The following is a 70,102-nucleotide window of genomic DNA, read 5'->3' as shown; positions in this document are numbered from 1 at the left end:
AACCATTTATCGGTCTTGTTAATTACTTTTTCAAATTTTATCATTGTTTTGCTCAAAGTTTCTTTCACTTAGCTAGCTAATTCCACGCACAACCTTTTAGTCGTTCGATATAGTTGATTAATTGTTGCTTGTAATGAGGCCACAATCAAATTAAATTGTACATAATATTTGTATTAATCATCTCTATCAGGAAACATATACTAAAACAACCATGTGAATGAGTTGAGAAAATTTTTTTGGCTTAACTGGTTCTTGTAAAAATCAAAAGATTCCTTTTGACGAGGGATTACGAAAAGAAAATAAAGAGATTCAAAACCAATGCTCTTCAGACATAAGTAGATTTTAATGGTATATAATAATAGATTTGCTTTGCCTTATATCTTTCAGCAACACAACCCTCAACTTTCAGTTAATGACAGCAGATTGGAGGGATTTTAAATTAGATAAATATATGTCACTGTTAGTTTCGGCCTTTCGGGACAGCCTTTTAGTAACAGTAAACCGTACAAAATAAACAATTCTCTAATAAAAAACCTTTTCCCTTCTTGAAAGTCTCTCAGTAAAGTTGTGTAAAATAACCATAGTAACTACCACAGACAAGAGAATTTCAAATGAACTTCTACCATACATTCAGCAAGATAACAATCGGTACAATGCAAATTATTCTCTCTGTCTCTCTGTCTCTCTTTCTCTCTGAGAGTTTTGTTTATATGAAAAAAATGTTTTATGTTTGGTTTGGTCATCCGCTTCTTCACTATAATGGTTTTTTATTTTTTATTTTTTTTGCTTTTTGTGTTTAGTCTAGCCTCCATATGAAAGCTCTAATAGCTACTGGTATATATTGTCATTAATTTCTTTGTAGAATATAGAAGCAATTTAAAGTAGTTCTGGCTTACTGGGTGTATTTTCTTTCTTGTTCAGCTGCAGTGTTTGGTGAGGCTACTGCATTTTAATGGTGGCATGTGGCAGTTGTGAAGTGCAAGGATATGCGATTGAGGTTCACAAAGGGGTTACTTCAAATCTCAGCAGGTAAGCATTACCCATGTTACGTAAGAGAGCTGTACAGCTTTTAATAGCCTTACATCTGATGGGTTCATTTCATTTAGCATGTTTTTGTAGGTTAATGCCCTATGTTGGTTGTTTTCTGATGAGCAGTAATAAGTACTTAAATTCAATCAATTTGTTCAGCGGAGTCTGTTTAAAACTGCCGTGTATAACATGAGGCCATAAAATTGAAAAAAGAGGGGGGAAAAAGTTGCTGAGTTTCTGATGATTTTCTTCCTCTTTCGCTTCGATTGCAATGTTTCTGTTACCTTCATAATTTTTTCAAAAGCTAAATAGCAATCAGCGGTCCTGCCCACTGTGCTGAAATCCTAGGGGCTAACTAAGGGCCTCCAAATATATAGCCACTGGCCACTCTAGGGCCATGGTTTCCATCAGTATGCCTCTTTTGGTGGCATACCTGTTAATTTATTTATTTATTTAAAAAAAATCAATTTTTACCCTCTATATTCCCAAAATTTAAATATTGTTGCCTAGTTAAAGAAAACTACTTGATAACTACTCGATCAAATCTTTAGGAAAAAAAAAGTTTAAATTGATTTTTTAGTCCATTATCTTTTTAGGGAGGAATTCTAGATCACATTAAAGGTAATGTAATCAGCTCTAGGGAGGAATTATAGAACGCATCTGAGATAATATATTCAACTAATACATGTATTATATGTATAATTGAATTTAATAAAACTTACATGTATTATACAATCAACTTTTATGTTTTTTAAAATAAATGCACAAATCCTAATATTATAGCTTAATAGACACCAATAGTTGTCAAGTAAACTTTACATTTTTATTATTTTTGGAAAATAGATGTACATATATTATAACATCATTTGCTTGTTATATCATTAATATGGTATCTCTAATATATTCTAAACTTTCTCCTCTCGATAATTTAAACTTGAGTGGCCAGACTTGGTTGCAATCATATCAAACTTGTCAAGTGCTTAGTAAACACTTGATAGCATTATTGGTTATTTTTCATAGCTATTTATTGAAAAATAAGTTCTAAAATAATAAAATGGTAATGTTTACCTGAAAACTATTGGTGTTTATTAAGCCAATAATATTAGAGATTCCAATACATGAATCTCAACTTAAGTCATAATGCTATGGATCGCTTATTTATTGGATAATAAATGTAGAACTATCATTTTATCATCCCACATATTAATATTGTCCTATGAGTTAGGGACTCAAATAAGAATTTTAATGCTAGAATATCTAGCATTATTCTTATTAAACACTCATCAACTTTCCTTGATAGCTAAAGCTTCCACAATGAAATACCATATAGTAATTTGAGCTTTAGCAATATGTATCACACTATCCACCTATGTCTACCATGATGCTCATACAAGCTTTCTATAGGCTGTAAATATAAATTTCATGTGTTTATAATATATTTGTTATGTATACATCTTTTGATTTGGGTTATTATGAGTTTTAAAAATCTTTTGTATATTAATCAAAATGTATTTATATTATTTATTATTGTATTAATAACTAATTATTGTTTTCAATGAATTGATCAAGTAGTTTTCAAACAATTTTATTTATTTAAGCTCGTAAGTTTAAATTTTAGAAGAGGTGAATGGTACAAGTTAAAGACAGTAATTTGGGCTTAACCTACCCTTGATATTTGAGAATAATCCAAATGATTTGGACTTTTGCAGTGGAAACAATAGGACAAACAATCCATTCCCCTCACATTAACCTTTAAGGGAAAATTATTTAAGCATGGGTATGGTGGGGTATGAAAAGCCCACCCAAATAATATTAATAATAATTTACATATTCTTCCTTTTTTGTTTTAACAAAATGTAAGTGTGTGCAAAAGTTTAAATAGACTATGTCTCATATCTCTTCCACAATTCAAATACGAGTGCTGAGCCAAATCTCCCCGACCAAGGCCAGGTGGGCAAATAATAATAATAATACTGATATATTCTTCTTGAATGCTAATAAGATTTGTGTATAGTTTAAATTTAATTAATTAATTATTTTTATTCAAAAACTACTAATTTTAATCTAATTGATCCTAACTAATGCAGTTGAAAGAAGTTTTATAAACCTCGCAAGCCTCATACCCCAGTAGTAGCTAAGGAGAATCGTGTCCATGGGCAGGGCATCAATCAAGTTTCACATCATCATTGCTAAATTAAGAATGGAAAACGACACTCATCACTAGCTATGCATTTCGATTTTTCTAGCCAAGAGACTCCACCTAGTCTTTCCATAATTACAACCAGTATCTTTTTTTTTTTTTGTAATTTTTGCTTATAGTCCTTTTGATTAAAGGAATTACTCTTTCCCCGTAATGGAAGGAGGCATGACTCTCCCACCTTTACGATGGCAAAATGTGTGCTCAAGATAGGTTACCTTAACATATCTTATGTCAGGTCGGGTTATTTTCAGGCCGGTCTAAACATTTTATATTTTATATCCTATATTTTTCTAAATTTCTCATTATGTTCTATAAAATTATAGAAAATTTAAATTTTTGTTAGATTTAGGCTTTAAAAGTTGGGTTTAAATGATTTAAAAATTAAAATATATGTCTTCTCGGTTAAATATATGTTAAAAGTTGTATTTTAATTAAAATAATACTTTTTTTAAAAAATTTTTAAGGATTTTCGGAGATTTCGAGCCAAGCTCATGAGGCTTTTTAGGTGAATTTTGAACCTGCTTGAGTATTTAGAATACATGTACAGAGCCTACTAAGCCCGGCTCGAAACACTCAGGTTCGGGTCGAGTCAAGTTTTTGCAATCCCTACCTACCTTAGGGCTTGAGTGTTGCCCGTGCCTTTTTATTATTTTTTCCATTTCATTGGATTACATTATAATATGATTTACCAATATTTACAATTAAATATTTACTAGGCAAATCAATTAAATGATGATCCAATCTTATCTTTAAATATTTAGAAGAAGATAAACACTCATAACATTAAAGTAATTAAGGACCAATTTGGGACTGCCATAGCTAATGAAATAAGCAGCTTTTGCCATGCAGATAAAATAAGTTGCTGACTAAAAAAGTAGCTTAACGTTTGGTAAATTATATTGTTGCGGTTGCTTCGATTCTAAAATGTTGAGTATATGTGTTTGGTAAATTTTATTATGAAAATGTTATTTATTATATAATTACCAAAATAGTCATAAGTTTAAATTGTGTTTTATTTATATATTAGGGTTATGAAAAAGTAAGAAATAATTGTCGTTTTGTTAAAATAGAAAGATTATATTAAGAACTTTTAATTGGCATGGTGGCTTATTTAATAAGCTGCTCATAAAAAACAACCTCTTCCCTTTTTTTTATAAACTGATGTCAAAATAGAGAAAATTATAAAATAAATGACTTTTAAAAAATTTATCAAACACAATTCCTGTCAAAACTTATAAAATAAATTGTTTAGAGTGTTTGAAACCCCAATCCCAATAGGACCTATGCCATAAAATAGTTCTCAACTTGCTCCTTCGTTACACCTACATATATACAAACAAATGTATATACATGCATACCTATATTTATAGTTCATAGATATAGAAAAGTCTTTTAACCCAGGATGAGTTAAAAACAGTGCGAACAACCTTTTACAATAGTGTAAACTATTTAACAATACTGTGAAAATCTATTTGTACCATTGTCAACTCATCCCATATTTTAATAAAATCTAAGATCATAGGGCTGAAAACGACTCCATATATAAATATGTACATATACACAAAAATGCATATATAATTGCTCTTAGGTTCGACGGATTTACAACGTTATAAATTGTATTTTTTATTATTTCACAATATTGTCAAATAGTTTACAACATTGTAAAAGTCTATTCACAATGTTTTCAATTATGGGCATTTTTCGTGTGTGCACACGCGTGCACGTGAGGGTGGGTGGATGAAGGCAAACATGCTTATCTATGCACATACAGGCCTGCATTATTTTAGTAATTATTGGATTCTAACATTATGAAAATGCATAAGCTATATCTCACGGATTCAGTGTTACTATACTGTTGACCGAAACTGATTTGTTAACTTTTTTCAGCAAGATATTATTCTAAACTCGAATTGAAAATAGTTAATTTTGCTATCTATAATGGCAAAGATAGCAACAAATACGTTGAAATTAACTGTCTTAATATTTCCCAATCAATCTACAACTAAATATCCTATCTTTGGAAGGAGAATTCGCAAAATTATGCTAATTGTATCTTTTGTATCACTATAAATTGAAGTTATGACAATTCTCACGGTTTTCTTCAAGAGCTCTCTGGTTTAGAGATACTAATGTATTGTCAAGCTCCTTGAAAACGCTTTCAGTTGATCTATCTAATGCTTATAAAGTGATTCAAATTATTGCGTAAAACAAATTGTATTGTTACAGGAAACAGAAATTATTGATAATGGGTAAGCCAAGTTGCAAAGTTCAAGCTATAACTCAACCAATAAACATACACAAATTCCAGGCAGATGGAAGTTTTAAGGTAAATAAACAGTTATACTTCTTTAGTTCATAGAGTATTGAATGAATTTGAGTACTCTGGTTCTTGGAAACATAGGGTGTGTTTACTTTCTGGAGTGGGAGTGAGGAGTGTGGATTCCTCCCACTCCAGTGTTTACTTCACTTATTTAGTGAAGGAGTGGGAATCCCACTCCGTGGGCCCCACCCATTTTTGGAGTGGGGAGTGGGAGTGGGACTCCCATTGGGGGAGGTGGGAGTGGATTCCCACTCCCACCTCTTCCTTTTCTATCCTTTTTTTTATTTTTAATTCAATTTAATATTTTATAATTAATAAAATAAATAATATTATTATATTTAACTAAATAATAATTTGCATTGATTCTAAGTTAAAATTATTTTAAAATAATATTATTATATTAATAGAGAATTAATAAATATAATATTATTGTATTTATTTTAAAAATAATAGTACTATATTTATTTAATATTAATAATAATAAATATTTTATTCTAAGAAAATATTAATTTTGTACTAAATAATATTATATTATTATTTTATATAATAATAAATTTAATATAATTATATTTAAATTTAATATAATTATATTAAATAAAATAAAATAATGTTTCATTTTATATTAGAATTAAAATTAATAAAAAATGTGATGTTCATAATTAAGAATATTAATAATTATTATAAATTTACAAATATAATAAAATAAATATTTATTCATTAAATATATTTTTTATTAACTTTGTAATTAAAAACTATAATTCTTTAAATAAGGATAAAATTGTAATTTGAAACTATTTACTCCCAATCCAAGACAAAGTAAACACATAAATTGGATTCTGATCTTCATTTCATACTTCCATTCCAGTGTAAGTAAACAACCTACTCTCACTCTCACTCCACACTCCCAATCCTAGGATTCTCACTCCTCAGGATTCCCACTCCAATCCAAAAAGTAAACGCTACCATAGTGTGCAAGAGCATGGATAATATATAAACATATGTTCATAAACATTTATAGACATATATGATTAGCTCTTAAATGAGTTCAATTCATTGTGAAGACTATCCTAACATTATCTGAAGTTGAGTTGTTATGTGTTAAAACACACTGCATGCATGAACAATCATGAGTTTCATGCTTGAATTCTTTCTTCATCAATTTTTAGACTGTTCGCTCTTCTAAGATTAGAATCTATGTGTTCTCACAAAATTGAATGGTCAATTATGTACCACAAGACTTTATTCTTAATCTTGTTTGGAGGTTATATACATTCAGCCCATTAGGCTTAAGGAAAATTCTTGATTTTGCTACTGAATTTTCCTATACTGCTGGATCAGTATGCATGCGTATGTAGACGAACAAAAACATATGAATTCAGTTCATATTGACAAGAAATGCATTAGTTAGTTGTATTACCTCTAATGTATTGTAGAAGTAATTACACATTATTTCACAACCATATGCTTTATACTAGGAAGGTTATGGCATTAATAAAATATTTTTTTGTGAGAATAATATCAAAATTTTCAGTAACAATTAAATTCCTAACTTATATATGATCTTCAGGTGTACCTAACTCAATTAGTGCTAGCTGTGACTAGCTTAATATGGTTGTCATATAAGATGTCTATAAGATCATCATATGGTTGCTTACATTAGAACAAACACGCATAAGGTCATAACAGAGAAACTTGTCCATTATATTTCCACATCTGAAGTTCAGTGACACAAAAATTGAAATAAAACCGTTCAAAAATATGCTCTGATTTCCTACAGAAACAACAAGATATATAACTGCAGGTCTGCAGCTTACGTTTTTTCAATGCTCATGCATCTGTTAGTGTTGACACAGACTGTTGCATGCCTTTCCGCTGGTTAATTTTGCCATTAATCATTTGAACTTCTGCAAATTGACACAACACAAGTTAACATCTGAAGTGCGAATATTGATGATCAAGAAATTTGAGATTATATGGAATATAATATATTGACTAATATAGCACTTTAATTACCAGTTGAGAGATTCATGTTTGGTAATTGCTCGACAGACCGTGTACTGATGAGGCATTGCACTAACGATGTCCCAGTTTTGAGGTAAATTGAAGTTATAGTTGCTTGTATTGCAACTAATTGTATCCTTTGAAATTTCAAGATTTTGCTGATCATGAGCAAAATTTGAAGATGGGTTCTGATTTCTATCTGTCGGAGCTTGATTCTCTTGCGTTTGACAGGCTAGTGTGGAAGAGCAAGGTTCTTGGACTTGATCATGAGAAACAACATAAGAACTTGATTCTTGGCAAGCTTTGATTTGGGTCGAGATTTGAGGAGTTGTGTCAGCAAATTTTTTAAACATTTTTTCTCGAGTCCTTTGCCTTGCTCTTGCTCTTGCCTGATCTCTTGACTTTTTTGCAAGCTTCTCCATTAATTGCTTACTAGTACCATTGCAGGGCCTCTTCAGCTCTATCAGTTCCTTAATAGCCTTTCTTGACTTGTTGAACAGCCATTCGAGGGTTTGGCTTGCTTTATCAAACCCTAGCATGTCCTGTAGATCAAAGAACTCGCGGGCGATTTCAATAGACAGTCTCACTCTCCGATCTCTAAAACCCTGAGCTGTACAAATTTTGCTGTGCCGATCTCTCTTCACTGGCACCGGCTTCTCGTTTCGTATAAAACTTGAAGGATGATCATAATGTTCTCTATTCACCACTGCACTCGCATTGCCAGTAAATGCCATGTTTGTCAAAGTCTGATGATTGGCTGCCGGTAAGATCCAACCTGCGAGTGGATCAAGCAAAACGTTGTTGTTTTCATAGCCAACGAATAGAGGAGGACAATGAAGGTAATTATTAGAAGAGAAGATGTTTGCATTTGGGTTGAAGCTAGTGCTAGGGTTTGAAGAAAACATTTATGCAATTTGAGTGAATACACAAACAAACCCTAGCTATGCTGCTATAGCCTCTCAATAATGAAAATTTTAGGCAAGAAAAACTATTGGACCAAAGAAAGTGCTTTTACCCATTGGATCCGCAGCTATCTATTCCATTGATTGAAGTAAAGATTTAGGGCTGCATCTTGTGTGGCCAAAGAAGGAATTGGAGACGAGAAAGAATTGTGATTGATTATGAAGGCTAGCCCTAAAATGGTCTGTGCACACTGGAGATAGAAAGCTGCGTATTTCTTTAATTATACATTCATTGACACTTAGAGCAAAATTGAGATATAGAGCTGCCGAAAGAAAGAAAGTGGGTGATGCGTATATTTATTAAAAAGAACAATGATGTTAAAATTGTTTTGTTCCAGTAAATGTGCGAGCAGCACAAGCAACGGTAGGGACTCTTGAGCAATCTTTTCAAACTTTTGAACCCCATAAATTGAGAAACTGATGATCAATGAGAGAGAGGGAGAGAGAGATGAAGTGACTAGTGCTTTGGCTATAGCTTAGCTGTAGCTAGCTACCTCTCCACTCTCCGGTAATTTTATAACTGTGTTAATAAATTAATAGATTTTTCACTGCTCATAAATGAGTACCTGTGCTGTGACCGGTCTACTAATATAACTATCACCAATAAATAACCTTCAGGTTTCGCCGAGGGCCGTGAGCTTTTTGCATTGAAATATTCACGTACATAGCATCATTTATCCCATTTTCCAATACAAAAACTCTGCATAAAAGGACGAAGGAATTGTGATTAGGGATTGCTGTTACCATGTCTATGCCATGGTTGCATGGGCATGATGGCAAACAGCCAAAGGCATTCCATCAACTTCGAAGTCAAGAACGCAACTCTTTTTGCTCGGAGGATTAGCAGTATTTGCCTCTTGTAAGTTGTATAACCCAGGGAATTCTTACAACATTTAGCTCTCAATTAGTACTGTAATTTAAATCGGTTCAATTAATGTAATGGCTTCCTCAATCTTAAAGAAGGTAATCGATTTATATTTCACTGATCGTACTGATCTCTAACGGAGGTTACAGTTAAATATTTTTAGGAAAATTTCTCTTTTGGGTTTAAGCTTTAGGTTTTAGATGCATTACCCTATCTATTTAATTCCATAAACCTTAATTAAAGAGTGACTTTTGGGTCAATTCGTCTTTTGGATTGTTCTTTATATTAGTTTCTCTTTTGAGTTGTTCTTTATATTAGTTTTATGTATAATAGAAATTCATCCCTAACCCCTCTTCATTCATGTTAATAAAATAATATTGGCAAGTCCTCTTGTGTCTACCACAAGATTTTGACTAGTTAAACTTATTAGTACATGTAATTTTACATACACACAAACGACAGTTACATGCACTTAAGAGAAAAGAAATGTGAGAGACCTAATCTTTATCTGTGTATACATACACACAAATGAAAACTGAAGATGGATTGTAGAAGCATTTGAAAGATTAGTCCCGTTAAACGTTAGGGTGCATGTATATACATACACTGCTTGTATTTGCACTGCCTCTGCTCAGTAAAATATAAAACTCTATACATAACAGATCTCACCAATCACATTCTTTCACTCAATCTCGGAACATCCCATGTTAACACTAGATTTTAGAGAAATATTTCATGTTTAACACTAGATTTTAGTGAAATATTCCATGTAAACACGGCCATGTCTTCCGCTTATGTACTCGCTATAGGTCACATCATATTCATAATCATATCTGCGACCCTCCTTTCTCTTTCTCTCAAATTAAAACAATGAGCAAAGGACATGAGAATAATTCGGGGGTGTGGTAGCTCTTGTGTTGTTTTCAAATGACAAGATGTGTTTGTACGTGCCACACTTCATAAACAGGGTAAGTAATATGAGTGGGCGATAGGTGAGCACATCACCCCATAAATAAATAAACGCCTTTCGTATGCTTGTGCTCAATGCAAACAGTAAGTTGAATCTTTCAAATTGAGGTGATTGCAAAGCTGATTCTCATTTAGGTGCTTAATTCTCTTTAGAAGCCAAAGCAGAAAACAATTATTTGTTCTAGAATTTGATGGCAAAGATAGAACGGTTAGTTTTAGAGAATTTTGGGGCGTTAGGAGAATTTTTTTTTTCGGCCCTCTTTTATTCTGTAATTTCAATATTTAAAGAAATATAAAATAATTCAAAATTTATTTCGTCTTTAATTCTTGAATTTTGATAACAATAAAAAAGGTCATAAAAAATTTTAAAAATAAAAACCCAAAAAATTAGTCAATAAGATTTTTTTTCTTTTTACTTCCATTAGAATTATTATAAAAACAAACAAACAAATAAATTTGAACATACTATTTTCAAATAGAATATTTAAAATGGTAGCACATAGAAAGTTGAGATGATGAATCGATAATCAAATAATTTATATATTATTTGTATTTCAAAAAACTAGTATTTTTTTTTTTTAATGAATCAAGGAATGTAATACTTTTCTTTATAAAGAAGGGAGTAAGGAATTTTTTTTTCATCTACTAATTTTCAAAATTAAAATATTTTTAATAGAAATTAAAAAGAATATTAAAAGTCGAAGTCTCGAAGATTCCAATGTTACATAATTAATTTTTTTGGGAAATTAAAAAGATAAAAAAATTTAATTTTTTTTCTTGAAAGGACAAATAATGAATGAATTAATGGTTAGACAATATCATTTTTTTTTTAAAGAAGACAATATCATTAATCATTTCCTTTTAACACTAAGGTTACCAACTACAAAAATTTTACAAATTTTTTTTTCTTAATTATAGAATAATTATTAATTAGAAAGATGTTTAATAGGCTTTCCTATAATAAATAGTTTAAAAATATCTCTATTAATTAAAAAATTATTAAGAAAATACTAAAAAAATTGGCCTTCTTAAAATATTGGGCTTCAGGCCTACCCTTGAAGATAGACAACCATATTATAATTACTGAGTATTGCTTATTATTTTATTGTGAGCAAATGCACACTTATTATAACATTGTAAGTTGTAACTTTTTGTTTTTGGCATAGTGAATTGTCAACTATAAATTGTCATATGATAATATCGCTAGTAAATCTTTTCTAGATTAGGAACCTCTCCTAATTTGAGTACCATTAAGGTTTTAACGATTTTTTGCCATGTGTAATGTAATACTAGTTTATGAATATGAGTTAATTTCTTTATATTGTAAATTTATTAATCGCCACTTAAGACATAAATTTTTACTTAAGAGAAGTTCATATCAAGAGAGGATCTTAATCCATCTTTTTTCTTATTTTTATAATGCAAATTAGCATTGGTGCCAATCAAAAGAGTTAGAGATCTAGAACAAATTCTTGGACTCTAATGAGCAGATATTAACCCTTTTAATGTTTACCAATTTGTGCATGTATGACTTTTCTGATCAACCAAATCAAATATCCTAGATCCTTCTAAATTTGAACCGGACTAATCATTGATGGATGCAAATAGTTGATTAATTTAATTTGAAGTTAAATTGAAAACCACCAAGTGTTTCCAACGACAAAATGCTTCAGCTTCTTGAATCTTGCTTGTGGCCAACATATTGTTGTATCTTAGCTTGCGACCAATAGGATCTTAACCAAAAGTTTGATCAATCTATATGAAGTAAAAATTCATTTAATCCCTATATTTTAAGGTTAATGCCCATTTTAGTCCCTTTATTTTTAAAAATACCTCAAAACATCAATGCCGTTAAATTATTGAGACTCATGTCGTTTATTTTTATTATTTTTTGCTTGCTTTTACAATATTTCCCTCTTGCAAAAATATTTCTTTTTTTACACATTAATAAAAAAATAAATTATCAATTTAATCCAAAAAAATGAGTATATATTAATTTTGTGGAAGATCACATATTAACTCTTTTTAGGCATTAATAAAAAATTAATATATTAATTCCTCAGCATAGTTTTCAAGAAAAAATAATATACAATCTTTTTGTTTCTATTTTATTTTTTGGAATTAAATTGATAATTTATTTATTTTATTAATATCCAAAAAATAATATTATTGTAAAAGTAAATAAAAAAGAACGAAAGTAACGCCATGGGTATCAATAATTTAATAGGGAGGTATTTTGAGGTATTTTAAAAATACAGAGATTAAACGGGTACTAGCCTTAAAATATAGAAATTAGACGAGTCTTTACTCATGTATGTGAGAGGCCATCAATTATTGTCACCGAAAATGGTTAAGACAAACAAATATGTTAAGTAATGTCATTATCATTTCACTTGTGTCTGTTTGATGGTATGTTTTGATGTTAAATTCTTAAAAGGAACAAGCTATATATAGAAATTAATTTATATGCATTAATTACTTTAGAAGTAACTATTATATGAATATTATTGTATATTGGCAAATTGATTATTTTGTTATATGTTTTCACATATCAGCTAAGAACATATATAATCTTGTGGCGAACATCAATTTTGGACTTAGTTATTCAGTATGAGATATGCCTACAGATTTTTATATAGTATCAGACTTATATTCATGACATGAGTGAGGCTCCAACTATATTTTCGCGCGAAAATGAACGCACATGCAAAAGTATCCTTTCAACAATGATAGATGATATATTAAAGAAATTATCCTACAGCAATTAAGAAAAAAAAATCTTGAGCTAAAAAACTTTCAATTGGTATATGAGTTAGGTCGCAATAATAACTATCAGCTAGGTTAAAAAAGGGCAACAAACACCGAAAATGAGAATGGGTTCTCGTGAAATAATATATGGAAAAATTATATTAAGATAAGAAAAATAAAAAATTGGTGGCCCATGTCTAACCCGTAACGTTTGTTCATATATCGGCCCTTGCCCAATAATGCCAACAAAATCTATCAAAATAGATCCAATAATCGTAACACGTGTGACGGTCATGTCATTTCTGTATGGGCTGGTGACCCTACAGTAAAATGGCACACTACTTGGCCCAATGCTCGTCACTCAACCAAGACGAAGAACATGCATCGGCATGTACGTTATCATATTAAGGGAGACTGTTACGGGCAATTATTTGGGAAACCTATTAAATAAAATAAAATAAAATTGTGTCAAGTTATCAAAATAAAAATATTTTGGGAAGCCAACAGCTGATGACAGACAGGTTGATCCAAATTAAGATTTATTAAGAAAGTGGTCCGGCTAATTAACGAATGGGACAAATGACTACCATGAAGTCACTTTCTAACCACAATGTTGATCACCCAGCTTCTAACATAAGCTTGCTGATGACCAAGACGAGCATAAATTTGATTTGAATGTGTTAATAATACGCACCGTGATTTGTATAAAATTTTAACATGTGAAACCCCTGGGTTTAGAGCTACGTATGAACACGAGGAAAAAAAAAAATCATACGCTTGGCTTGTGAATGTGAATTGATCATCGGGCAGCAGCGGGCGATGGAAATGGAAATGGAAATGGAAATGGGGTAGGGGCCAAAAAACCGCCCCAGAGTGGGTCCCACTTATGCACGTGGGTAGGAAATGATGAAGCTGCAGTTTGACCAATACGGCAGGGCTGGCTGAGTCTTTTTACTCGCCATGACTTTTCACCATCGCGATTGGTTACATCACATAAAAGATTGGGTCTTTCTTGGCCGGTACTTTTTGCTTGCAAAAATTACCCGCGTGTGACCCTAGCGCTAGAGCCTACCGGAAATCAAAGCTTTTTTCTTTTTGGCTTTTTGCTTTTGCCATAGATTTTGAAGGCTACGACTGCCGTGCACCAGTTCCATTGATAGACCGCGTGGAATTAAATATATGGAAAAAAATAATAACCACAGGATTTAAAGTATTGCACAATCAACGGTTGATGTTGATTGAGGGGACAACAAGGACGTGGTGGCCGAGTTGATGTTGTTGTGAGAATGGGAGAACTAGGACGTGGCGGCCCCGTAAATGCGTCTGCGATGTTTGTGTGAAATCGGGAAAAAAAAAAAAATGAAATGAAGTGAATTCAAAAAAAAAAAAGAAAAAAAAAGAAGAGGCAACCACTGCTCTGCTCTCGTGATGGCCCATGCCAAAATTAAAAAACAAGAATGTGCATGCCATTGATTGACACTGAATTTTTGTGTATAATATTTTATAGGGTAGTGATTTTTTCACTATAGAAATTCTGTAAATTCATCTCACTTCTAAAAATTAAATATAAGGTGGTGATATTTTCACCACATAAGTTCTGTAAATCTAACGCATTTCTAAAAATTAAGTATAAAAGAGTCATTATTTTTAAAAATTTTAAATAAAGAAAATTTCTAAAGAATTAATCATTTATATCTATCTTTTTTTTTTTAGATTTTAATTTTTTTTTGTGATTTATATTTTTTTATTACATTTGACTATTAACATTGCTTTATTCTAAATTTAAATTGATTATTTTACCCTTAAAGGGTAAGCACACCAAAAATTTACTTTAACGTTCTTTTTGTTCTATACAAAATTCATTATTTCCAAATGGTCAATTCTACTTTATTAGTATGATTATTAACCTTTTATTAAACTAATATAATGTCTTTATGAGCAATACTCATGTAAATTATTAGACTATTAAATTTATGTTATATACATGTAAAATATTGAAAATCATTAGACTTGAATTGAAAAGTTAGAATATATGTCACAAAATTAAGTACCTAAAGTATTAGATGTAAGAACACATACTTCTTTGGGCAATTAGGCCACTTTCTGTCATAGAATAAAATAATTAAATAGAAATTTATATTAAAGCAACTTTAATAGTAAAAAATAGAACTAAGCAAGAAAAAAAAAAGAATGGTTTAATAGATTAATTATACAAATATTTTTGTTGATTTGTATTTATTAGAAATAAAGTGAATTTATTGTAAATATTTTTTTATAAGTGGGGTGGATTTACACAAATAATGGGTGAAAATATCCCCATCCTATTTTATAAAAGATTGGGTTGAACACCCCTATACTTTACGCATTTATTTTATATCGTTTATGCAATATCACCATATATATTACATTGAATCAAGCCTCGCCTAATCTAAATTCATCGGTATAGTAGTGAAATTATCAAAAGTATTTTTTTTTTAACCCATTCCATGAAAAAAAATAAAAATTTATAAATTATAAATTTAATCGTATTAAGGTTCAACTGTTCAATGGCCATTTAAATTAATAAATAATATTCATGCCTAACACTAACTAAGAGGTTAACATTTTTATGCCACCTTTAGAACAGTTTCGTTAACATCACTTTAATTTTCTTCATCAAGTTTCATAATACCAACTCCAAGCCTCTTGCATCCAACGATCCAAATCTCACGCTCCACCTAGTCTAATTTGTTTCTCTCTATTTATTTCAATTCAGCTACCATCCACTAAAAAAAAGTTATATCAGTATAGATTGTGACTTGAAATATATTACTTCAAAAATAGAAAAAAAAAACAAATTTATTGGAATTTTATCGTTAAATAATTTAGTAACCACAGAACTATATTTGATTCTATTTGCCTTTGCAATGTTACTATACTCATTTGTAAATAACAGAATATTCATTTTCAGTTAAATATATATATCAAGTACAAATGTGAGGAACATTTCTTAATAAATTTGTGACTTTATGTTTAGTATTTGAGACAAGAAGAGACCAACCCAAGTACCTGTGACATGGAAAATAACACTTTGGAACATTAATGAGCAACAGTTTGGACAGAACTTGTGACAGAGTGCAAATAACTTTGAACACTACTAACACACAAATAAGGGCTATTGTGAATTCAACAGGAATAACCGGTTACTTTACAATCATTATGGCATATGTGTAACAATTGAGCTGGTTACACGTCATGTCAAAATGAACCATACATACATACATACACCAGATGCATGGTAGGCAAATAATCCCTTTCACCGCCAACTTTTATCTGTCTGGGCCCAGCAGCAAACAGTAAGGCATGGAGAGCACTGTTGGGAATTCTGACTTATCTTGTGTCCGGGTCACACGCTTTGCACGTGCAAAAGGGCTGGTAATAAATTCTGTGGGACCCACATGTTGGGCATCCCTGTCCCGTTCGGGCTTTTAGATTTTACTCACTGTAATGAATCTAATGATTTATCCTAGGTATACTTGTTTTTTTGAGAAATTTACACTAATAATTATAAAAATTTTGACTTTTTTTATCTTAACTTCCCAAATAAATTTCTATCAACATTAGTCATAAAAGAACCTTTGAGACCAAAATACTCCTCTCTCTCATCTCTCCCCCAACACTCTCTTTCACACATCTCTCCCAAACTGAATAAACTCCCATCATCGGCGATAACATCAGCCCTCGTCAGCGGCGGCTTCATCCCTCATCAGCGTCCGATCTACCATCTACAGTCTTCAACAAAACCTAGGTTAGCTATTTTATTTATTTTCATTAATACATAGTGGTATGAGTTATTTTCTGAACTTGATCGAGAGTTTCAGTGAACTGCAAATCGTGGGTGAATCTGGCGACAGACTGCCTGTCGCTCCAAGGCTTGATGCGACAGGTTCCCTGTCACGTGAAGCTTCGTGCGACAGGCAGCCTGTCGCCAGATTCACCCACGACTGGCAGTTCACTGAAACTCTCGAGCAAGTTCAGAAAATAACTCATACCACTATGTGATGCTGATTAGTGTTAGATCCGGATAGATTATGATCGGATTTCACTTTTATCATTGCCTTTTGTCGTCGCCGTTGGTTGATGATTCAAGAGTGGAAAGCTGCCTTTGGTTTGATGAAAGGGGAGAAAGAAAATTGCTTTTCGTTTGTAAAGAAGAATAATTTGGGGAGAAAAGCGTGTGTTTGGCTAATGTTGATAGAAAAAAATTGAGATGATTAATTGTGAAAATAACAAAAGTTTTATGGTTATTTTCATAAATTTTCCTGTATTTTTCCAAAAATCATGATTTATCCCATGTTACCCCCATAAAAATTAAAATAGAAGGGAAATTTTTTTTTTTTAATTTTTTATTTGTTCACCTTTAATAATGTAAACAATTCTTTCAGATTTAGATCAGATTCCCGCCAAGACGCAACTTTTCAACTTTAATGAATGTTGTTCAAAAATAAAATAGGAAGGGAATAAACCATGATCAAATATATACATGAACAACATTGCACATTGGGTGCAAGATGATTAAACGAGCTCAATTAAGGAGCGGATAATTATTTTTCAAATTTTGTATCAATTTTATTATTATAAAAAAAAAACTGCCATATAAAATCACAATTTGCATACATACATGATTAGATGAGTAAGGATGAAGAAGACAGACATTTTAGTTTTAAATTGAGATGCACTAATATCAAATATAATTAACAAGAAGACTAAGTTTGATTACTTTTTTTTTAACTGATTAAGCATGAAGGTTACTGTATTACACAGAGGATATTTACAAATGACAACATATCATTGCACTGATATTTACAATCAGATATATTACATGTGACTTACATTATTACATTTTTATTCTATAAAGTACATAACCAGCCAAATACCCCTCACGGGGGAGAGATGTATACTTCATTCGCATTTCGCAAGGGAGAAAGACGTTATAAATAATCTCCACACAGAATCATTTAAGTTTGATTACTTAAACAAACTCATAGGTATGCACATGCAGGTACATGTGTATTAATAGAGTATATTATGCATGGTGTAATCGAGAACATAAAATTTATTTTCAACTAAAAAAAAAAAAAAAAAAAAAACTCAGGCCACAATGATAAATGAAAAATAGAACTATATGACACCTAAATTGATTATGAACAAATTTGAATTTGTTTCAGCCAGGAGCATGTATTACTTTATACCTGGCCATTACAATTATTGCATGATATTTTCATAAATTTTACTAATTTTGCTTTCTTCTTATTATACTTTAGCCCCAAAAGGGGGAAAAAAGAGGCATTGAAAAGGTAGAACACTAGGTTGTTTTGCACATGCAGTATAGCTAAACGAATTGAATACAAAATAATTAGATAATGTGACATTGCCTTACCATAGTCGGAACATTTATCGAGTTATCACATTTACAGCCCCCATCAATAGACACCTGTAGCCATTTGAGCTTCCAAATCTATGCCAATTGATATGACAACGTATGAATCCGACAATAGTAAGTTGAAAAAGTCCTCAACACTCGGCAAATTATGAACCACAAGTTACGAGCAACCATTTCCTCGTTACTTGCTTATTTCCTTTTGATGCAAGAAATGGGTTGTCAAAAAATGTGAAATTTGAGAGGTTTACAGCGTCCATAAGGATAAACTAAAGAGTTAATTTTATTGACATTCTAAAAATGCATCACACATCTAAACATTTTTTAAATGCGAATTTTAAGTAATCAAAATTATCTTCTAAATCAAAGACAGGAGAAAGGAGTAATGAGAGAGTTTTTAATATTTGAATTTTAATTAGTTTGACATTCATCCATTGAATGGTAGAGTAATAATTTTTTTAAAATATGAAATTTATTATTTAATAGTTGAATGATATATTGACTTGAAAAATCAAATGTTGGAATCCTTAATATTAGATAATGGTGTATTTAATGTATAAATTAAGATCCAGATACTAGAATCTTTTAGCACAGGAAAATTTTCAAATTCCTCCTCTAATTTGGCCGAGAAACACTTCACCTAAACTCAATAAAAACTGCTACACTTTACCCCTTCCTTGTGGCCAAGAAACACTTGCACCAAAACTCTAATAAAGCTGCTACATTTTACCCTCTCCAGTTTCAAAACATGACACTTTTACCCCCCACATGCAAACTTTTGATACAATTATGGAGAAGTCAAAAGGGCAATATAGTAAACATAAAAAGGAGGCTATAAATCAAGCCCCTTTTGAGTCTAATATTCCCCCTCCCCCAAAAAAAAAAAGAAAAATCATTTTTAATTCACCCAAATTTAATATTTTCTTATGATAATATTTTTTTTTATGCCCATAAACTTTGAATAAAATATAGAACTGAATATTTAAAATTACTTTTTTTTTTTAACAGAAATCAACTTAAATGAGTATATTACATCTAAAACACTTAAATTGTTTTAAGATCGAGAAAGTTACTTAAATTGATCAAGAACATTATGAACTTGTTTCTAAAATTCAAGGGATTATAGTAATAGAAGTATACCATGAAGGAGAAAGTATAACACTTTTATTAAACAACTTTATTGAGTTCAGATGCAAGTATTTATTAACCAAATTAGAGGGAGACGTACTGTAAATTTTTCCATCCATTTTATACAGTGCGAATGTACAGTTGAAAACTTTTACCGAGAATGAATTAGCCCTTTGCCTTGTCTCAACGTCAATGAGGTTAAAGCCATTTTTGGAAACCATTCAAATAAGTTTAAAAGTGTCATGTCGTTGCTTACAACACGCATGTGAAGCTCAATACTTTTCAACGTGCATTTTAATAGCTATGAGTTGACAAGACAAAGCAAAATAATGGATCATACATAAAAGACACAACGAACAAATCATCAGCAAATTTATATTACATCTTGCTTTCTTCCTCAAAATTAATAATGTATATATATGTAGGTAGGCTCAGCCTTCTTTTTCTTTCACACTCAGCCCTAATGCATTTTCTTTGTTCTCTTGCTATCTAGCTAAGGCCTAAGGACTCATCACTTAACCCTAGCCTTCCTTGCATTTTTTAAGTCCATGAAGTTTTTAACTCTCTTTAAAGATATATTAGATTTTATTTTCCCTTGCATTTCTTTTTTCTTTTTGAATTATATCATGGTTGCGAAGACATTAACTAAAAGCTAAACGTGCAAATATGGCGAGAATATAATTAACTTGAATTGGAAAAAAAAAAAAAATGTTCAATGAGTGAAATCTAGAAATTGAAACTACTAATTTCCATGTACATAACAGGCCCAATGTGGCAAAGTACTCTTGCACCAAAGAAAATAATTTATTATATCCGAATTACTAATAATTAATCCCTAACAATTATCGTTGCTATGTACAGTTAGAGAAGAAAATAAAGAGATCAAATTCCAATTTGCAGCAAATTGCACAGAATCGTTGATGGACGAATGCATCATCAAGTGCTAGCTAGCAACTCCATTTTCATTTTGCATTCAGTCGTGCCAGCAAAGGAGCATGACCACACATCTTCTGATAATGTATAGTCTTCCTTTTTGTTCCTTCAAATACCCTCCAAGCTTTGTGCATGAAACCTTCTTCTTTGAGCTTTTCATGGCAGCAGCAGCATTTCCAATCTCCATTGTAACTTTCTAAATGTGAGAGAGAGGGGGGAGAGGGGAGAGACTCGAGAGAGCAAGAGACAATAAGCTTGTATTGTAGTGTAGTAGTAATGTTTTGATATGAGGCAAAGGCAAGGGAAAAGACCTAGCTTTAGCTTCTTATATAATGAGAGAGTGTGGTCCAAAGTTCACATCAAGAAAATTTAATTAATTTGTCACCTTAGGAACTGTGCGACCTCATCATCTTCTAAAAATTAATGCGAGCTTCACCAGCCAAGATATTTGGTCGGCCATTGATCATCAAATGACGAAAAAATTAAAATTAATTTCTTAGATATTTGCTTGGTTATGCATATACTTTTTTGTTGCCATCTTTTCATAAGACTATTTATATGTTATCATGTTCTCGAAAAATTAAGCTTTAATATGATGTCTCCTTGTCATGCTTTTTTGACTGCATATTGCATCCCGCATGATGCCAATTTATTATTTACCAACCATCCATCTTTCTTCTCAACTACTATGTAAGTTTGTGGGAATTTAAACATTATAATAATAATAATCCAACGCTCTTTTGCTTGGTGGTCCAGTAAAATTGTATTCTATGGTAGAAGAGAATTCGAATAATTTGTTTGACACATAATAATTAAAAGAAAACATGTATCTTTCTACAACACATCTCTTGATATGTCGTCATTGTCTCTGAAATTGTGCAAGTTTCTATGGGTGTTCGCAAATCGAATTTTACGGATACGACATCAATCCATATTCGATCCACGATTTTACGGATTATAAATTTTTAATCAAATCCAATCAACAGATTGGTGAAATTCAATCAAAACCCAATCCATACATTTGCGGATCGAATACGAATTTGACCCAATCTACTATTTTACGGATTGGTTTGCGGACTGAAATTTTTAATTTTGTCCAATCTACGAACCAACTAAATAAAAAATTAATATAAAAATAATTTTACTACCAATCAAATTTAAAATTAAATAAGATTTAAATAAATTAATTGTTTAAATAAAGCTAGAAAATATAATTAAAGTTTCAAAACATAACACACCAAAACGGAAAAAAAAATCTCATTCGTTTAGATCAATACATGAAAATTAACTATTTAAAAAGTTATATTTGTTTATTTTATATTATTAGTGGATAAGATATAATATAGTGTTAATGTAACTATATTTTAACTTATTTATTTACTAGTAAGTATTAATGTCATATTTACAAGTTTTATTTTTTAATTAAATAAATACTTTTATTTTTTGCAGATTCACGATTTTTTATGGATTTACAGGAGTAAATCCATATCAAATCCATTAATTACGGATTATCAATTTTTCAATCCAATCCAATCTACCAATCCACGGATCGAATTTTCACAGATCAAATTTCTATGGATCAAACGAATTGAGCGGATCAGATTGGATTCTGAATACCCCTATAAGCTTCTTGAGTAACCTGGTTCCTGGAATTTGCTTGTGCTCATTTTTAATTTCCTAGTCAGCTCCAGAGCAGTCCAAGAATGTTGTTGTTTTTTTTTTAGCTAATTAAATATTTTTTATCTAATTAAATAATTATATCTACAAAATAAACTCTGACTCTCAAGTTAAATGGCTATAAAAATAGAGATTGAGCTTCTAAAATGACTAATCCCTCGTTTCTCAATCATAAGAGAAGATCTAATTATGTTTAAATTTTCTTCAATTTCATGTATTCATGTCGCGCAATTATGTAATTAAGGTGGATCAGGAGTCAGTAGGATTCAAGTATATGAACCTCTTCCAATTTGATGGGACATTAATGGAAGCTTACTTTCCAGGCACTTTCAAATGGATAATAAAATCAATGATCGATCCACGCTTGATAAGCTAAATATACAGCTAATGATGGACTTTTAATGATAAATTAATTAATTAAATATTAAGGGGCAGATATATCCTCGGAAACACAAAAGGGAGACAATATTTTATTTCAATACATTAAATTTGTACGCATGAAAATGAAAGCTCAAAGAAATTGGCAGAGAATCTGAGTGGCGCCTATAAGCCCAACAAAATAAGAGTTGATTAATGAGCTAACTAGGGTTAAAACACCACATAATCCCACATGTTTTGTCTTGTGCTTCACCCGCACCCCACTAATCCCGTCGAAAACCTCTCTGGGGCTTGCACCTGGTCTTGTCCATTCTTCAATTAATTATGAATCTTAATTCACTTCCTCGACAGCAATATATATTGAGTCAACTCTTGGGTTTAAATTAAAGCAGTTGACCATCAATTGAGCTAAATTGATTTCATCTATTCATAATATAAATGCTTTTCTGATTTCCTATATGCGCCTTTTTAGCTAAGGGGAGCATTTGCTTGGCCTTGATCCATCTAGACTTGTCTTATTATTATTTTCTTAACCCAAAAAAAAAAAAAAATTGGACATTTTATGCAGTGTCACTGCTCCATGAACCATTTTATGCAGAGTCAATTTATCGAAAAAATTGAGATAGGAAAAATGATTATTTACATTAGGAGACAATGAGACTTAAAACTAAAACAAAAATCAGTCCATTACCAAACACAATGGGCCGTGCATGTCCCTGTCTCGTAACCTAATTGCTCTGCTGTCTAATATATTACATACTTTGCACGTATTATAAAATTACAAAGCTGCAAGGTACAAAGAAGACTGGTCGGCACATGATGATCTCGTGAGAGACATGGCCTCTGCCGTTTACATTGAAGACAACTCTGATTTTTGTTAAATTTTTACATTAGCCTCTTTCTTTTGTCGATTCCATGCTTCATTATTTCATTTTTTTATACAATAAATTAATAAATTTTTTGTTCAATTTTCAAGAATTTAAAATCAATAATCGTATCTTTGTCTTGGTTTATTCAAAGATTACGTATGTGTTAATTGTCCGGAAGTTCCTAAATTGTACGGTTCAACGAATAATGTTGCGTAATTAGTTTCATTTTGGATTCTGCAAATCTCAACTAATTAAATTAAATTAAGATAAGGGTTTGTTTTTATTTAATCACGTTATAAAAATTCTCAATTAGTAACATACTGAGCATCTGGATGAACTATTAAACTCGGTAGCTTAATTAAGTGGAATCGACTACAAATCACGTAATTAAATTGTTTTATGAATTGTTGATGACAACTGTTAAAGATTTTGTCAACGAAAGTTATCAGATTTTGAAATTAATCTTTGGGAAGGAAAATGAAGACAAATAATAACAAGGTCAAATAGAAAAGCCAAGCGCACGAAGCTTTACTAGCAAGTCTTAGTTGTTTTTATTTCATTGTTAATTACATTGTCCTCCATATGGAAACACCTAAAATGTAATCACCAAGATATTCTGTTAATCATTTTACATATATAAAAATTCACCGGAAAGGAAGTATGATGTTTCTTCTAATATGATGATATCGATGTTTTGAGCAATGTTAGGGTATTTTAATATTTAAGTTTTAATTCGAGTCTCAAATGAGATAACATTTATTCGTTAAATAGTAGTTAAATAATTTTAAAAATTATGAAATTCATCATCTAATAAACAAGTGACAACTTCATCATAAGATGTTTCTATGATTTGATTAAGGTTTCATTTTCTTATGGAAGAAACACAATCACACACGTGTCTTAAAAAAAAAAGAAAAAGAAAACATCAAAATCTGTATATCACGAGCCCTTACCCATGAAACTCGACAGAGCCCAACGATGATTTTGGGATTTTCAGCCCATCACGAAATGACCCTGCCAAATGCAAAATGGTTAGCCTTTCGAGGCCTGGTCCAAGCGTTGATGATGATGGCAGGACCATGTGTAATGGCCTTGCCAGGTGGTTCCATTGGGCTTGTTTGATAGGCATATGCCATTATATGCCAAGCCAGGTGTCAGTGAGAAAGCAGTCATTTCTGCAACATAACTGTTTCATCCAGCACCAACCCATTTGCCATTATCATCTGATATTCTTAAATTGTACGTGTATTTTAAATTTTTCTCCAAAGTTATTTTCACCCCTCTTCGTCTTCATGTTGTGCGATCTTCAAGGTTGGCCCAAAAGGGATCATATCATATCCAATATAATTACTGGCTAACAACCATTAGATTCGATGGGGCACACACGAAAAGTAAACTAAACCAAAAAAATTCCCGAGCACAGCAAACACAAAGCGGGCATACAAATGAAGACCACTGCGACAAGGCTTTTGCTATAACTATTCTTTTGGCTACTAACCAGTTGCGATATTTGATCGGATATGCATATGTTACTGCCTAGAGAAGTGGAATGACAACGTTTGTTATGTTTTTATTTACTCCCCAAGTGCATGAACAGACATAACAAAATGTGCCCTTGGGGCTTGGATTATGTAATAGTGATTTTATCTTTCAAAACCAAATTTGAAAATCGAAACTGAACCTAGATAATAAGACAACTCAATCACCCTTTTGTCGGCGCACAGAAAAATAATATATGTGCATGTCACTATTAAATTTTCTTGGAAAATTCAACCAATCACGCCTTCCCATTCTCACCCACTCATCATTTTATAACAGCAAAGCATGTATATCATATTGATGAAACAGATACTTTAATTTATTAAAAATAATTTAAATGTAGTAGTAGATAAGATTGAATAAAGTTAGAGATGACACCAGCATGGAAAAGAAATTAAAAGGGCCTATGGCCAGAGGATCAAAATCATATATGTCCAGCAGCTAGCTTCACTTTCATGGGGGGATGAACATTCAGAACAATCGCTGTTTGCACTCATGTGACTTCCCATCAATTGGCTCAATTGGGTCCCCTCAAATTATGGTTTCACTCTATATATGATGAATCATAAATTCACTTCATCGTAACATGAACTCGTAAGCTAAGCTATATCTATCTCTTTGAATGGCAAGCAATTCAAGTTCAGTTGATCTTGATCATGATCATAATCTCAGTGAAAATGGCATCGATGCCGAGTCAAAAAAGTTACCTTCTTCAAAGTATAAGGGGGTGGTTCCACAGCCTAATGGCAGATGGGGTGCACAAATATATGAGAAGCATCAACGTGTGTGGCTTGGTACATTCATTGAAGAAGAGGAAGCTGCTAGGGTCTATGACACTGCAGCACTGAGGTTCCGGGGCCAAAATGCAATCACAAATTTCAGAACTTCATTGGAGACTGATGACGAAGACGATTACATGGAGAAGATTTTCTTGAGCTCACATTCTAAGGCTGAGATTGTTGATATGCTAAGGAAGCATACTTATAAGCATGAGCTTGAGCAAAGCAAACAAAATTATGCATGTGTCGGCATTAGTTGTTATAATAATAGCTCAGGTTTTAGTGACCTGTTTGGGTCAAATTGTTTTCAGGAAACACCTGTTGAATTCCTTTTTGAGAAAGTGCTTACACCAAGTGATGTGGGGAAGTTAAACAGAATGGTGATACCAAAGCAACAAGCTGAGAAGCACTTTGCATTAAGCTCAGAAATTGCTTCCAAGGGGGTGTTGCTGAATTTTGAGGATAGTACTCAGAAAGTTTGGAGGTTGAGGTACTGTTATTGGAGTAGCAGCCAGAGTTATGTGTTGACAAAGGGGTGGAGCAGATTCGTTAAGGAGAAAGGCGTGAAAGCTGGAGATACGGTGAGCTTTTGGAGATCTATTGTTGGGTCTAATTCAAAGTTGTTCATTGATTGCAAGCTGCAACAAAATGGAAATGGGTCAGGCTTTGAAGAGATGCAGAGCCAAGTTCCAAATATCGGTGTAGTCAGATTGTTTGGAGTCAATATTTTAGAGGATCCAAACAATTTGTGTTGTAGATAATATGAGGTTTCTGTAAAAGTAAGAAGAGGCTGAGAGAGTTCCAAAAAGGCTAGCTAGTTATACAAGAGGTTAATTGACTGAAGATCATGAAGTGCTTTTATATAATTTGCTTTCGCAATTTTTTTTTTCTTGGTTCGTTTATGGGCCACGTTAAAAGTTACAAACTAGTTCCACGATAATTAGATTTAATAGAAGACAAATGCTAACTTAGGCCACACAAATTATGCGGGTTCCATTAATGTGATATTGTTGTTATATGTGACGTAAGTACAGTTGAATGTAACTTAGAGGCTCCTTAATAGAAAAAAAAAATCTTGAGTTAAGTTGAAATAAAAAATAAGTTGTCGTAAATTTAGGAGCCAATTTCCATTGGAGCTTGTTTTTATAGATTTTTTTTTCTTTCTTTTTGGGAAATTAGATTGCCTATGTTTAGCGTATTTAAAAGCAATTTGTTTTTTTCATGCATGCCTCCAAAAAACTTAACTAAATGATTTTTAAGTTATTTTATTTTATTGACTCTCTGTCTTCAAATCCTAAAAAAATAAAAAATAAAAGGCACAAAAATTAATTTGACTTTTGACCACGCTCCTATAAAAAAGATAATAAAAGTAAAAACCATCGCACGCCAGAATTTGAATTAAGAAAGAAGAAAATATCTCTCCCATAGTAGTCATGCAGAAAATCAATTCCTTAATCATCAATTACTTCTCCTGGAATGGAACAGACCAACCACGTTAATTTTTTTTTTTTTTTAATACAAATCTAAGAATAAACATGTATATACCATACCAAGAAAACAAGATTTAGAAATATTTTCTTCCTCTTTTCGAAAACAAAATTCAAAAACATACATGATCAAGAATTCTCCTTCTACTTGTTGTCATTCTTCTTTTTAGAACATAATAAAATGGTCTGCTTGGAATTATTCTTGTTATTATTTTGGATGAGGGTGCTTGGGAATCAATCCATGCCAAACACCCCCTTACCTGCCTAATTCATTGCCTCCCATTTGAACAGAGAGGACAAATTAAAAGTGATTGCCGATCCAAGAGAAGATCTCAGGCGAAACATGCACAGTTTTATGATATCAAATCTGATGAGTTGTTGTTGTGACCGGTAAGCATGATTGGAGCTCCCACAGTTTATTAGGTTTTGCATCTTTGTCACTACGAGTAGACAGGGTAAGCCGACTAAGCCAAGGCATTAAATTTTGAGCCACCCTTGTACGAAGCTATATGCAAGTGACCAAAATTTGCAGAGGCAACCCTTTAAATATAGAGGAACTACAACTATCACTTGCTTTTTCGAATCTGCACCCTCAGGGACCAAAACTATTTATGTAGAGCCAAATTATTAGTAATTAAGATTTGGGAGCCCCTATGTTACAATTAATGTAACATACACACTCAACAACAACCACACAAATGATGGGCCCACACAATTTGTGTGGTTGTTGTTGAGTGTGTATGTTACATTAATTGTAACATAGCATTTGCCTTAAGATTTTGGTTCAATTTCAACGGGCAACACCCTAAAAAGAGAAGAATGGCACTTAAAGTCCCTACTATTTTTTATATTTATTATGTAGGTCTGCAATTTACTTTTATTTTCTCGATGAAGGCTATTTACAAAATGAGGGACCTATTTTGACATAAAAGAATAAATCAAGCTCTCTGTAGAGGAAATACAAACACTTAAGGATACCCCAATTATAGAGGCCAGCTGCTGCGATAATGGGAAACGACAAAACGTATTAGGGTAAAGAAACTGAGAAAGAAAGAAGAGTTTGTGAGTTGCCAGGGCAATTAACGTGTGTTAAAGCAGCGGGTAACTGGCGAGCTGCTGAGCTGAGTGCTGAGGCTGTCTGAGCAGGTGAGCAGTGAGGCCAGTCCATCCCCCCAACAGTAGTAGCACTAAAGCCTATCCCAAAGTCATCTCTCTGACGAGTCGTTTTCAAAAAGATGTGGCATTTACAACAATTTTACATACAGCACAGCATCAGCCATCGCCAGTGTCCAGTGCCTCCTCAAATCTGATATGGGCGCTCCCACTCTCTCTATTTATGTGATTGTTACTGCGTGACCATTGTTGATGATTCAAAGAAATCAGGGCGCCCCATACCCACTGCCACACACAGGCACATTTAATGTACATATGAATATGTATTGTACTGGTATTGTTACCCCTCCAAAAAGAAAAAGTGAACTCCTTTTATTCCGCTAACAAAAATGTAAAAACGATTTGACATTACACGACAGAACCCACCAGCGCGCCAGCTCCCCTCCTCTTTTCAGTTTCATTCATTATGCGCGTACGCCTTTTCCCCTCATCTTCCTCACTTTGCTTCGTTTCTTTGGTTTTTGACAGGAACAAACAGGCCGCTCATTAACTTAGTGACACCAATGATGTCAAAATTATGTTGCAAACTATTCATATTACAATTAGCCGGTTGGCAAATGCCTAAATCAAATGGTTTGATGTATTTTATGATGTAGAAAAGGAATGAAAACTACATCCACAAGAGTTTACATATAGTTAGCTTATTGAATAAAGATGAAAAATTCTATGATTAATTCTTCAACCAGAAAATATCGAACAGTTTAATTTACCAACGTTATTGATCGAAGTTCTTAAGGATATATATAAGAAAAAAAAAACAACAATAGCTACATGGGTTCAAGGAATCAAAGTCTTATCTATCACATTATGCCTTATCAAAAACGGTCGCAAAATCCAAATGCAAGCCTTAATTAGCTATGGCCGGTTAGTGCATATCCTTTGGGACGACACAGAATCCATGAGAAGTGCTGCTTTGATGAACTCCAATTTGCTCAACAAGCTTAAGCAGTTTAACATGCCTGCTACACCATGCTTCCATTAACTTAGCTTCTTTACTCTCAGCATCTCTCTGCAAAGCACTCAGCTGCTCTTTATACTCACTCTCAATTCTCCCAAGATGAGACAATTCCTCTTCTCTCAAAGCCCTTATCTTTGTTTCAATTTCATCCATTTTTTCCCTCCTCTTTCTTGCTTTCTCGGACTCCAACTGCTGCTCCAGCCTGCTCAGCCTCCAAGTTGCCTCCTTTTTATGCTGCACCCAGCTTTGCCTCCCCTCTTCAAGCTCCTTACAGTACTGTACCAAAGTACCCACTTGCGGACCCGGCATGAACCGGGCCACAGGGTTCATATCCCCCAGTTCAATCCCCGGTTCAGATGGAGAAAGCGACAGACTCACACTAGGAGAAGCTGTAGTAGTAGATGAAGTTGAAGAGGTCAAAGATGAACCACTGGTATGATGATTATGATTATGATTATGATTATTCATCCACGTAGGACCGGACCCAAGTGAAAGAACCGGTTCAGGATCAGCACCGCCAAGTGGTAGATTAGGCATAATAGCATTGGCAGGGACCGGGTTCAAATTCAAGTTCAATGCTTGCATTGCGAAAAGCTTAGGCTGCACGTACTTCTCAGCAAAAGTCTCTAAGATATGATCATATCTCCCCTGAGCGACTTTCTCAGGCGAAGAACAAGAACCAGAACCCAAACCCACTACCGGAACATTACCCTCCTGCTGCTGATCGGAATATTCCCTTCTCTGCTTCTCCTTGTGCAGCTGCTTCAACTGCTTCTCCTTAAAAACCTCCCACCACTTTCCCAATCTCTTGGCCGTTCTCCCGGGGACTTCACTCGCGATCTTCTTCCACTTGTTGCCGTATTTGGCCTGCAACGAAATGACTAGAGATTGCTCCTCTGGGGATAAAGAACCCTTTTTGATGCCCGGTTTGAGGTAGTTTTTCCAGCGCTCGAGGCAAGATTTGGGGTCACGGTTGAGGGTTTTGCCCATGCGTTGTGAGATGAGGTTCCATTCTTTGGGGCCATATTGCTTCACGTATGCTTTCAAGATTGCGTCTTCTTCTGGTTGCCAACGTTGCCTCTCCTTCATTTGATCATCATTATGATTTGCTCATGAGGGTATATCTCTCTAATGATCATCCATTTGCTGATAGATGAAGATTTTGCTCAAAGTTGCTTTTGTGTGATGCATGAATAAGAGAAGGTAACAAAAGAGAGGAGTGAGCTTTCTATATATGAAGGGAAATTATGAATGGAAGAGTTTTACGAGAGGGGGTAGAAGGGAGATCCCATTGACGCCATTTAGATGGGATTAGGGGTTGTGGGTAGTCAACGCAAGATGTGATGCGTGAGATGCACGCGTTTGACAAGGTGTTATTATGGTTATTTTTATACAACGTTAACAATCTCTCATTTTAGTATAGTGTTTATGGCTCGTATCTTAAGGTTTATCATAGGTTGAGTGAGAGTCTTTATTATTATTATTATTACTGCTATTACTACTGAATATTTATTGTATAATTATAACTCTATTGATATTTAAGTTCAGATATTTATTGAAATCAACTAAAACTATTTTTTGATAGCATAGCTTATACATTTACTCTCACAAAAATTGGAGAGATATCTGATTATAATTATTTTATAACAACATAATTCATACTTCTAGTTTCACAAATATTAGAGAGATATTTGATACACTTATAAATCAATATTAGAGATGCTTATCTCCACACAAATTTTATTTTAATGAAGACACATGAGTCAGCTGAGTTTTTTTAAGGGGACTCGAATTGCAACTCTTACACATATGAGAGCTGCTGCTTGTCACTCAGGTAAAGGTCGAGCGGCAATTGAGTGAGAGTCAATTTTAAAGGACTTAAGAAAAAAAAAATTGAGATTTTTCGATGAAGAGTGTGACAAAGGATGCTATTTATAGTCTTGTGTTTTAGTCATTCTTCTCGTTTTGAAAATGCAATTTGAAGAAGTGGCTGAAAATCAAGGATGGAGCTAACATTTGGGCAAGTGAGGGCTGTTGTCCCTACTTGATGAAAAAAATCATCGAAAGTGCATCAATTATTTAAGATCTTGTCCTCGCGAACTTAATTCAAATGCCCAGTAGTTGGTGAAAATTTTAAGCTTCTCACCCTGGGAACTTAATTGAAATGTCCCATGAATTGAAATTGGGATCATTTATATTGGATTTATTGTTAAGTCACTGCTTATGAACTAAACTTTTGGCCCCATCTTTGTTGAAAATCAAATTCATATGACGTTTATATATTATTTGTAGGTATTGGTTCATAATCTCTTGCTTATTGAGTAATATCACAGATCCAAAGCTATAGAAAGGACTTCCAGAATGTTAGATTCTAATACACCCCTAAAACGTGTGATGCTTATGCCCTTTTTCTTAGCTAAATTAGCTCTGTGACATAATGCACCTGTTGGATGGCTGGACAGTATAAATTTTACACATTGTGAAACTTTAACTAAATCTTTAATTTTAAACGAAGTTCATAATTATCTATAAATTAAGTTTGGATAAATTGCAAAATGTTAACTAGGGATGTCCTATCAAGTATTCTAACTCGGTCAAGACATAATTAAACTACATCCATTCGCTAAATGGACAAACCTAACAATATTGGTAAGATGAGAGATCCCAAAGATCTTTGAACAATTAGAAGTTATCTCACTAAGAATAAGATAAGCACGCATGAAATGACCAACATATATTTTTGATAACCTTGCTAGCTTAGTTTGGAGCAAGCAAGTGCTCCTAGACATGGTCAGCATTAATGGTGTTGCATGGTGTACTGTGGACTGTTGCCATTTTACCATGGTGAGGAAATATGACATTGGAGTAAAACAGATTTTGGCACTATTGGCTTGGCTGGCATTGAATGAGAGTGGAGTATATGGGATTTCCTTACTTTTAATTATTTTTGTCTTTCCTTTACAATTTAAAAAGAAAAACTTTTGTCTGTGATAGAGAGGAGAAGAGAAGAGCCACTGAATTTTGGCAGAGAAAGCAGAAGAGCAGCAGAGAGAGTGGAGAAAGAAAGAGGAGAGGGAAATGGAGGGTGATTGATTGTCCGTGTTCGTTTCTGTCTGTGGGGGCCGAATGAGTCAGAAAATTGTGGGGGTGGAAATGACTTGACACTATTTAATTTCCCCATCAACAGAAGCGGGAAGCAGAATATCTAGCTAGCAATGCATGTACATGTGGCCATGTGGGCTAATTTAAAAAAAAAAAAAAAAAAAAGAAAGATGCCAATCTCCCAAATCAAGTAATTTTTATTATTTTTACCAATGGGCCTTTGGTCCATTGGGAGAAGCCTTGCACTTACAATGTTGAGTGCAAGGGTTCGAGCCTCCATAAGTGCATTATGGAGGTTAGTTTCAGTTCTTCCTCAATTATCAATTAATTGAGTGGAGACAGTCTCTCTCTCACGAAATGTGAGTGGATAGGCACCCCTCGAATATTAGAGAGGGTTTAAAATATCTGGGTATATACTTCAGTGTGTCAATGTATGGTGGTAGTCCCAGTTATATAGTATGATTGTAAATATCAATTGTAATGTCTGATGTAATGTCAGTAATATCTGTGTATAACAGACTTCAAAAAAAAAAAAAAAAAAAAAAAAAAAAAAAGTAATTTTTATTTTTTGAGAAGCCCAAATCAAGTAATTTGATTTGCTATGCTACTAACGGTAAGTTTCTCAATAGCAACCCTATAATGATTAGGCAAAATTTTGGTTGCCCTAGGATCCTAAGCTTTTTTTCGCTTTAGAGCAGCAGAGGCAGAGCAGCCATGGTTAAAAAGAAAGAGAGAGAGAGATCTGACAAAGTGCTATTAAAATTAGGCAGCATCATTCCAAAAAATTTTATTTCCCATTTTTAGCGGCTCTCAGAGAGTGGATGCACGCGCTATGGTGGGCGTGTGAGGGTGGAAAGATGATGTTTTGGGGACACAATACACGACTAATCAACGCGTTTCTCGGATCTGTGGGAAAGTAGGGGGAGGTTTGTTCGTGTTTGGTCGGAGTGTGCGTCGCTCCGTGCGCTGCGTGGCTGCTACTGCCCACCACTAGGCCTGAAGCCCACTCTATCAAGCTACCAACAACAGCACACATTATATTGTTCTTCTCTCTACACCCCTTGAGGTATTTTTCAATTTTTTTTTTTAAAGTCTTTTGAATTAAAGTGATGATAAGGTTATTCTTACTGCGAATATCAATATATTTGTCGTGTAAATGGATGTCTTCTTCTATATGACTTCAAGCATACATTTATAAGTTTTTTTTTTTTTTGTTTTAATTTGGACTCTTGATCTTTTCATGATATTGAACTTTAATATAAATAAAGATAAGATCACATATAAATTAGAAAATAAATTTGAATATTTGCTTTGATTTCCTTATTCTCTTCATGGCTCATATATGACGCAATCCAATCATGTCTTGGCATATAACTAAAATTTACTGCATCGACTAATTCCTTGACTTCAAAGTTTAACATTCCTCTCTTGGTGGGGGGCTGTTTTACGCCAATAATTTTGTCATCATAGCATCACCCAAGCTATAGTGAGTTTCCGCAAATGATTTCTCCATATGAATCCATCAAACCAGAATAGAGACGCCCCCCCCACCTAGGATAAGCTAGAGATATATTGTAAGTACATCACAGCTGGTATATTAAGGCAGGCATAAAAACAAAAGATCCTCTCCATTTTAATTTGAGCCTTGCGTGTCCAAAAAACAAGTCACTCAACAAATTTTGCCAATAATATTATACTATACATTGCTTTGAATTTTTTTATTATTTTTTGACTGCATGCATGCATGATATGAGGTTCAAATTATTGAAGGGAATGGGACCCCAAAACTGAAAACACAGAAGAGAGAGAGAGTCTCTAGTCTCCAAGTCTCCACCTCTCATCAGTTTTACGAACTACGGACTCCTTTATTATCAAGAAATATGGTGTCCTGAGGTAAGAAGATGATAAAGCAAATGCAATTTATTGACATTGTTTTCACCATTGAATGTGAACTATCTTTTAGCAAATTGCATGGTCCCCCCTTCTACTTCTGTGCAAGCAAATGTTTTTCACATTAATTTGCTGATAGAGCAGAAGGCCCCCACTCTCGATATTGCTAGAGCTCCATTATTGACACTCTCTTCTTTTCTCTGGAAATATTAAATTAAATTATAATTTGTAATTTACATTACATCAAAAAATGTACTTGGTGAGAGAGATAGTTATTCCAATTGCTAATGGAGAACCCAACCTTGTAGTTCAAAAAGTAAGAAACAAATAACGTAGGACCACCTAAATTGTTCTAGCTATAGTACATACAAATGCAGGGCACAGTGGAAAAGATTTTCAGTGCACCCTTCTTCAAGCTACAACAATTTCAATCAGTATATTATATTTTAAATAAGCAAATTAATTTGTCTGTGCCCAAACAGAGAAAAAGAAGAAGAAATAGAGGTGAATAGGATTTAGAATATATTTGGTGGTGAGATGTTGTAATTTTTGAAGTTGCGATAAAAATAAATGGGATGGATTTTTTTTTTAAAAATTATAAATTATTTCGACAAAAATAGTGACCTGAAATTGCATATTGACTGCATACAAAGATAGGATTTTCCATAAATAAATCCACTAATATAAACTCGTCTCTGGACAAGTAACTTCAAGTCCCTTTGCTTAAAAGAAGAGGTAAAAGTTGGTAATTTATTATAAAAAGAAAAAAAAAATAGAGGAACACCAACGTGTGTAGAGTCCAAACAAACAACGCACTACACGTGTATTACGAAAAGAAAGTTCCTACGACATTATAAATTAAGGCAATTTCCACGGGAACATGAAGACTCGGCGACTATTAATCTATGTCCACGGTGACCGCAGTAGCACCGTCCTTCTGTGCAACCAAAGGAAGAAAAATTCTCTATACATGTATTTCTCATCAGTACGAAGTTGCGTTTGCATCACTTTCTACCTTCCCCAGCGCCCACTAAAACTGAATTAGAAGAAGGAAAAATCTCGAGTATGGCTTGTTCAAGCTCTGCTTCAAGAATCGTTATCTCTTCTTCTTCTTGTTCTTTTGTCAAACAAGTCCATAATTCTTGTCCGGCCCAGTCATCATTTATGCAATTCAAGCTCACATACCCAAGGTCTCTGACTCATCAAAGTTTCAATCTTCACGCCACCACACACTGCATCTCCTCAGTACCCAAAAGATCTTTCACTTGCACGAGCCAATCCAATAACCCGATCCCATCTACAAATGAACCTTGTTAGTATCTTTTTTTTTTCTTTTTTTTTCTTAACATTCCTCTGTTTTTAATTTGACGTATCTTGTTAATCATTCTCTTTACCGTTTTATCTTTGATTAATTGTAGCCAAAGTTCAAGAATTGTATGTTTATGAGATCAACGAGCTAGATCGTGGCAGCCCAGCATATCTCCGGTTGAGCAAGAAATGTTTCATCAATTCACTCGGTGATCTTGTCCCTTTTAGCAACAAAGTAAATTAATTTTTCATAGTACCCATTTGTTTTGCAAGTTAATCATCCTTCGTGTTTCAATTATATTAATACGCACAAAAGTTCTATATTCAGATTACTTCATACAAATTATAACCTGATTGATATAAAATTAGTAATTTATCGTATGTGAATCTTGTTGAAGTCGTCAATTATGAAAAAAAACAAAAAAAAATTTGGGTGACAATATGATATACCGCAACATGATCACCAATATCGCTTATTCTATTGTTACTAGTATACATAGAATTGTTAATATATAATCTTTTTAATGGTATTGCAGTTATATAGCGGAGACTTGCAAAAGCGAGTGGGAATTACAGCAGGAATTTGCATTTTGATCCAGCACAAGCCAATGAAAGGTGACAGATACGAAGCCGTATACAGCTTCTACTTCGGAGACTACGGTCACATATCGGTGCAGGGGTCTTATTTGACATACAAGGACACGTGTCTTGCTGTGACTGGAGGGTCAGGGATCTTTGAAGGAGTGAGTGGGCAGGTTAAGCTGAAGCAACTTGTGTTTCCATTTAAGCTGTTCTATACTTTTTATTTGAAGGGCATTGAGGATCTGCCGGGAGAGCTTATGGGGAAGCCCGTGAGGCCCAGCCCTTTTGTTCACCCAAGCCCTATGGCTAAGGCTTGTAAGCCTGGTGCCACCGTTGCTAATTTTACTGATTAACTAGGATTTTCAATTAATATTTAATTAGTGCGTGTGATGATTAAGAAAGCATACGTATACCTTTAATTTTTATCTATTTTGAGTAGATGGGAAACGCTTTTGGACTTGTATTTAGTTTGTACGAGGCATAAAAATTTCTATTAGCTAGCTGCTTAGCTCTCGGCCATCTCTTCCATATTCACACGACAAGCAAGAGAAATATTATCTTGTAGCTTTTCAAGACATTTATTAACAAGAAAATAGTTGAAAAAAATGACCTAAAACAATATAATAAGCTATTGAATGATTATAACTGCCATCAAATTAAACCTGATTAAATAAAAATAAGATGTGTTTAAACAATCATAGTTGTGCATCCATATGGCTCAAACTTGAGGCTTAACCAATGAGTAAATTCTTAATTTTTTAATTAAATAATATGATATGTGACCTGTCATTTATTAGGTAGTTGAAGATTTTTCATAAATTTTAAGTGAATTAATTAAATTATCTCACAAAATACTAAATGAACACCACATCATAACTAATATAAAATAAAAGAATCAAAAAATTAAGCTAAGAACTACAAATACGATCCAAAAATATGAATCGGATTTGATAAGTCTAGCTGTATAAAATTAACATCGACCGACCATTGACAAATATAAGATATATAGAAAATTCATTGAAAAAAGATTGTTAAAAATAAATAAAAGTTAGCACCGTCCAACGAAAATCAGGTGTTGAAAAAAAAGAAGAGGAAATGCAATCTCACGTGATCTTACTTTTCCCACATGGGATTATCTAACACTCATTGACTAATACCTAATACCTCGTGAGACGTGTCATTCATATTAATCAACGCAGACCACCGGTTGCACCGTCTCTCCGTACACCTAAAATCACCAAAGAAAACTTTTTTTCCACTATAAACAAGGGGAAAAAAATGAAAACACCCACATTTTCCCATCAGAAAATTCCCTCACTTTCTCTCCTCCCAAACAGTCAAACACTCATTTAACAACAGAAATTATCAACAAAAGATTATCCCCAATGGCTTGTTCAAGCGCTGCTTTGAGAACCATCTCTTCTGCTTCTGTCAAGCTAGCCAATTCAACATCACTAACCAAATCATCATCAATTTTAGTACCATTTAAGCTGAATAATCCTTCTCTAATCACTCAATGCCCCCACCTTCAAGCCGCCACAAGCTGCAACTTCACAGTACCCAAAAGATCTTTCACTTGCAGAAGCCAAGCTAACTCATCAGATGATCCCAGACCCAGTTAGTATTTTCACTTTTCTTTTACTTCCCAGAACCACTTTTACTTTTTATTATTTATTTACAGCTTGTTGTTGCTTGTGTAGCCAAGGTTCAAGAACTTCATGTGTATGAGATCAACGAGCGAGATCGTGGCAGTCCAGCTTATCTTCGCTTGAGCCAGAAACCTGTGAATTCACTTGGTGATCTTGTCCCTTTTAGCAACAAAGTGAGTCCTTTTACCCCCCGGTTTTACTTATATTTATTTTCAAGTTCATATATATCCTCTGTTTTTTCGCATCATATGCCAATCCTTCTTGATATAATTATGATCCTAAACCCTTTTTGTTTATTGGGTAAATTTCTCTATGTTGCATTTGTAAGAAAATTTATTTTTTCCCGGAAAATATTACCAACAATAACCCTTTTTCAGGGAAAATGTTTCTCCTTTTGAAATAGTTTTACTTGGGAATTAAGATTTTTGTTTTTCAATTGCGGTAACATGCTAAAATGTGGATTTAACTAGATTGCACGATCTAACTTAACTCTTTACTTCAAAATGCAGACGTTTGTACTTGAGAACTTTGATCAGTTATAATCATCACAAGTACATGTATTATTTATTCTTAATTTGAAATTGACACGGCCTGCATTATTTATTTTTAATCTAAATTGCAGTTATATACCGGAGACCTGCAAAAGAGGGTGGGAATAACAGCGGGTATATGCATTTTGATCGAAAACAAACCAGAAAAGAAAGGTGACCGATATGAAGCAACTTACAGCTTCTACTTTGGAGACTATGGTCACATAGCTGTGCAAGGACCGTATTTGACCTATGAGGACACTTATCTGGCTGTGACTGGTGGATCCGGCATCTTCGAGGGAGTGTATGGGCAGGTTAAGCTGCAGCAACTTGTGTTTCCTTTTAAGCTGTTTTACACATTTTATTTGAAGGGCATTAAGGACTTGCCAGAAGTGCTTCTGGGGAAGCCGGTGGATCCGCACCCTGGTGTTGAGCCCTCCCCTGCTGCTAAGGCTTGTGAGCCTGGTGCAGCCATTGACAATTTCACTAATTAGTTAGGGATATGAGGACATCTTTAATTGGGTTGTTTTTTATTCAAGTGAATAATGTGTGCAAACATATTGGCTCTAGTGATATGATGATGAAGATGGTGATGGCCAAATAACAAGGTGGGAGGTTGTTGTTTTTTTTTTTTTTGGGTTTTGTTACCGATGTTTTGCTCTCTTGGGGTAGCTTTTGAGGGCAACTTTTGTTTAATTGTGGTCTCAAACTCGCAATAGTGATATGCATAGCTGTATTTTGAGTGCTTTTGCCATTTGGTGAATTGCGCAGATCCACCTTCAACGACAGCATAATATGACACTGTCTGTGCCCCTGTGGTAGTGCACTAGCAGGGAGAGAGAGAGAGAGAGAGCATGTGTTATTTGATGCTAAATCTGGAGATAGTTTGGTTAAAGTAGAAGGAACTAAGAACCCCAATGACCCAACTCAAAAATTTGCTGCAGTACTACCCCTAACCCTAACACTGATCACCAAATAGACAAACAACCTTTTGAACTTTTATTTTTCAAATATTATGCAACAAATTTATAGAATAATCGAACGTTGTAGTCTTGTAGTTGATTGAAATGGAGCAATGTGCTTAGAGCTAGCATTCAAGTTTTATTCTTGTTATACTTATAGTTTATGAATTAAAAAAATTTATGAATAATTTAGTTAGATAGTCTTATTATGTCACAGTCTAAAAGTTTGTACGATTTGAATTGGTCACTATAAATTTATGAGATAAACAAAAGAAAATGTGACTGTTTACTTAAATTTTTTTCTGAGAAATATTGCACCTGCATTGATCACATATGGGCTTAAACAAAATTAAATTAAAGATGTATCTCGGTTAAAGTAGATAGAGTGGCACAAATCGGTTCGTTTTGGTTTTGTGCAAAAACCAAATCAGACCGAGACTAATCAGTTCAAAAAGTAATGAACAAATCATAAATCGAACTGATTTATTTTGGTTCGGTTTTTAAGTTCGATTCAATTTTATATGATTTGGTTCATGAAATTTAATATCTTTTTCTTTTATATTAGTCAAATTTTTATATTTTTCACCTAAATTTAATTATTTTTTAGTAAAATTCAATTATAATCACTAATCGTTCATGTTTTATACAAAAATATTAATAAAAATGTTATTGTGTATACATAAATTGATTTTTTTTTAATTTTAACGCTAAACCGATATGTTTTTGGTTCCATTCGGTTCAAAATCGAAAATTGTTCGGTTCACACTTTTTGAACCATTCGATTCTAATTTACTGAACCAAACCAAATCCCTATCCTAGTCAAGACTAAAGAGCACGACACTAGAAATTGCAATTTAAGGATTTGGGCCAGGCTTTTTGAAGCCCAGACCTTGACAGCAGGCCCAAGCCTTCCAAAAGCTTGTCCATATTTAGATGGGTCAAGCTTGGACTTAGATAATTTTTTAAAATGAATTTTTAATAGAGTTTAAAATAGGAAAAAAAAAATAAAGGAACACTTAAACTAAAGATGATTAATTGATTATACAATATATAATAGACTAATAATCAAAATCAAATGCACAAAATAAAAAATAAAAAATATTTATAAAATATAAAAGCCTAGGCTTTTCCCATGAATTCATATCCAGACCCATCTACTATGAACTTTTAAATTTTCAGCCCATGAGTAGGCCCATCCGCTGTAGGGCAAAGCCTGGACAGGCCTAGGTTTTTTTACCATATCTACATGGCACACACAAATGCCCATGTTATTTGGATTTCACGTGGCCATTATTTAATTAACATAAATTTGGCTCTTCAGCTTTCAGCTTTCATTTCAAAATTTCAAAATTTTTTTTTTTACTTGCAGTGGAAGCAATTGATAGGGTTGGCAAAATTTACTATTTCGATTAGGATTTGAAATCCAATTATGTCCAAATTTACTACTTGGGAGTTCGAAAATACCAAATGGGATCTTGACAAGTTGGTTTGATGAAGCACAAAGATCTGACATATTGATTTCTATGTGTATGACAAGTTCGTTTGCTGAAGTAAATAGATCTTATTAGTTGGTTATATGTATCTGACATATCATTTATGACATAATTTGCACTGCAGAACAACAAATTCATGACATCCAGGATATTCAAGATTTTGATTAAGATTTAAGATTTTAATTGAGACGGATACATTTTTGTCCCAATTTATTGTTTAGGATGTGATTCAAAACGATTTTTCCTCCCGATTCATGATATGGGATATGGATCGAGGCCAATCCCAATCGAGATGTCTCAATTGCCAAACCTAATTGTTGACACTTGAATTAAATTGTTGTTGTTGTTATTATTATTATTGTTGTTGTTGTTGTTGTTGTTGTTGTTGTTATTACTTGAGTTGAGAAAACATTATTTTACCACTCATGACGACAAATTTTAATAAGGGTTATTTACACATATTTTTCTGAATTGTTGCAAATATTTATCACAAGGGAAATAAGGGTCGAGTTTTTGAAACATGATCAAACTAGTTGGACATGTTTATTTAGCTGATTGGACCCGTTCGGTTCAAAAGAAAGTGGGGAACAGAATTAAATGACTTTGTTGCCCAGAAAAAAAAAAAAAAAAAAGGAAGAAAAGATCCAAACTTCATTGAATTTGCCATCACATTGTTAGTCTGAGTCACGGTCTTATAACAATTTTGGAATTATTACATGGGGGAAAAATTAATTTCTTTTCAACTAAATAAATTTGATCTCAAGTTTTGAATTATAAATTTCGATTCTTCTTTGCATGCTAATAATACACATGACTTTGATTATGGGGTCCTGCTATGTTGTCACAATGGTTCGAATTCTAATTGCCCGATCCCACTAATAAATACAGCATTAAGATTTGACAAATCTTTTTCTACTTGAATTGAGAATGACTCATTTCATAAATAAAATTGTTGAAATATTGTTAGGGATTTAACTCCCATTGTGTTTGAAATTGTAGGAAAGCTGAAGTATTTGCCCCGCATAAGGGCATGATTTGTGTGTGATACCACAGTGGCAACACAGACGAGCCTCGATTACGATGAGCTTTTGTAATTCTAAAATGGCCACTTTGTTTTTTGTTTTGACAAGTGCTTTTCCATTTATTTTAAGTCTTCAGTTACTTCCGAATCGTCAAATTTATTTGTAACAGAACAGAAGTTTTAAAACACGAACGCATTATAAGTGCTTTGAATTATTTTTTGCTGCGCATTTTAATCATGAATTTTTTTTTAGATAAACATAAATCTTCAAAAACAATTTCAAAACATATAATCCTAGAAACTAGTAGTTGATGTCTAAAATTATTACAAAAGAAAAGATAGATAATATTTTTCTTCTATAATTCAAATAAGATATCGTGATCCAACTCCAACCCTTAATTTATTTATTTTTTTTTTTTCAAGGAGTGTTTTTATGCAACTTGTAAAAACACAATAACAGAACTCTTTTCTTCAAAAAGTAAAAAAAAAAAAAAAAACCGAAATACAAATAGCCAAAATCCTGAATTGATGATGATTGACTTTCAAGATTAGACTTGAAAACAACTTTGCTATAATAAATATTAATTCTTGGATCACATCATTAAATTTAATATAATCCAACCGCTACTAACCCCAAAAAATAAAAATAAAAATAAAAATAAAAACAAAAACAAAAACGAAAACGAAAAGACCAAACACTATCAAAGCTCAAAATCTTTCTCCATTCTTCTCCCAAAATCCTAACTGAATGATTGTTCAAATTCTTACAACAGCAAAAACAAAAACAAAACTCAACTGCTGCTTCTGTTTCTGACTTTCTGTTTCTAATGGTTGTTATTTCGCGAGCCTCAAAACTCAGTCTCCCTAATCCTTCTCTTCCTTCATCACCACCCCAAATAACCTCGGCCTTATACGAACCAAATTCTCTTTCTTTAGCCCTTATGCATTCTGATTCTTCCATCTCTCTTTATTCTTCAATTTCCCTTTTTACCCTTTCATCTCTCCCTTCAACCCCTCAAGTTTTAATCCCTTCACCTTCATATTCATTCACCTTTTTGCTCTTAAATCATACCCCTAACCCTAACCCTAGCCCTAGGGTGGCTTTTATTGCTGTGGGTCCTCATAGAAGTGAGCCTAAGCTTGTTTTAAGATTGTATGTTTTGAAAAGAAACAATTTTTATGGGAAAGCTCAGGTCTTTTGTAAGCAAAAGGGTGTTTCTTTTGACGAGAAGTTGGGGGTTTTGTTGGATATTAATCATGGGCTTGGATTGAAGCTTGTTGGGTCGGTTAATTTCTTTGCAATGTACTCGTTATCAAGCTCTAAAATTTGGGTTTTTGGTGTGAAGTTGATGGATGGTGATGGCGATGATGGGGTGAGAGTAAAGTTGATGAGGTGTGCTGTGATTGAGTGTTGTAAACCGGTTTGGTCATTGAGTTTGTCTTTTGGATTCATGATTTTGGGAGAGGACAATGGGGTTAGAGTTTTGAATTTGAGAAGTTTGGTTAAAGGAAAGGTAAAGAAAATTAAGAATTCGAGTTTGCCGAATGGGATTATTGGGGATTATGGTTTTGATGGGCCAACGGAAAGGATTGCTTGCAATGGTTATTTGGATGAGAAGATTGATAAGCATAGTGTTTCTGGTAAGTTTCTGAGTTTTATTTTTATATGTTATTTTTAGTGTGGTTTTCTTTTCTTTACATACATATCCGAATATAGATGATTGAAACCTATTTGGTTTGTGTTGGGTAAATTCCATTTGTAGCCTAAAACCTTAATATTGTGACTTTACTTCCCAGGAATTCGAATGTTTGTTCAGTTTAGTCATCTATGTTTAGTTTAATTTTGTTTATGAAGGTTCCCATTGGAAAGAGTGGGATAACAAATTGCATTCCTTTTTAGTTTTGGTTTAGACACAATTCTACATGGTATTGTATAATGCACATTGCACAATTCCAATTCTGTATGCTAGGAAATATGTAGCATTATTAGTGAGGTAGAAGGGAAGTTAAAAGGATTCAAAATCCTTGGCAAGGATTAGGAGCAAGGGAGAGCTGATAACAAGGTTTATGTGCAGTGTGGCGTAAGTTTCAACAGCTTCATTAGATAGTGAGATGGCTAATAGTTTAATTTAGGGTTTCTGCAATCCAAATTCAATCATTTGGTTAGGAATTTTCTTTACCTATGTGAGTGATGATCCCAGTATTGAATTCTGATCCTATTGCTGTGAACTTTTGAGAATGGGGATGAAATAACCTATGGAAGTCAAATAATGAACAATTCTAGGGATATAGAGGATCTGCTTAAGTCCAATCATAAATGCATCTTGCTCATCAGAATGCTTGGTGTTGACCATACACCTCTGCTTTGCAGAAGTATTGGGTGTATCCAGTGTAACTGGATGGAGTGCTAAACAAAAATGTCCTTCCTATACTGTGCTTTGAGATTTTTTGTGAACTGGACAGCCATTTTTGTTCTAAGTTAGTATCGGTGAACTTCTTTGGATTAGTTTCTATGTCCCCGTGTACTATTTCATAGGTTCATTAGGTTGATTAGCCATGTCAGGAAGAAATATGCTAATGTACTTTAATCAATGATGTGGTCTTGTATGAATTTGACGCCATTTTCATACCTGTTATGTAAATATGTCAATGGATTTGTGTGCTTGGCCCATTTTGTATCCAACTTAGCCCTGGTAATGTCTTTTTGAATTAATAAGAACCTTGGTCACTGATCGTAGCCCATGGATTTCTCTATGCTTCAATATCTCTGTATCTTGTGGTAAAATTGTCCTAATATGTGGTTTATTGCAACTTCATTAACTAACTTCAATATCCATGGATTCTCTCCAAGATTTTGTATCTTATTTGTAATTTGTTCTGACAATTTGTTTCTAGGTATTTTTTGTTGTACCAGGAAATGGGTGCTACTCATATTAAGCGAGGTGCTGTCCTTTGGTTTAAATCATAAGGATACCTCTTGATGGTAAACTACTAATTATAAGAACCATATCTTTGATAGGGAGCTGTCTCTTGAGTTGTTTTTTTCTATCCGGTTGCTGGGTTGCTGACTGATTTACAATGTCCTTGTTATTTCTAGGAAAATAATTCAGCGAAATTGTGCACAATCTGATTTACTCATATCTGTATAACTTTACAGTTGTTGCTTCCATAGTGTTTGTTTGCAATCTGAGACTTGAAGACATCTTGATTACCAATGTCTTGTAAAGCTGATTCTGCCCTTTTTTCTTTCTTCTGCAGTAAAGCAGAGGTCTGTTAAATACAAGCAAGACTCTGATGAAGGAGGTGCATGTTTTTTGGCATTTAGGATGAAGGAGGTTGAAGGCTTAAAGTCTACAAAAATGCCATTGATGTCTTTGAAGGCAATTTCCATCCAGGCAGTCTCCCTGAAGAAATTTCTGATCTTGGATTCTTCTGGAAATTTACATATGTTGCACCTTTCTAGTCCAGTTGCTGGATCCAATATAATCGGTCACATAAGGCAGTTGCCTCATGTTATGAATGTCCAAAAGTTGGCTGTTCATCCAGATATTTCTCTACGTATGCTGCTGTAAATTCTTTCATCTTTTAAGTTTTATGGTTGTCCTATTATTGGCTTTCTGATTGCATTGAATGGTTCATCGGAGAGAGAACTGCAACATTACTATTCGCATGTTGAGTGAGGTGCAGGGATCCTTGCTTATGCGCTAGGTTCATTAATGTCTTTGAAGGAGAAAAAAGAGTAGAGAGTAATGAAATTATTTATTGGATTGAAATTTACATAGTCATTGTTGCAATGTTCAAGATTTATGACTCTCGAGGCATAGAGGGGTCAAATGACTCCCTCATAAAGGAGTCCCTTTCAAATGGTCACAAGGGATTTTGGGTGATTCAAAAACTTGTAGGGGCTAGTATAAATTTGACAATATTTTTCTTTTTGGGGGAGTGTCAGAGAAAAAGGCAACAAGGGTGGACTCATTTCAAAGTTCATAGTCTAGAAAGATCCTTAAAAGTGGATGTGGCTCGTGAGAGAGTAGATTGTAGCCCTTGAAACATTGTTGGAATGACTCTAAGATGGAATGTGTTAGTACCACATGTCCTAGTAGAGAGAGTCCATGTGCTATATATATGCTCTTGAAGTAAAATCGTGCGAGCTGGGCCCAAAATGAACAATATCATTATTTATGCGCGAATCATGAGAGTTGATAACGATCTTGTTGTATTATTTGATTTCTATGTTTTAAAGTGGTCGCTTAAGTTGGAAAGATGGAAGTTTATGGTCTTCATTTAACTATCTTTTAGCAACTAAAGAACGGTTGGAATTTCTTTCAGGTACACAGACCATATGGATTACTGATGGATACCATTCTGTGAACGTGATGGTTTCATCTGACATGGATGCTGCTGATAATGAAAATGGTAGAAATGAAAGTGAGGAAAACCTAACGCAATGCTCAGGTTTCTATATTTCCATGCCTTGCTGGTTAAAACTTTTTGAATTATAGACATGAACCTGTCAATTCTCTTGGTTACTTTATGAGGTTCCTTTGTTGTGAAGCATATTTGTTATTTTACACCTACAAAGTTCTGTAATTTGGGAAGTGGTTTTTGAGAGAATCCTTTTGCTACTATTGTTTCCTCTTTGGAAGATATTTTTTAAATAACTTTTTCTTTTCTAGGAGGAAAAACCTTTAGCTTCTAATTTGCATTCTAGTTGCTTGTTATTTTGTTATTCCTTTTCTTTTTATTTTTTTCAATGGTCTGAATTATTTTTGTACACCTGCTAGTTATTGAAGCTATTTTTGTTGGTGAAAAGATTCAAGATCTTGTACCTCTGGCTGCTAATGGACTTCTGATTCTCGGACAAGGTAATATTTGGCTAGTTCTTTCATAATCCTTTTGTTTGCCCCCATCACTCTACTAAACAAATCAGAGTAAGGAAACTGGAGTTAAAATGTATAATTTGTTATTGATGCAATATTGTTCAAACATCAATTAAATTTATTGCTTATTATTATTATTATCCCTACGTTAGACTTTGAAGGGTAGCTTTTATCCGTCTCCTAGAAGCTGCTTTGTCCTACCAAAATACCCTTGATAATGTTTGTCTTTGTTAAGCAGGAAATCTGTATGCATATGCAAATTCCTGAAGTTGCTTGATTTATCTTTTGCTTAATGGTGAGCTTTTTATTTCGTATTTGTATGCTGTAACAGATATATCAATTTGTTGATACAATAATTTGTTGATACTATAACAGATGTTTGTACGCTGTTTGGGAGGATCCTGGATAAAAGCGCCTTTTTGGGTGGTGAGTATTTATGAGCTTCATTTTTGGTTACATTTTGATTATTTTTCTTGATTTAATAGTGTACAGGATATTACTCATTATAGCCTGATTTTCAGTTGGCTGTCATGTGTTCTCTCTGACTACCATGGTCTCATTTGTCATTAAGTTTCTGAAGTTGTGAGCAACAGTTTCTCATCCATTTAATAGTGCACAAGGCTTTGAGAGAACAATGAGCTCTTGGAGGTATGTTCATTCATTAAATTCCTTAGTTGGAATAAACTTTTTACCTGCCCTTGCATTGCCATTTTACCCATGAGACATTCCTGCTCTGTTTGCCACAGCTAAAGAGAACATGATTTGTTGCTTGTGTAGTTGACCACGCGGCATATCTGGCAAATTCCATCTAGCATAATGATGAAATACTAGGGGATGCATAATTTTTTAGCATATTTTTGCGGGGGGAATTTTTTAGTTTTGACTTCCAATTCACTTGTTTTACAGTTTCATTTGAATCATGTCAAGTTAATGGAAACTGAAATTCTAATTTCATATTTTAGACAGACTCATGGGACCAGTTGACTGAGGGATGAAGATGGAGTTGGGATTCCTGAGAACTGAGTTTTGAAACAACTCAGCCACTGCTGCTGCAAGGCTTGTTATCATGAGCTGCAATACAAATTCAACAAAGATGCACAAACTTGTCGGCTGTTGGTTCATCAGTTTCTTTGGCTTCTGAGAGCATGCATTATAATTTGAAGGCCATCAATCAGTGAACTATACCAATGATACAAGTTTCAATTGCTGTTACGTTGGCAGTTTCTATAGAGCTGTTGAGGTTTGTTGTACTTTTTAAACTTCTGTTTATCCTTTTAAATGGGGTTACTTGTGACTTACCTTGCTCCTGCGACGTCTGTATAAATAAAACATAATTAATCTGATCAAACTGCCATTTCCTTACAGATAACACTTTGAGATGATGCTATAATTCTGTCTTTAATATTTAGGAGAAAAAAAATGGAAACTATTTATCTGATATATAGGATTTGGAAATCCGGAATATTCAAACAGTGGCGGCTGGAACCCACCCTATTCCCTTTCCTCGGTTCATTTTTCCCAGCAAAAGCCAAGTAAACACACTAACCTTTCAGGTCAAGCTCTAACTCATTAAGTCATGTCCTTGTTTTTCCATAGTTTCCTGTTCAGGAAAATTGTGAATTGACTGTGTTTGCATCTGTTTGAAGTGAGATTGAAAGGGAATACGAATTGCTAAAGGATGTCTATCTTTTCATCCCTCAAACGGGGATGATGCTTGATGGATATCAGGTTCTCAGAAATGTGGTTTCCTTTTCAGAACTCAAAGAACTCTCAAGAGCATCATCTTTACCGAAGCAACCAACTTCCTAATAAAAGTTGCGACAACAAAAATTTGCAAACGTCTATGCGAAGTGCATTTGATGTATGTGTGAGTGAATTCTAGACAGTTCCTTGAGAATTTTTCATTTTCTCTTTCTTCCATATCACCACCACCTACGGTTGGCAACGGGACATGGGACAGTCGGGTCTGGATCTGTTGATTGTTATCATGTCCTGAACAATAAATTAGGACCAAAAAAATGTTTCAATCTTGTCCCGATCAAGATCCTGAATCTTGACTGGGATTTCAAATTATCTCGAACAACATGAGTTTTTTTTTTATCATATACCATAAATTTTGTCACAAATAATGTCACATGCATATAATCGGTATATCATACACTTATGATCCAACATGTTAAATATAATTAAAACAACTTGTCATACATGTGGATCGGCATGTCATATTTATGTAATTTATTAAACAAATTTGTTATACGTTTATTGAAACTTAGATTTTGAGACATTCGAAATCTCATTCGGGATTTTCAAACGTCCCAAAATCCCGATCTGAATAATAAATCAGATTGAAATTTTATCTCAAATCCCTTCCGGAATGAGCCAAAAACACAAATCCCGAACAGAATTCGGGAAATTTTGCTAACCTACCACCAACCCATCTGTTAAGATATTGATTTTCCCCGGAAAATATTTGTGCGCAAGAAAGAGGGAGAAAAAAGAGAGACTGGCCCTAGAGAATCATTGCAAATCTTGAGCCAAGGCAAAAAGTAACAAAAGAGGGAAAAAACCAGAAAAAAACAACTACCATAGATTTGAGATAATCTTTAATCTCTGCGACATCAGGAATCACGATTGCTCTCAATTTCCCTCACACGTACAGATAAGCTAAATAAGGGGAAAAAAAATCATGATATTGGCTTCCAATATTCTTCACCATTTTCAACTTAATTTTGGTTTCTAGCAATTAGCACCCTTTAAGACGAGGGAAAAAATTATGCTTCTTTCTTGGCTTGCGTTTGTCTCTCTGCCTTTTTCTCATCCATGACAAGCACCCAGCTTGCCTGCTCCTGCTGCTGCTGCTGCTGCTGCTGCAACTGTTGTACGTGCAGCCTTTCTTTTTCTGATCTTCTTTGTTATCATCCTTTTTTGTTTCTTCTTTCTCTCTTGTTTCTTTCATTTCAACCTGCAACTCAATAACCAACAATGACATCAATATCATCAATCATGTCTTTGCTTGTTGATCATATGACCTACATTAGGGCGATATTGAAAATTTGCCTAAAAAGAATTTCGTTGCTGCAATTATGCCCGCAAATTTTGATATTCAAGCATGCTTATTGCTTAGTGGGGTACTTTTTTCACCCACTGTGATTAAGGGGGTTAATGTTAACGCCACAAAGTTAAAACTGATATATATTTTATTCCGAAAGATATAGAAGAGCAAGATACCTACATTTTACTGATAATGCTGTAATAAGAAAACTGCATAAATCGTTAAAATGAAATCCCATAATTCATAAGAAAATAAAATTTTTGTTGTCGTTATTTTCTGTGTCTTTTTTCAAATATCATTGTTTTTTTTTAGATTGTTGCCGAATGGTGAGCTAATGTCTCTCAATAATATTGAGGGCATTAATTTGGATGTTTTAATAAATTTTTTAGATTGTGTCCCAAATTCTAATGTATCTTAGAGTGTAACCACTAAAAAAATATATGTAAATTTATTATTATTTTTTAAAAAACTTTATCAGTACTCATTTTAAGTCATCTTGAATGAAGGGTCATTTTCAAGAACGCCACAAACCTCAACTTGAATGAAAGGTGAGCAAAAATGGGTGACAGGGAAGGTCATTTTCAGTACAGGTTTCATGTGTTTCTTGTACATTGCTTTTACCAATTTTTTTTAAGAATAATACTGTACTTAATTTATATTTCGATTAATGTAGTAAATGATACTTAGTTTATATTTCAATTAATGTAGTAAATGATGTGTTACTATATAATTGATTTAAGTGATAAATAATTACTAATCCTTATTCTTTTTAATTCAAGTAATAAATTTTTATTAGTAACACATCAATTAGAACACAACTAAGTATTTTAACTAAAAAAACATAACATCGCTATTTTTTTAATACTACATTTTATGTTTACGGACATTTATGATCATAAATCTGTCAAAATGTTTAAAACTTCCTAGATTAATGTGGATTAAGATTCCGTCATGATCCGATCTATTCTTAAGTAAAAATATATGTGGGTGATCGGTAGTTAATAAATAAAGAAAATAAAAAAAAAGGTTAAATACTATCCATACTTTACCACTTAAAAACACATGACACAAATTCTTTAAAAACTCACGAGAGCTAGTTAGGAGGGGATCCTTATCCCATTAATATTGTCATGAGGCAGTCTAGATATCTGGAATCTATTGAATAGGAACCACCTTTAAATATTTGAAGAATAATCAAACTCAGCCACTCAGGTAATGCAGGCTAGGTCACTTGAAGTAAGTGATTTACTATCTAACTATTCGATAGTTCCCTTCTTTATATTTTAGTACGAGTAAACAAATACTAGACTCTATTAAGAAAGCTTTTTTTCTCTAAAATAATTAATTACACAACATAGATTACATCCATCCTATGGAAAGATCAGTACTCTCCCTACAAAACTTTAATCTCTAAAATAGGGGCCACACTAGATTATCTACTACTTACCGTCGTAGAAAATGACTATTTCATGGTAATATTGACGGTCATATCACAGAAGTTACAAGTGTGACGTTTCAAATTACAATACTACAATACTTTGGTTTCACCAAAGTAGTGTACATCCTGTAAGTACCTGACGATCCCACCAGCAACCTTTTTTTTTGTTTTTTTTTCTCTAAAACAATTGTGTACTATGTGTTACATTATATTCTCCCTCTCAAGTCTCAACGGCAGGCACAAAAACAACAACAATAATTAAGTATCAGTGGCCAATGGGGCGGCAGATGGCAAGTCCAAATGATCCAGCAAAATCATATTGCATGGTAACATAATGTTGTGACACAGAAGAGCCCTGAAATATATAGTTGCTATTTTTGGGAAGGTGTTGAAATACGGCAGTGATTGGGCATTTTCATTGAGTTAACCAAAGAACCATGGAGTAATAAAGTAGGGTTAAAAGCAAAAGCGAAGGTTCATTTTTGAACATTTTTGCAGTTTTTTTTTTTTTTTTTATTAGACATTTTTGCAGTTAAGCATCTTTAGTGGCTCATATAAAACAAAGAGAAGAGAAATAACCGCAAGAAATCTTAGGCATATGGATTTTGTAGTTTCTAGCTGTTCTCTTAGGACTCTGAAAAAAATTCTTTGGTAAGTCGCCTTCGAAAAAAGAAAAAAGAAAAAAAATTGCTTTGCAAAAGCGCGGACAAATGTAACTAGATTTGCTGGAAAGCAGGCCACTTGGAGAAGAACAAGTTAGGCTACTTTTTGGATTATTTGTACAATTGGGACACATGTATGTGCCCATCAAACTTAGGGCAACATTTCAATTATTTGTGTTTGTAAAACATACAAATTCTTTTCTTTTTTGAAGATTTTAAAATAGCATGATACTCGTAGATAAGTTGTGGGCACTGTGGATCTAGGGACCAGATTTCAGATCCATCTATTCTCAGTCCCCCACTTTGGAAGGACTCAACATGTACTGTCTCTAAAATCAATAGATCAGGATTTCTTTGATAGTCACTGTCTTTAGAAGCAGAATTATTAATTAAAAAATCAACACAGTTGTGCCTATGCAGTACATCTATACACATGCTGGAAGTAGAAAGATTCATGAACACAAGCACAATGGTGGTTATGCTTGGTGCAAAAAGAAAGCAATAGAGTATTGATGTGTCATTGCCCTAAGGAAAAAAAATAAAGAATAAAATTTCCTTAAATAATAAGTTCTCAAGAATATATAATACATACCTCTTGCTCAGGTTTTAGCTTTGCATTAGAATTTGGTGAGTCTTCTCCTTCTGCTGCTTCACATCGCTTCAGTGATCCCTCGGCGATCGAAGGAGTTGAAGCAGGGCTGGGACTGCTAGCAGAACTAAGATTATATGGTGTGCTCTGGGTCCCCACATCTCTAGTACTACTCATGCCCTCCATTTTCTTCTCTGTAACACATGAAATTTCTGCATCTAAATTAAATAAACCGACTCAAACCACCTAGCTCTTTAAATGCATTAAAAATTGGAACAGGATCCTCTGCCGAGCAAAATACAAGGTGGTAATTGGTAGTTATAAGATAATGATACGTTATAATTCTAAAGTTCAGAGAGGTCAAATCAAGAGAAAAGATCCTAATACTAATACATGAAGAATAATTAATTAAGCAAAATACAAAAATGAACTTTAGTACCTGAAATTGGAAAATGAGTTGCATCACAGTGCTTTTGTGAAGGCTTGGTTTGGATCATATTTCGCGAATGATTGTCAGAGTTATAAACAAGAGGTGCAGACATAGTGAGAGTGTTTGTTAAATTCCGAAAGGATCTTGCGCTAAGTGTTTTAGCGGACAAACACTCCATTGGAAACTCTCCTGAAAGAGGATTGCATATGTACTTCTCAGCTTCATTCCACTTTGAGTTCAAAGCAAACCCATCTGGTGATAAGCACTCCCAGCTATTATACACATTCCTTGCTTGCAATGCTGCACCCACCAAATAAAAATGAAAAAATAAATTACAGGCCCTTTCAGTGACTAATTTACATCATCATGGTCACGTAATCTTGCACTCACTTATCAAATTATACATCTAAAAAAAATATAAAAAATAAAAAGAAGGATAAAAAGTGTAATACTCGGTGTCAAAACAATAATAATGATAATAACAACTTACCTTTGAGAGCAGTGGTGAATGAGTAAGTTGATGGGTCAATTTCTTCTGCAAATGAAATGTGTGAGAGCCAATTAAAAGAAATAGTGAAAAAGAAAAAGTAAAAGAGAAGTGTTGCATGGAAGAAAAAGGTTTGGCTATTGGTTACCTCGCAACAAAGGGTAGCCAGGAGAAGAGGCAGTGCTAGAAATGGTGATGTTTGATCTAAAAGACCTTGTGTCTTCTCTAAAGCTTCTGATGTTTGAAGCAGAAAATCTCCTGGAGTTGGTGTTTTCACGACTGATCATTCGAGCTTTAAGAGCCCATTCTCTCAAATTGAACCTGCTGCTATCAGAAGCTGCAGCTTCATGATGAAGATCGTGTCTTCTTGAACTATAAGGAGTTTGTTCCATGACAGAGGCCATGGCCTTTTGAATAATAATGAAATGAAACTGAATTTCACAATATATGAAGGGTTTTAAGTTTGAGCTTCTTTTTCTTTAGGATTTGATGCGACTTAAAATCAATTATTGCCATGTCAGAAAATCATGCATGCATGAAAAAGTTAGACTAAAGTATTTTCGGTTCTATTTGTTCCAGGAAATGGGTCCAGCTAGGTTGGATCATCTCTGGCATAAAGCTAACTGTTATACAATACAGTAATTGATAAAAAAAAAAAAAAAAAACTAAAATTAAATAACATATATATGGGCGTTAAAACATGAATAATGTATTTGTGAAGAAAACGAAATGTTACCTACTTGGACAATCTATTTGTGAAGAAAACAAAATGTTACCTACTCCACCACCAAAGTTAGACATATATAATTTTTCGTAAAAAGAGAAAAGCATTCCCTATGCATAGACAAAAAAAAGACAAAAATAAATAAATAACTAAGAACTCTCCAACTGCGGATGCAATCATATTTCATACAGTTGATGCAAGTTTCAGGGTTCGTTCCACATTTTTCAGGTATGCTTTTGAATAACCAAAGTTTCAAGTTTAGTTGCATTAAATTCATGGACATCATCGGGAAAAAAAGAAAGAAAGAAAAAATTAAATGCTGTGTAGAGATGACTATTTATTTATAACATAAAAAAGATATACGATTTACGACTGCTCTTTTGTCTTCAATTGCAAGTGATTGGGCCGGTGATCACCATTTAGAATTAATTTGTGTACCAAAGCTTTGGAATATTTATATCGACGCAATACTAAATTAGATCCCATCAAGGGGCAAGAGATAGAGGTTGATAAGCTGAGGCGTTTTGAGTAAACAATATTAATTATTTCTATAATTAATTAATTATTTACTTACAGCTACAACACCAAAAGCACTTTTCGTAGTAGTTGATTATTGTTTTTTCATTATTAAAGACTCTTTTTAATGAACATGGCTTGCTAATCTTCTAGGAACCTATTTTAACTGGTTACTTTAAAATAATCTTTCTAATAAGTACTACTCATTGAGGTTCATATGATTTTGAATTTTCATAGTTGATGTTCAGAATGCGCTCATCATTGCACGGACACGGTTGATCAAAGCATATTTGTAATGTAACTTTATCGTGGGGAAAAAAAAAAGAAAAAAAAGGGCCTGATAATGTTTACTAGAATAGTTGGAATTTGGATTCTTTTAAACTATATCTTCAATGAAACCATTTTCTATAACCTAAGCATTTTCATAATCTTGGATACCGTAAAAAAAAAAAAACTCAAAAATGCCAAATAGGGAGAATGCCATTTTCGGTACTCTTTCATGTTGTTTCCAATAATTTCTTAATTATTAATATCATTGTCTAGGCCGTAGTATTAAAACAGTAATAGTAAATCTACCCACGATAAACGTGACATTTTTAGATTAAAAATTGGATATTTAAGAACTGGACAAATTAAAGATAATTAGGTTGTTTGTTGAAAATGTGTAAAAACACTATTTAAGAGGGGCCAATCCTTTCAAATAATTGTGATCAAGGTCAAATTTAGACCTTTTTGGCTCTAAAAATGAACGCTAAGTCAAACGACGACCGAGGAGAGAGGAATAGTGGCCCCCTACAAATGAAAACAGCTTTGGCAATGGCACTGATTGAACGAATGTTACCTTCAATACATCACTGAAATTGCACTGCATTCAGATCAAAACCAATTCCCTCCTTTGACGCCGCCATGATCTTGACACGTGGTGGTCTCGATACGGACAAGCCCCATATGATCATTACCTTTCTCGGGTCTTTGGGGCTTTCAAGTTGATCTGTTAGATAGATAACACTGTACGGTTGTTTTCAAACTGGGTGTGTTTGGTGGATAGCGTAGCATGGAATGGTGGAAAATTTCGTGGGTTAAGTTTGTGTGGCTGTGACTTAATATGCTGTGCGAATGTGCATGTGCTGCGTCATGTGATTGTCATCATCCACCAGGGAAATGAGGGATAATGAGGGGCCCCCTCACTCTTCGCTCACAATGGAAGCAGCCAGATGGGTCCCAAGCTTGGGGCTCATCGTGGCCGTCAGTTTTGTCTGATGTGAATGCAATGTAGGTGTCAACTGACAATGAGAGGATTCCTTCTGAGTGCCAGAAATACGTGGCTTCGTTTAATCTCTAAAGTTTTACGAGAATAGATTATTTCTTTTATGCGACTCATCTTTTTATATCGTACCTGTCATATGTGCACAAGTTATAATAAAAGCTATTTTACAAACAGATTATTTCATTCAATACATTGAGCTGCTTCGCATTGAATTTCAATCTCGACATTGTGATGCCTTAGCCTTGCCAAATTTATCAACTTCGTTTTGTTTTAGAATTTCGGCAGCTAAATTGTCAAGAGTGTTTTTGTAGCCACTTACGATATATTGATGGGTACACGACTAATTATTTCTCATAACTGTTCACCAAGAAATAAGCTGTAAAAGATACTTTTTACTCTTTAATTTTTTTAGTTCGTAGTTGTGAGAGTCTTTATTCCACGGCAATGGTTTCCTGCTATAATAGTTACTAAAATCCACATTAAAAACTACCCCGTAATGAAACTTTTTGTATTTACTGCTGACTCCGTATCTTATTAATTTATTTAAAGATTTGGCCAACTCTTGTTCTCAAATTCATCAAGCCCACGTGATGTTCAGACATATTATTCTGATATCGGATAGTGAAGCTGAAGCATGAACCCAAAAAGCTTCAAATCTTTTGACGCGGTTCGGATAAACGCAAGTGTTTCAACTTAGCCTCCTCATCGCAAATTCAGATACAATCCAAGAATTTGATTATCTCACCATTTTGGACCAACAATTTCAGGGTAAATTGTTAACATTTCACATGATCCTGACAAAAAATTTCGGTGTTTATGGAGTTAACCAATTCACTTGCTCTAGTTTTCACATCAGCCTCTTGGTCTCATTTATCTTTTTCTATCATTCTTTATACGATCATTTCAAAAATTTTACATTAAACATGAAAACATTTTATACATTGAATCTAGCCATGTACAAAATTTCACAAGGGGATCAAATGTAAGTAACGAAAGAAAGCCAATACACTGGCAGAATTCGATGAAATCACACACTTTTCATGAAGATGATAAATTGGGGCTGGTGTTGGATATAAGTCGAACTTCGTATAGATTCTCACTCTCTCCCTTCCCTGTAGCCAAGTGTTAGTCAGCACGATCCCAATAAGTTTTTGGTTTATAAGCAAGTTACAAAATATTTCATGCTTTATGCCTACAAGATCTGTTTTAAACGAAATCATTGAGATTTAAGTGTAAAACTCACCAACTTCAGCTGTGATCCCTGGCCCAAAGAATGAAGTAAATTTTTCCTGATAAAGAAGATTGGGACATCAAAATTAGCATCCATCTTTTGTCATTGTCATAAATTGAAAAAACAGAAACAAAATAACAAGGTGCAAGAATGCTCAGCATTTCTGTAGAACCTTAAGTATAGCAAGAATTGATAGAGGGAAAAAGAAAGGGAGGGAAATCCAATCTTAAATCAAATAACTGTGCCACACTTTACCTGTCTTTTCTCAAAATCTGACAACTTCAGTGCTTTTGCCTCAAACACCAAGACCAGACAGTATTTACCATCTTCGGTGACCTAACAAATGGTAACGAAATCAGGTTGCCGTAATTTAGGTACAGTAACATGAAACTTAAGGCCTCTGTTCAAATGACCTCAAGTGAAGCTCAGCATATTTCTTATACCGACATTTGTACGATGCTAAGTGCCCGGGGAAGAAAATAGAAGCAGTAGCAGGAGTTGAATGTCAAAGTTTGGGAACCTCGAGCAATCTAAGGCTCATTAGTTATATGGGAAGATTTGTCCTCTCTTTTGTGCAATATGAAGAAAGAAAAGACATTGAAATTTACTTGAGTATCCATTCCTAGAACTAACAGAAATCTAGATAATGATGATTACAATGTTCAGTTATTTATGAAGTTTTCGGTGAGCTAAGACAACCAAAACATTCATGTTTGAATCTAAAGTTAGATAAACATACTTCTTCACGAATCATTTGTAGTACAGGTGCACTCCTCCGTGGAATTCCTCCACCCTGGAATGCAAAGCATTAAGAACTGACATTGGAACACAAAAGCTTGATTTCAAAGGCAGAAAGATGAAAGAGTTTTGAATTGGTGCACTTGTTTCAAGAAAAAAAAAAAAAGGGAGAAAGATGATACTTGAATTTTGAATGCACCATAAAGAGAAATACTGATCAAGTATTAAGGAGGCTGGTTCTTGAGTAGCATTATCAGAGCATGAGGACAACCAGCGAAAATTGACATGAAATGTGTAAGAGATGTAGCAGTTGGTACACAATTCTACACATTAATTAAACCCGTGTCCCTCCTTTTGTACTGTACACTTGTTCTCAAAACATGAAATCCACGAAGTTTCTACTTTGTACCCATAACCAACATGGACCAAGCTATTGGCAGAAAGTATTGATATTAATAGAGCTATTCCTCATAATAAGATGTGACACCCAAAATTACAGCAATTCTCATTAAATGAAGCATTCATTTTCAAAAAGAGTCTGCATTAGATCATCATTCATTTTCTTATGTTAAATCCTTGAACTGAGGTACAATCCTGACTATCTCACTACTTCTATAGATACATGGCAGTCAATTTCAAACACCAAAAGACTTGGTCATTCTTGCTCAAAGAAACTTGATCCTCTCATATCCAGAGCATCCAATTTGGATCAACCAATTTCAGAGGAATAAATTTCCACATGAGAAACAGAGAAAGTGGAAAATAGTTTTAAATATATTTTCTCATTCTTCATTTTTTGTTTGAAATGCATATCAAAGGCTTCATCAAATACCGACAGGATTGGCATTCCCACGTTTAATGATGATGAAAATGGTTTCTTTAAGAAATGGGCATGACAGAGAGAAAGTTTCATCGAGGAAACTTAAGCCACTGCGACAAATCTGTGGTGTCAACTAGTTGATTATTGCAGTAAATTCTCAGTTTGTCATAAAAGACAAACAGAAAGGTTTTATGCTTCAGAATTCTCTCAAATAGCTTAAATTGTTTGATGAAATAAGAAATCAAGGAAATAGAATAATACCAAGCCATATTGGAAAATCCTTTTCAATGCCTCATCCAGATGCTGCTCATCCCCATAACGAAATCTTATAACATCATTCCTGACCTAATCAAAGCTATTGAAAAGTGAACTCATACATTACATTTATTATGATGATATGCATGAGAGGAAAATATGCATCTCACATGTCAAGATACACAGCCTCTGAAAGCTTTAAGCCATGTTTGATATTAAGGTGCTCTAACTTTTAAGCTGTTATGGAAAAAAAAAACTACAACTATGAAATAAAAGTTAATTATGTGTAATAAATATGACTTTTAAATAATAATTTTAACAAAAGTAATAAAGATATTATAGATTTTTTATTATACAAGTGGTGGATTAAATCAATTTAACTTCCAAACCGCGGCAACTAGTCTTTATCAAACACTTTAGTACTGTAACTTTAAGCTACAGCTGTCCAACCTTAATACCAAATAGGGCCTCAGTCAGCACAATGAACATGAATCCTGAGTGAATATATGTGATGTTGAAATCATGGCAAGAAATCAAATGGTCATGCTTCATTTTTTTCACAAATTCTAGTTCTTCTATTAAAATCTTGAAATTCCACTAGAATAATTCAAGTTCTTCCAGATTTTCCTTAGTGGACAGCTGGTACTCCATGTGTTTTAAATCTTCTTCATTAATACATATTTGAATTTCTTATAAAAAATAAAACAACCAGACCATCATATAATTGCTATAGAATGTAAATCATTGTAAGCATGAAGATACATACAATAGAGATTGCCTGTATTATATTATATAACACTAACAAATTCCATTTTGTGATTAAATTAGTCCTGTCATGAAGGACTTAAAAGGGGGAAAGGATCAGACGTACCTGTTTAAGGATTGGAGTGGCGCATGTTTCCCTTAAACTTTGAGCATCTGAATAAGTCAAGCATGGGACTGGTTTCAGTTCTGCATACTGCAAAACACTTGAAAGGATTATAATTTGATAAAAGGAAATAAAATACAACACTAATAGCTTACAACTTCCAATTAATAAGCTATAATTGTATTAAAAAAAAAAAGGCCTATAAATGTTTTACAGCAGTACCAAGCAAGCATCGGAAAAAAAAAAAAAAAAGAGATTAAGCATCGGAATAAAAAAAAAATGTTGACAATTTACATGCTACAAACTTTTACCTTAAGTGCCATTCCAATTACGGCGAGAGGGAAGCCATATGTAAGCATTAACGCTGACCATTCAGATCCGGGGAAAATACTGAAGTAAGCCCCAAAACCGTACCTATAAGTTCAACACTAATCAGTGCATAATCGAAATAAGACGCCAGAGCAAACGGTGTCATCGAAGGATAACGGACTTACGACAAGAGTGAAATTCCAAGACCTAGTCCAATAACACCAAATGAAACCTGCAACGTTTAAGAACGCCATGTTATAAGTTCTCAGAAAAGTTCAGTTCTAATGGCCGCTGTTTGAACCGAACCTTAGCGAGAGTGAATTCGTCATCGGGAACAAGCGTCTTGTCGGCAGAGGTAGTAGCCGAGGAAGGTTGTGTCGAATCTGCGGCCTTGGCGACGAAGGCGAGTTTCAAACGGTGTCGTTTCGAGGCGAGAAGCGGAGGCGGAGAAGCAGGATGAACGGAGAGAAAGCAAAGGCGGTGATTGGATAAGCCTAAGTAACGATCATCTTGATGCTGCGAAAACAAATTTGTTGCTCTCGTTAAAGTTAACGTTTGCATTGCTTTTTAGCTTTCGAATTTCTCTTTTCTTCTCTCTAAATTTGTTTCCGCGTAAAAGTGTTGGGAGTTAAATTCACTGTATAAATCTATTTGAGGTGGATGAACGAGAGGCTGCAGTTTCATAAGTTGAGCTCTGTAGTCTGAACCGCCAAAACTGTGGTTACGTGTCACTATTTTGCACTGATAACCGCTACGGTGTCGTTTGATTGTTTTAAAAATGTTAAAAAAAGAAAAAAAAGAAAAACTTTATCATCTAATTCCTTAAGCTGTGTTTCCCACGTAAGATTGAATTGGAATAAATTAAAATGAATTAGGTTAAATTAGATTATATATAATGTTGACTTATATTTAGTATGGTTCCGGATTGAATTATGTTAAATTAAATATACATGAAATTAAATAGTATTTACATTAATATTTGAATTTAAATATCAACTATTTATAGATATTTAACAAGAAATATTATAATTAATTAAACATAAAATTAATAAGAAATATATATATATATATAGTTCTGCATCGATCCGGTAAAACAACGCCACGTACCAGTTTAGATCTAAAATTTTGATCAACCGCGTTCCAAAGCAAAATTAATTTAATATAGAAACGGTAAGTCCTTTTAAAATCTGACGAAGCCGATTCCATCAATTGTTTAATTAGAGTTTTAATAATAAAGTATTTTGAAAACACATCCATCCTTCGATCATATTTCCTTCTGGTATCAGAGCCAAGGGGAGGATTGTGTAAAGCAGTTTAGAATTTTGTGTTTAAAATCTTGTGTTTTATTTTGAAGTTTTGTTTTTGTGGTGAATTTTTACTGGTTGTAAGTCCCGTCCAAGGATATATATATATATATTCAATTAGTTATTGAGTTTCATAATTATAATAAAGAAATATGAATTATTTAAAATATAGGTTATTTCAAATGAGATATATCATTTCATTAAATAAAATAAATAAAATTATTCAAATAATAAATTAGTTAATAACTTTTAAGTAAATCATGAATAAAAAATAAATTACTTAATTAAAAAAATAAATAAATTTTAAGTTATAAATAAAATGGTGTAATAAATTATGGAAGATATTATAAATGGATAAAAACTTTTTTCGTCATTATCTAGTGGCAAAATATTGGTATTAAACAAATTTTTTAGGAATAGTAAACGTAAAACTGGTGGCTAACAAGTCGAAACATATGAACTAAAAAATGAAAAAAGTTTAATCAAAATTAGGGACTAATCTAACTAAAAAAGTAATTTTAATACATAACACAAATAACTGGAGTCTTGCCAAATTAATTAGAATATTGAACCCAATACTAGTGAAATAATAGTTGAAACACATAAGCCTAATTGCAAGAAAATATAACTAAAATTAGGGACCTACATAATCAAAATAAAATTATAAAAAATAAAATTGTTACTTAACCCAAATAATTACAATCTTACCAAGTTAACATGAATATTTAACGTAAAACCAAAAGAATAATTAGTTGAAATGCATAAACAAATAAGAGAGAAAGTGTAACAAAAATCAGTAACTGATCCAATAAGAAGTAAAAGTTGCTTGTAATTCAACCCAAAATGTTGGTATTTAACGAATTTAGCAGGAATATCAAACATAAATCTAGTGGACTAATAAGTTGAAACATATGAACCTATAAATGAAAGAATGTAACCAAAATTAGGAGCCGATTTAACAAAAAAAAGGTAATTTGGGTATTTAACTTGAATAACTGAAATCTTACTAAATTAATTGAAATATTGAATGCAAAACCATTGGAATAATAGTTGAAATATATAAACACGTAAGAGAGAAAGTATAACGAAAATCAGGAACTTATCTAACAAAAAATAAAATTATATAAAAAATAAATTTGGTACATATCCCAAATAATTGGAATCTTAATAAGTTAATGTGAATATTCAACACAAATACAGAGGAATAATTAACTGAAGCACATAAACTAACAAGAGAGAAAATGTAACGAAATTTAGGAACCGATCGAATGGGAAGTGAAAGTTACATGAAATATAACAAAAAATGTTGGCATTTAACGAATTTAGACGGAATATCAAACACAAATCTAGTAGATTAATAAGTTGAAACATGTGAACCTATAAATAAAAAAGTTTAACCAAAATCAGGAACTAATCTAACAAAAAAAAAGTAATTTGGGTATTTAACCCAAATAATTGGAATATTAAACGCAAAACTAGTGGAATAATAGTTGAAACGCATAAACCAAAAGCGGAGAAAGTATAATTTATATTTATGTTTTATAATTAAAAATATATTTTTTAGAGAAAATTATAAGAGTTTAGATTTATGAAAATATTTTCATAAATTTAATATTTTAGGATTTGTATGAAATATAGAAATACTTTTGTAAATATATTTTATGAGAAAACAACTAGTTTTAATACATCAATTCATAATTTATCAATTTAACTAAGAATATTTTAAAAATAAACTTAGAAAGGGTGTTACAGAGATTTTAGAGGAGTGTTAAAAAGTAAAAACTCCACTCTTACCTAACTGCCTGCATAAGGCATTTGTCCCCTATCTAGACTTTTTTTGAAGTCGGTAGCCAAAGCTCTATAAAAGGTATTTTTACACCTATTTCGCTAGGAAAAATAAATTTATAACCGAGACAGTCTAGTAAAGCTGGATTATATAACAAGCAGCTGTATCAAAACCAAACTATGGAACTCTTCAAAATAAATAAATAAGCAAAGCTAAAATATTAAGTAAAAATCTATAAAATGAATTACTAGTTGAATATGATTCGCTTCTGCTTTTAGGATTAAAAGGTACGATTTTGGATCACCTATTAATTATATGTTGAATATGCGCTAATATCAACTTTAACTAAATACGACCGTAACATTCTAAATTGGCCCTCACCGGCGCTAGATTCAGCTGCATCCTCAAATTTATCTCCTCTCTCTCTCTCTTTCTCGATCTTGCTGGCTTGTGGGTCTGCAGGTGCTGAAGGCTTGAAGCTGCAGCAGATTAGAAGAAACCAGAAGCTATAACAGGAGTTGAACAACAGCCCGATCATGGCTAATTAAGGTGAGAAATCTTACTTCTCTCAGGCTTTTTATTCGAAAGGAAAGTTAAAATCACGGGGTTTTAAGCATAAATTATTTCAGCACCATTGTCTTCGAAGACTGGAACAATGCTTTTAAAGTATCATACAGATGGAGCTGGAGATAGCTCTCGAATTAATTTATTACTGGGGCTTGACTGGCAGTTTTGAGAGGAACACATGATTGTTTGCAACATCGCCGATGTTAAAACTAATCAAGGGTTTGTCATGAGAGAGTATTCCCATGCCGACTCTTGGACCAATAATCAAATATTGAATTGTTCAAAGAATTTTAAGGCCACTAGGAATTCTCAACATTTTCAAGTGTTAATATGATTAGCGGAGAGCTGGTTTCTTCTTTACCTAAATGAACTAGAATTTAGACATCATTAGATTGGTGGGAATTACCAAGAAAGATCTCGCTTGGCTTAAAAATATTAATTTGTGATTTTTTTTTTATTGAAGAAAATGCAGAGAGGTGGGCAAAGCTAAGCTAAGACTTTTACAAATATCTTTCTTCAACTCTCGATGTAGAAAAATATAATTTTTCTAAAGGAAATTGGGTTATTTTAATACGTCAGTTTCACAAGATTTAGCAATTATAATAGAGTGAGCAGGCTATGCAATTTTGATTATTTTTCAAGGAAATAACTAACATTTCATTCATCCATAAGTAAAAATCAATCAATATGTACAAACATATAATTACACAAACAATCTTAACAAAATATCTATTACAAATACACAATTGGTTGAACCAATGTACTTTCACACAGCAGAAATGAAATTCACCAGTTCAAGTTCTTTCACAATACCCTCCATATGCAAACTTAGATAGGTAAGGGGACATGGAATTCAAATTCTAGCACAATCGAATAATGGTAAGATTGTCCACATTATATAATCTACATGGCATACAATCGGATTAACCATGACATTATAGATTTATGATTATGGTGGACTCCAAATACATAAATATTAGACACACAGAAAATCTTCCACCTCATAAATAAAAACTATGTACAACCCACATAGGTGGATTAAGAATATGATAAGGATTTGTTTCAAAGAATCGCTCAATATTTCCATCTTCCATCTTATAGATTCCCATATCTGCACCTTCACCTTCACCTCGTGTCTGTTTCTTGATATACATGTTCGAATAACTCTCAGGAAAATCATCAGTAAAATATATGTAATTGAATTTACAATGAGGATTAGTTGATGCATCGATAAACATTGAAGAATTATGACCCAAAAAGAGCGATTTAGTACCCAAACTCTTGATAGGGGTCCAATTACTAGTGCTTAAATCAAGCTCCAAAACAACAAATTCATAAGTTCAATAACAGTAATCTTTTTTAATCAGAGCCCCAGGTTCAGTAGTTGGTGGCAATTTATATTATGTGGATTAACTTATAAATTGCGACTTTCGGTTTCGGCCATGGTTGTTACTAATACTTTAAAATTCTCTGTGATATATATAATTTCTATCATGCAGCTATCCAGCTTGGGTTTCCAGGCCTTTTATATTATGTGGATTTGGAGTCTACCGCTTGCATACGGATTTCGAGTTGGATTTGGATTCCGAGTTTCCGACTCCCAATTACCAATTTTGCCCTTCCACCGTCGCCGCTTTTTATTATTTTTTTAATTCAGTACATAACCGGCCGCCGGTACTATCGTTTTAATTGGTTAAAGAGGCCAAAATTAAAAGGTAACTATCATGCAGATCCCTCATTTGAGGTAAATATAAAGAAAATCAATTCAAAATTATTAAACTATCAAAGACCCCCTCAACTTTAAAAAAATAAAATACTTCTTTTTTTTTTTAATTCATGGAAAATATAGTTAATATATTTAACTTATGTACTAATGAAAAAATATAATTAAATAAAATTAATTAGACTACTATATTTAAAAATATAATAATATTATTTTATTAATATTATGTTATAAATTAAATGATATTTTGCTTTAAAAAAACATAACTTATGTACTAGTGAGAATAATATTTAAATATAATAAATTAAAATAAATTATATATTAATTAAGCTATTTTTATTATTATGTTATAAATGTAATGATATTTTGCTTAAGAAACTATCAAAAGAATTTTATCGTCTTTAATTGCATTACAATGTAAATATCTAAACATATAATGAAACCAATTTTTTTCTAAATATTCATAAGATATCAATCTCAGTATCTCATGATACACATAAAAGGGACTTAAATCTCTACATACTAAAATGAGGGTAATGTTTTTCCAACTATCGAATTTTATCATTCCAAACATTATAATTACCCCTCAAATGTTGTTATTATTAGAGGCTAACATTAATATGTTTTATATATACCACAAATATATCATTTCATTAAATAAAATAATAAATTATTCAAATAATAAATTAATTAATAACTTTTTAGTAAATCATGAATAAAAAATAAATTACTTAATTAAAAACAATAAATAAATTTTAAGTTATAAATAAAATGGTGTAATAAATTATGGAAGATATTATAAATGGATAAAAACTTTTCTTGTCATTATTTTTGGTGATTCTTATCTTAACTTAACTCACATGAAAATTAGGATTAGCTATTTCATAAATTTAGCATTAAAATTTGAATTTAGTCCATTACCATTAATTCAATCCAAATGAGCATGCCAAACATAACCTTATAGTTTTAAGTTTCGTTAAATAAGAATATAATCAGTCAATTCGCATTAAACATGTCCCTAAAGTCATTACCAAGCAAAAACTGCATATCACAATGCCTATTGAATTGTTCATCAAGAACCATAATGTATTAGTACATACAACAATCTCAGCAGCTAGATCGAAAATCCGCTAACCCATATTAACTGAATCATACAAATCAGCACATGTAAACGATATTAATCTTTAGAATGAACCCAAACACATAAAATTTGGATCCAAAATACAAAATTTTAATACCAATTCTGTTACTGTACAAGCTTTTACTCATTCCTAGCCAGTTCTCTGTACCTGCGAGGATGCAAGATTTCCTTGCTGAGCTGTTTAATCAAAACCAAAATGCAAGATCACAATTGCTCCGGACACCGGATCTGACAAATCAAATATTAGAAGCATCTATAAGTCTGGCTCAAAGCTAGCAATTGCATGTGAGTACGTTTTTTTTTCCTTTCACTCATAGCATTTTTTCCCTGCAAAGGGAAAGAAGATCAGAGTGATAAAACATATTAACTAAACAAGAACAGCACAAGTTATAATCCTTCATTCTTGCATTATGTAAGTAGATCACTGAATAAACAAAAGCCAAATATGTAGCTGCATTGAATACTTCCCGATGAATTGGACTGATATAATATTTTTTTTAAAAAAAAAAACCAACAAATCAGTTTTCCATTTAGCATATAACTAACAATGTACTAACCTTTTTGAAGAGAGATATTTCTCAACTGCTGGTACCTGATCAGCATCATAGGCAAACCATTTTTCGCTGGGTGAAACTGCATCTGGGGTTCCATTCACCTCTGGTCATTGAAGGATTTTAAATATATATGCATAACCTATTCATATACTCAATCATCCATACAAGTCCAATATTAATCTAAACTGACCTTGAACCAAAATAGCCCGTCCACCATTATAGCCCTTCAATCTCCAAAAGGCACAGCCATTGTCTTCCTTTATAATAGGCTCCGTTCTAACAGCATCAGATCGTTGTTTCTCTACAATATAAACACAGACATGAATCTTTCTCTACATTGGAATTACCATCTTTGACACCACTAATTGGTAACTGGAAATAACAGCTTCTAGGAGAAATAAACCATGATTCAATTCAAGAAAACATAAATGAAACCACTTCACCACGTGCAGTCTTTATAATAATAAAAGTAAATAGAACAAGTATCCAGATACAGTTTATGAGATTTTAAAAGAACTAAAACCAGAAATCCTCAACTTACTCTTGAAAGCCATGCCTTTTGCCTCTGTCATCTCAGAATGTGCTTCAGCTGCTTTCCTTTTTATCTCTGAAACAATAGCTTCATGCTCAGAAATTGACAAGGGAGCACCATTAGTGATAATTGCTTTGGCCACCTCATCTTGCAATTTTTGCTTCAATTTTTTTTCCTGCACTAACAAATCTTTTTTACACCCAACTCACTGCAATAACAGGCGTTACTTCTTTACCAAAATATTAATTTCCTCATGTTACCTTTTCTTTTGCTGCAACAAATTTTTCTCTTGATTCCTTCACTTTTTCAACAAATTCTGAATTTTGATCATCAATCCAATTCCTCAGCGCTCTGAAATGAATTTAATTTAAAAGAATTCAAAGCGATGTATCATACACTGAAGAAAGAAAAATTCTGGAGATGAAATCAAAATGTTGGCATTATGTGTTTGCTTACTTACGTGGTGCCTAGAGCTTCATCACATAAAAAATTCAACAGCTTAAGCTTTTTTGACCCATCTAACTGATGATATCCATCACCTCCACAATCAAAACAGTTAGAAGGTATATCATTCAATGGACATTTGGAATTAGAGACACATTTGCTAAGAGCCTGCAACCATGAATGTTTTCCACTTGTTGAACTCAATGGAGACCTAAACAGTAAAAACACAGATAGTTACTGTACAATTCAATAGTTACTATACAATCCTATTCAACAAAAAGCAATCAAGAGCACACTAAATTTACTAGGGAATTGATTAGTACTCTTCTCCCATATCCTTTTGGATCAAAGACAGCAATTGGATATGAATTTGGACCATTGGAAAGCCTAGCCCTCGGCGCCTACTCCGCCCACCCATCAATTCTCTAATAATACATTCAGCTTGTCCTTTCTTCAAATCCAGAACCTAATGCATTACGAGCATGAGAAGGAAAAAAATGCCAAATTAGAGAATGCTTGGCTTGGTTTAAAATGAAAATTATTAGCGAACAATTTGGTTTCAGAAGCATTTACAAACATCAATAGCTCCATTAAATCAACAGTAAATTGAAGGATATGGAAAGTTTATTTTATGGCATTTTGAAGGAATACACCGTTAATTGAAATGATTCTAGAAGCATGATATCAACAAATACCTGATGTTAGTAATCACGTATTAAGAGGTTATTATTCTTATAACTACCAAACATCAAACTTAAGCTAAAGTTGAATTATCCTTGACTACCATTATTATCATAAGAACAAACAAGTATTACACCACTTTTTCCCCCTTAAAAATCCCCATTTAAACATACCTTTCCAAAAGCTGCACAAAATTCTAAGAACTGCAATGCATGTCCAACATCTTCGGGAGGTATCTCAGCTCCAGCTACAGTTGTTAAAGTGGCACTCCGAGGCAATGGAACTTCTGTGATACACTTGTTAACACCGCGAGATTCAGAAACTGCCTCTAAATTGGATCCAACACCAGCATTTTTAACACAATTTAGAGCTTTTACGCCCCCAAGATTCCCAAGACCATCTTCATTTTTCTCCCCTTCTTCCTTTGGCTTGTCAATCCTAGAAACCTCCTCCGAAACTTTAAACTTCTCTTTCTCAGAAATTTCTTCAGAAACCCTCGGCTTTTTTGGGCTCTTCATCCTCAAAGAGACACCATCGTCCCCATTGATACTGGGGATTTCCTTTAATCCTTCCCATTTCATCTTCTTTGATTTCTCTTTATTCAAGGTTTGTGATAAATTCCGAGAATTCAAATTTGAATCACAGTCTCTGTCAAAAGAATTTTCCTTTCCTGGTTTCCTCGACAAAGCAGCTTCAGACTCCTGTCAAAAGCATGAACTTATATCTGAGCATGTTCCAGAAACCCTAAAAACCGAGATTTGCTGCAATTAATAAAGCTACCAAAATAACAAGTGCATTTAATTGCCTTTTTCAAAGTAAGCGACTTTTTCGGTAAAGCTGCCACATCTTTAGCAATCTTCTTCTCTTGGTCCAAATTGTCGTATCCTTTAATTAGAAGCATTTCAGAAACTGATGAAAACCCAGTTGCTTTGGCTGCTTGCACTAGTTGACCGGTGGGTTGGTGACCTCTTTTCTTCCTAAAACCATGTTATTCTGTTAGACCTGCTCAATCACTAGCAATACCAATCAACATCAACCCTAACCAGAACAACTATGCTATTGCACACTTACATGCATAAGCTACAATTGCAGATGCCTCTACACCTGGGGCAATTCCAACCATCCAACAGAGC

At 33.2% G+C, this 70,102-nt stretch overlaps 9 protein-coding genes across 19 annotated transcripts in view; 4 read left to right on the top strand and 5 right to left on the bottom strand.

The window, feature by feature from the left end:
* Positions 1-20,589: 20,589 nt before the first annotated feature.
* On the bottom strand, positions 20,590-20,804 carry LOC112097238. Its single transcript, XM_024182085.1, has one exon. The coding sequence runs from the start codon at positions 20,759-20,761 to the stop codon at positions 20,615-20,617; it is 147 nt and encodes a 48-aa protein (XP_024037853.1). The 5' UTR covers positions 20,762-20,804; the 3' UTR covers positions 20,590-20,614.
* Positions 20,805-25,398: 4,594 nt separating this feature from the next.
* LOC18039984 (AP2/ERF and B3 domain-containing transcription repressor RAV2) lies at positions 25,399-26,704 on the top strand. Its single transcript, XM_006430755.2, has one exon. It carries the CDS (start codon positions 25,660-25,662, stop codon positions 26,575-26,577), a length of 918 nt encoding a protein of 305 aa, XP_006430818.1. The 5' UTR covers positions 25,399-25,659; the 3' UTR covers positions 26,578-26,704.
* A 2,467-nt stretch (positions 26,705-29,171) lies between these two features.
* Positions 29,172-30,734, bottom strand: LOC18039983 (transcription factor AS1). Its single transcript, XM_006430754.2, has one exon. It carries the CDS (start codon positions 30,521-30,523, stop codon positions 29,342-29,344), a length of 1,182 nt encoding a protein of 393 aa, XP_006430817.1. The 5' UTR covers positions 30,524-30,734; the 3' UTR covers positions 29,172-29,341.
* Positions 30,735-35,298: 4,564 nt separating this feature from the next.
* Positions 35,299-36,779, top strand: LOC18038849 (allene oxide cyclase, chloroplastic). The gene is made up of 3 exons (XM_006430753.2): positions 35,299-35,738; positions 35,845-35,969; positions 36,271-36,779. The coding sequence occupies exons 1-3, from the start codon at positions 35,492-35,494 to the stop codon at positions 36,667-36,669; spliced, it is 771 nt and encodes a 256-aa protein (XP_006430816.1). The 5' UTR covers positions 35,299-35,491; the 3' UTR covers positions 36,670-36,779.
* Positions 36,780-37,511: 732 nt separating this feature from the next.
* On the top strand, positions 37,512-39,283 carry LOC18038848 (allene oxide cyclase, chloroplastic). The gene is made up of 3 exons (XM_006430752.2): positions 37,512-37,933; positions 38,017-38,138; positions 38,588-39,283. The coding sequence occupies exons 1-3, from the start codon at positions 37,702-37,704 to the stop codon at positions 38,987-38,989; spliced, it is 756 nt and encodes a 251-aa protein (XP_006430815.1). The 5' UTR covers positions 37,512-37,701; the 3' UTR covers positions 38,990-39,283.
* A 3,357-nt stretch (positions 39,284-42,640) lies between these two features.
* LOC18039383 lies at positions 42,641-48,213 on the top strand. Of its 6 annotated transcripts, none has more exons than XM_024182078.1 (7): positions 42,641-43,612; positions 45,230-45,529; positions 46,301-46,426; positions 46,756-46,836; positions 47,227-47,277; positions 47,373-47,499; positions 47,814-48,213. In XM_024182078.1, the coding sequence occupies exons 1-6, from the start codon at positions 42,799-42,801 to the stop codon at positions 47,435-47,437; spliced, it is 1,437 nt and encodes a 478-aa protein (XP_024037846.1). In that variant the 5' UTR covers positions 42,641-42,798; the 3' UTR covers positions 47,438-47,499; positions 47,814-48,213. The 6 variants fall into 6 exon arrangements, with proteins under 6 accessions (XP_024037846.1, XP_024037850.1, XP_024037849.1 ...); XM_024182082.1 differs by lacking the exon at positions 47,373-47,499 and adding an exon at positions 47,090-47,146 and having other exon boundaries at positions 47,814-47,832; XM_024182081.1 differs by lacking the exon at positions 47,814-48,213 and adding an exon at positions 47,090-47,146 and having other exon boundaries at positions 47,373-47,409.
* Positions 48,214-49,469: 1,256 nt separating this feature from the next.
* LOC18039588 lies at positions 49,470-53,935 on the bottom strand. Its single transcript, XM_024182647.1, has 6 exons — positions 53,658-53,935; positions 53,513-53,557; positions 53,032-53,322; positions 52,596-52,786; positions 49,692-49,813; positions 49,470-49,515 (listed from the first exon to the last, which is right to left on the bottom strand). Exons 1-6 carry the CDS (start codon positions 53,911-53,913, stop codon positions 49,470-49,472), a joined length of 951 nt encoding a protein of 316 aa, XP_024038415.1. The 5' UTR covers positions 53,914-53,935.
* A 3,005-nt stretch (positions 53,936-56,940) lies between these two features.
* LOC18039577 (thylakoid membrane protein slr0575) lies at positions 56,941-60,869 on the bottom strand. Of its 2 annotated transcripts, XM_006430746.2 has the most exons (9): positions 60,544-60,869; positions 60,423-60,469; positions 60,240-60,342; positions 59,932-60,018; positions 59,067-59,150; positions 57,987-58,040; positions 57,503-57,583; positions 57,260-57,305; positions 56,941-57,128 (listed from the first exon to the last, which is right to left on the bottom strand). In XM_006430746.2, the coding sequence occupies exons 1-9, from the start codon at positions 60,796-60,798 to the stop codon at positions 57,055-57,057; spliced, it is 831 nt and encodes a 276-aa protein (XP_006430809.1). In that variant the 5' UTR covers positions 60,799-60,869; the 3' UTR covers positions 56,941-57,054. The 2 variants fall into 2 exon arrangements, with proteins under 2 accessions (XP_006430809.1, XP_006430807.1); XM_006430744.2 differs by lacking the exon at positions 59,067-59,150.
* A 5,807-nt stretch (positions 60,870-66,676) lies between these two features.
* The window catches only part of LOC18039540, a 4,665-nt gene continuing 1,239 nt past the window's right edge, over positions 66,677-70,102 (bottom strand). For 2 of the 5 annotated variants that reach the window (XM_024181444.1, XM_024181448.1), the window contains 10 exons: positions 70,041-70,102; positions 69,775-69,946; positions 69,143-69,670; positions 68,612-68,754; positions 68,305-68,499; positions 68,105-68,195; positions 67,854-68,019; positions 67,503-67,613; positions 67,316-67,415; positions 66,677-66,986 (listed from right to left, as the gene is read on the bottom strand). The exon at positions 70,041-70,102 is cut by the window's right edge and continues 25 nt beyond it. In XM_024181444.1, the coding sequence (XP_024037212.1) occupies positions 66,944-66,986; positions 67,316-67,415; positions 67,503-67,613; positions 67,854-68,019; positions 68,105-68,195; positions 68,305-68,499; positions 68,612-68,754; positions 69,143-69,670; positions 69,775-69,946; positions 70,041-70,102 (1,611 nt within the window). In that variant the 3' untranslated portion in view covers positions 66,677-66,943. Of the gene's footprint in view, positions 67,086-67,315; positions 67,416-67,502; positions 67,614-67,853; positions 68,020-68,104; positions 68,196-68,304; positions 68,500-68,611; positions 68,755-69,142; positions 69,671-69,774; positions 69,947-70,040 lie in introns of all 5 variants that reach the window. The other 3 variants (XM_024181447.1, XM_024181445.1, XM_024181446.1) reach the window with 3 other exon arrangements.

The sequence above is a fragment of the Citrus clementina genome, unplaced genomic scaffold (genome assembly GCF_000493195.1).
Source record: "Citrus clementina cultivar Clemenules unplaced genomic scaffold, Citrus_clementina_v1.0 scaffold_6, whole genome shotgun sequence".
NCBI lineage: Eukaryota > Viridiplantae > Streptophyta > Magnoliopsida > Sapindales > Rutaceae > Citrus > Citrus x clementina.
This window is presented reverse-complemented; position numbering and strand designations above follow the sequence as displayed.

What these genes read in the sequence shown, in the direction of transcription:
- LOC112097238 (XM_024182085.1), bottom strand. Translation starts at nt 20,761, where the DNA reads ATGGAGATTGGAAATGCTGCTGCTGCCATGAAAAGCTCAAAGAAGAAG.
- LOC18039984 (XM_006430755.2), top strand. Translation starts at nt 25,660, where the DNA reads ATGGCAAGCAATTCAAGTTCAGTTGATCTTGATCATGATCATAATCTC.
- LOC18039983 (XM_006430754.2), bottom strand. Translation starts at nt 30,523, where the DNA reads ATGAAGGAGAGGCAACGTTGGCAACCAGAAGAAGACGCAATCTTGAAA.
- LOC18038849 (XM_006430753.2), top strand. Translation starts at nt 35,492, where the DNA reads ATGGCTTGTTCAAGCTCTGCTTCAAGAATCGTTATCTCTTCTTCTTCT. An exon ending in CCCATCTACAAATGAACCTT is followed by an intron (nt 35,739 to 35,844) that starts GTTAGTATCTTT and finishes GATTAATTGTAG; the next exon opens with CCAAAGTTCAAGAATTGTAT. An exon ending in TTGTCCCTTTTAGCAACAAA is followed by an intron (nt 35,970 to 36,270) that starts GTAAATTAATTT and finishes ATGGTATTGCAG; the next exon opens with TTATATAGCGGAGACTTGCA.
- LOC18038848 (XM_006430752.2), top strand. Translation starts at nt 37,702, where the DNA reads ATGGCTTGTTCAAGCGCTGCTTTGAGAACCATCTCTTCTGCTTCTGTC. An exon ending in ATCAGATGATCCCAGACCCA is followed by an intron (nt 37,934 to 38,016) that starts GTTAGTATTTTC and finishes TTGCTTGTGTAG; the next exon opens with CCAAGGTTCAAGAACTTCAT. An exon ending in TTGTCCCTTTTAGCAACAAA is followed by an intron (nt 38,139 to 38,587) that starts GTGAGTCCTTTT and finishes TCTAAATTGCAG; the next exon opens with TTATATACCGGAGACCTGCA.
- LOC18039383 (XM_024182078.1), top strand. Translation starts at nt 42,799, where the DNA reads ATGGTTGTTATTTCGCGAGCCTCAAAACTCAGTCTCCCTAATCCTTCT. An exon ending in TGATAAGCATAGTGTTTCTG is followed by an intron (nt 43,613 to 45,229) that starts GTAAGTTTCTGA and finishes TTTCTTCTGCAG; the next exon opens with TAAAGCAGAGGTCTGTTAAA. An exon ending in TAAAAGCGCCTTTTTGGGTG is followed by an intron (nt 47,278 to 47,372) that starts GTGAGTATTTAT and finishes CCTGATTTTCAG; the next exon opens with TTGGCTGTCATGTGTTCTCT.
- LOC18039588 (XM_024182647.1), bottom strand. Translation starts at nt 53,913, where the DNA reads ATGGCCTCTGTCATGGAACAAACTCCTTATAGTTCAAGAAGACACGAT. An exon ending in AGCTAAAACCTGAGCAAGAG is followed by an intron (nt 49,814 to 52,595) that starts GTATGTATTATA and finishes ATTGAGTTGCAG; the next exon opens with GTTGAAATGAAAGAAACAAG. An exon ending in AGCAGCAGCAGCAGGAGCAG is followed by an intron (nt 49,516 to 49,691) that starts GCAAGCTGGGTG and finishes CCCCTTATTTAG; the next exon opens with CTTATCTGTACGTGTGAGGG.
- LOC18039577 (XM_006430746.2), bottom strand. Translation starts at nt 60,798, where the DNA reads ATGCAAACGTTAACTTTAACGAGAGCAACAAATTTGTTTTCGCAGCAT. An exon ending in TAATTGGAATGGCACTTAAG is followed by an intron (nt 60,019 to 60,239) that starts GTAAAAGTTTGT and finishes AGTGTTTTGCAG; the next exon opens with TATGCAGAACTGAAACCAGT. An exon ending in GGATTTTCCAATATGGCTTG is followed by an intron (nt 58,041 to 59,066) that starts GTATTATTCTAT and finishes TTTGCATTCCAG; the next exon opens with GGTGGAGGAATTCCACGGAG.